This window comes from Urtica dioica, chromosome 12 (genome assembly GCF_054948205.1).
Source record: "Urtica dioica subsp. dioica isolate 48M chromosome 12, U.dioica_male_clone48M_v1_H2, whole genome shotgun sequence".
Classification (NCBI taxonomy): Eukaryota; Viridiplantae; Streptophyta; class Magnoliopsida; order Rosales; family Urticaceae; genus Urtica; species Urtica dioica.
The window spans coordinates 12,595,335-12,662,635 of record NC_142767.1 but is presented as its reverse complement, the minus strand read 5'-3'; the positions used below and the strand labels follow the sequence as shown (position 1 = coordinate 12,662,635).

At 37.8% G+C, this 67,301-nt stretch overlaps 6 protein-coding genes, 2 non-coding genes and 2 pseudogenes across 13 annotated transcripts; 2 read left to right on the top strand and 8 right to left on the bottom strand.

Moving 5' to 3' along the window:
* Nucleotides 1-11,507: 11,507 nt before the first annotated feature.
* On the bottom strand, nt 11,508-16,930 carry LOC149379214 (protein DETOXIFICATION 12-like). Its single transcript, XM_089602350.1, has 7 exons — nt 16,486-16,930; nt 13,949-14,493; nt 13,740-13,826; nt 13,595-13,651; nt 13,030-13,268; nt 12,246-12,451; nt 11,508-11,948 (listed from the first exon to the last, which is right to left on the bottom strand). The coding sequence occupies exons 1-7, from the start codon at nt 16,759-16,761 to the stop codon at nt 11,886-11,888; spliced, it is 1,473 nt and encodes a 490-aa protein (XP_089458476.1). The 5' UTR covers nt 16,762-16,930; the 3' UTR covers nt 11,508-11,885.
* A 4,617-nt stretch (nt 16,931-21,547) lies between these two features.
* Nucleotides 21,548-23,704, top strand: LOC149379213 (RNA-binding (RRM/RBD/RNP motifs) family protein). Its single transcript, XM_089602351.1, has 8 exons — nt 21,548-21,740; nt 21,835-21,949; nt 22,027-22,082; nt 22,655-22,702; nt 22,802-22,899; nt 23,006-23,075; nt 23,162-23,272; nt 23,373-23,704. The coding sequence occupies exons 1-8, from the start codon at nt 21,690-21,692 to the stop codon at nt 23,415-23,417; spliced, it is 594 nt and encodes a 197-aa protein (XP_089458477.1). The 5' UTR covers nt 21,548-21,689; the 3' UTR covers nt 23,418-23,704.
* A 10,170-nt stretch (nt 23,705-33,874) lies between these two features.
* LOC149379211 (Ribosomal L18p/L5e family protein) lies at nt 33,875-35,760 on the bottom strand. Of its 4 annotated transcripts, none has more exons than XM_089603186.1 (4): nt 35,692-35,760; nt 35,119-35,192; nt 34,588-34,911; nt 33,875-34,410 (listed from the first exon to the last, which is right to left on the bottom strand). In XM_089603186.1, the coding sequence occupies exons 3-4, from the start codon at nt 34,890-34,892 to the stop codon at nt 34,164-34,166; spliced, it is 552 nt and encodes a 183-aa protein (XP_089459312.1). In that variant the 5' UTR covers nt 34,893-34,911; nt 35,119-35,192; nt 35,692-35,760; the 3' UTR covers nt 33,875-34,163. The 4 variants fall into 4 exon arrangements, with proteins under 4 accessions (XP_089459312.1, XP_089459313.1, XP_089459309.1 ...); XM_089603187.1 differs by having other exon boundaries at nt 35,608-35,718; XM_089603183.1 differs by lacking the exon at nt 35,692-35,760 and adding an exon at nt 35,278-35,594.
* On the bottom strand, nt 35,399-35,471 carry TRNAR-CCG (transfer RNA arginine (anticodon CCG)). Its single transcript has one exon. It is a non-coding gene; the product is annotated as a tRNA-Arg (tRNA).
* Nucleotides 35,761-38,916: 3,156 nt separating the features above from the next.
* Nucleotides 38,917-39,182, bottom strand: LOC149379210 (dolichyl-diphosphooligosaccharide--protein glycosyltransferase subunit 4A pseudogene; annotated as a pseudogene).
* Nucleotides 39,183-40,224: 1,042 nt separating this feature from the next.
* LOC149379209 (KIN17-like protein pseudogene) lies at nt 40,225-42,680 on the bottom strand (annotated as a pseudogene). Of its 2 annotated transcripts, none has more exons than XR_016294025.1 (3): nt 42,599-42,680; nt 42,462-42,517; nt 40,225-42,244 (listed from the first exon to the last, which is right to left on the bottom strand). The product of XR_016294025.1 is annotated as a KIN17-like protein pseudogene, transcript variant X2 (transcript). The 2 variants fall into 2 exon arrangements; XR_016294024.1 differs by having other exon boundaries at nt 42,603-42,680.
* A 25-nt stretch (nt 42,681-42,705) lies between these two features.
* Nucleotides 42,706-42,777, bottom strand: TRNAP-UGG (transfer RNA proline (anticodon UGG)). Its single transcript has one exon. It is a non-coding gene; the product is annotated as a tRNA-Pro (tRNA).
* A 198-nt stretch (nt 42,778-42,975) lies between these two features.
* Nucleotides 42,976-45,569, top strand: LOC149379207 (uncharacterized). Its single transcript, XM_089602937.1, has 2 exons — nt 42,976-43,098; nt 43,494-45,569. Exon 2 carries the CDS (start codon nt 43,767-43,769, stop codon nt 45,294-45,296), a length of 1,530 nt encoding a protein of 509 aa, XP_089459063.1. The 5' UTR covers nt 42,976-43,098; nt 43,494-43,766; the 3' UTR covers nt 45,297-45,569.
* Nucleotides 45,570-45,886: 317 nt separating this feature from the next.
* On the bottom strand, nt 45,887-48,669 carry LOC149379206 (heat shock cognate 70 kDa protein 2). The gene is made up of 2 exons (XM_089602936.1): nt 48,341-48,669; nt 45,887-47,922 (listed from the first exon to the last, which is right to left on the bottom strand). The coding sequence occupies exons 1-2, from the start codon at nt 48,552-48,554 to the stop codon at nt 46,172-46,174; spliced, it is 1,965 nt and encodes a 654-aa protein (XP_089459062.1). The 5' UTR covers nt 48,555-48,669; the 3' UTR covers nt 45,887-46,171.
* Nucleotides 48,670-60,616: 11,947 nt separating this feature from the next.
* On the bottom strand, nt 60,617-62,949 carry LOC149379205 (uncharacterized). Its single transcript, XM_089603972.1, has 2 exons — nt 62,076-62,949; nt 60,617-61,992 (listed from the first exon to the last, which is right to left on the bottom strand). The coding sequence occupies exons 1-2, from the start codon at nt 62,947-62,949 to the stop codon at nt 60,617-60,619; spliced, it is 2,250 nt and encodes a 749-aa protein (XP_089460098.1).
* Nucleotides 62,950-67,301: the final 4,352 nt, after the last annotated feature.

Sequence of the window (67,301 nt, the reverse complement as noted above, 5' to 3'; positions counted from 1 at the left end):
AAACTTGATTATGAAATTTAGCAAGAGAAATTTGAGCTGCTATATGTTTTTCTGCTTGGTTTGAGTATTGTTTCGTATGTTTTGTTGCAGGAAAATTGGGTAAATGTAGTTTTTAAATATTAAAAAAAAAAAAAAAATTCTGGACCTGGCGTCGCTCAATTTCTGAGCGACTCCAGGCTGGAGTCGCTCAATTATTGAGCGACGCCAGCTTGGAGTCGCTCAAAAATTGAGTGACGCCAGGTTATTAAGCGACACAGAAAAAAAGAGCGACGCCCAATTAAAAAAACCCGTCAATCCAACGTGGCGCTTACGTGGAGCGTCGCTCGATCATAAGCGACGCCAAACTTTTGGGCGTCACTAACATATGCGTCGCTCAAAAAGCGACGCCCAAAATATAGCGCGTCGCTTTTTGAGCGACTCTAAAAGGGTATTTTGTAGTAGTGCATTGTGCTTCTGTTTCAACAAAGACGATTTTCTTTAGGGAAAAATTTAAGGGAATCTGAAAAATAATTTATTTTGCTGATATGATTTCTCAATTAGATGTTGTAAAAAAAAAGTAGCTTAAAAATCGTAGATCCAATATATTCTTGAGGAATATGAACTCTGCATTTAAACCCTTTATTGGATAGTATAGTTTCCTAAGTTCGTGCTTTGGACTAAAAAAAACATTAAGAATAGACGTGCGCAGTTACCTTAGAAAATAAATGAAAGATATCATCAGATTTTTAATGAGTTAATAAGGTATTATCACTCCTTTATGTTACAACAAATGTAATAAATAAAATTTTAAAATATAATTGTGTGACTCATGTGATTTTATTTGTTAGTGAAAAGTTTGTTTGTGTGTAGTTTATAAATATGTTTTTTTAGAAGTGCGTGTAGTTTATAAAATATGTTGGACTAGCGATAAACTACGACTACGGAATGAGACATTTAAATTTGAGTAATTTAGGCTGTGTATTTGAAATATCGCTCAATAATTGACTAAATTTTGACACACGTCTCATGAATGAGTTTGTACATTCAAGATTCAAGAACTATTAGCGCATTGTACGTAGAGGAACTCCGAAGGTGTCAAATTTTGGCACATTTTTCATCTATATTATTTTTAACAACTAAAAAAAAAAATACTCCAACGTGAATAGCACTCATCATCATCATTATTATTATTATTATTATTATTATTATTATTATTATTATTATTATTATTATTATTATTATTATTATTATTATTGCTGCATCAAAAAAATTCAATTCATAATAAAGTGCTACTATTGAGCAAAATACAACAATGTAGGACTAAATCTACTTAAGATTTTTTAAAGCATCTTCCTGTCTCTCAAAAGGAGATAAATCCTACATAATCAAAGATTAAAGATGTCACTCACCCGAGCAACACTCATCCATATAGAATACCTTCCAACCTCCCACTGAAAGACCACATCCTCAAACCCGACACCCACTGATTAAGCGATCCTTAGTGGCGGGAGCTCGAAGGAATGAGGTCGGCGACCAAGCCAACATCTTCTCTTCGACTAAAGCTCGCATGAAGTTGCAGTTGAACCTCAATAGAAAAGTGCACGATAGAAAGAAAAAAAGATACGGCTTACTAGCTAAAACCAAAATACATAAATCTGAACTAAAACAACGCTTAAGAGCTTCTAAGGAACACACCATAATTTAAAAAAACGAGTAAAAAGACTACAACTTCTATGACCCCTTCAACCAACAACCCTACTTCGACGCTATCCCCCACTTCTCCCGCTAATCCAATCAAAACCAAAAAATACAGCTTTGGGAGACAGAATAATGGGGAGAATATGGCCGTCGCAAATCTACAAAGAGGTGGAGCATCTGAGACCAACACCATCGGCTGCGAGATATTGAATCTGAGGTTGACGAGGCCACGGCATCATCCGGTGAAAGAAGACTTCATCAACGCACAATACCCGGAGCCATCTCCAGTCGCCAACAGGGACGTCAAGTAAACCTCTCCGCGCCGACCTAAAAGAGATGAAAGAACAACCAAGAGTCGGGATACTACCCCGTAGCACCAGACCGCCAGAGCTCATCCAAAAGAAAATCTCTAGTAGAAACTCCGGCGAAGAACGGGTGGGTAAGGGGCCAAAGTATTTAGGGAAATAGGAAATAAGAAACAGAGAAAACAATAAAAAGGACCTTCCTCAGGCCACTCCTCGCCGCCGGTGAGAATCAGGGCGTTTGGAGCCTGGGAGAGGGAGGCTGGTAGATCTGGGTTTTAAAATCCTAGATATAACACTAAACGGAAGAAGAAATGGCTTTTAGAGTAATGGTTAAAATCTCGGGCGAGATGGGGGTATCTCATGCGAGATCTCGCAAAAATGAAAGCTGCGAGAAGGGTATGAGTTTATCTTGCGAGTTGTTGCATTTCTCACGAAATCTCGCGCTATTTCTCGCATCTCTCTCAATCTCGCGAGATATCTTCATTTTTTGTCCGTCATATGTTCATTTTTGCTCAAATCTCGCCGTTTTTCGCCATTTTCTGCGGGATAAGTGTTCGGGTGTTATTTTAATGTTTTTTAGTTTATTTTTTAATGGATTATTCGCCCGATTTAGACTTTAGATGGTGATTTTTGAATGGTTTTTAATGAAATTATGATGTACGAAGAAGAAGACATATATTTTGATCTTTGAGTATTTGTTCACTTGATTTTATATGGATTTTTTATAATCCGAATTTAGGTAGTTATTTGAATAATTACATGATATTGTTAATGTTGATTTTGTTTTAAAATGAGTTTATTATCCGAATTTAATTATTTATTTTGTTGATTTAGATGTAATTTGTAATTAATTTGATCTAAATGTGTATTGATTTGTAGTCTATTAGAATTCTATGTGTGAAATGTTGAAAATTTTATTTTAAAATTTAATTTCTTGTGTATCCTAAATTTAAATAAAATTTAATTAAAAAATTGTTGAAATACCCCGCGGAATACTTTTTTTTAGACGGTATATCCCGCGGAATGTAGTTTACCACATGGTACGAGATACCCCGAACGTTCATCAAATAACACGGTACGAGAAGAGATAACCCCAAAATTAAAAGTGCGGTACGACCGTGAGATGCGAGATGTTAATCCTTGTTTTAGAGTGAGACAGAGTTATTAAGTCAACAGATACCTGAATAACACTCATAGTTGCTTAAAGTGGATCATACTTTATAACTTTTTTGAGTTTGTGGTATATTTTATTATTTTATTGAATTTTTTAATGTGAGCATTGTTGCATAACATCGGTGTCCAACATATTGGTTGGCCTCAATTGCTTGTAATGGTACGAGCGACTAACTATAGTTGGAGAGGAAATAAAACGAGATATAATTTCTCTCTCATACCCCTGTTTCTCCAAAAAAACGCAGAAACCTTTTTCCTTTTTTTTCTTCGCCGTTCCCCTCCTTGGAGGACGCCGGCGCTTTGGTCGGCTCCGACTTGGGGGGAGGCTGCTCTGTCTTCTCTTTAACCTAGGAAAAAGCTTTTACCCATCCCGCCTCTATGGGTCTCCTTCGCTGTCCCCGAGCCTCGCCGGACGCTCTTGTCCTCCCCGGAGTTTCCTGCAACAGCCGTGCTCTTCTCCTGTTGGAAATTAAGTAAATAAAGAGTATTTATTTACATGTGTATGGCTGATTTGTGGCAACAAATTGAGTGGGGTCCACTCATCAGAATTGAATAATTCCAAGTGATACGGATTCCTCATAACGAGGGGTTTAAAATTGAATTTTTGTTTGCCAAAATTGGACCTAGGATGAATGAGAAATTGATGCTCAAAGTAGGCTAAAGAAACACATTTATGTTGTGTTGTGGAAGTGGAATACCAAGAGTCCCACATTGGTTGGGGACGTGTGTTGTGGTAGTGTTTAAATACTATCCTCTTTAATTAGTGGATATCCAAGTGCGAGAAAGGAGAGTGTGTGTGGGTTAACCCTTAACCCCTCACGCGCACGAACACACACATGTTTTTTTATGTGAGTGTGTGTGGGCTTTTCCTTTGGGCATGATGAAGACATTTTTAGTTTAGATTCAAGTTTTAACTTCTTAGCTATAAATTATGTTTTTTTTATGTCTATGTCAATTTATTTTGCATATGTTTTTTAGGTGGGTGGATTAAACTATGATTTTCAGTTTTAGATCTAGTTTATTGTCTTGCCTTCTTTTCTAGTCAACTGAATCCCTCTTTTTTTATTGCGAGTTTTTCCATCGAAGTTCATCTGCAACTTCAGGCGCGCGGAAAAGGAAGGGTGGATGTCGGGTTGGTCGCCAACCTCATGCTTGCGAGCTCTCGCTACGAAGGTTCGCTTAATTTGCGGGAGTGGGGTTTGAGGAGGTGGTCCTCCAGTGGGAGGATGGAAGGTCTTTGGTTGGGTGTTGCTCGGGTGAGCGGCATCCTTAACCTTGGCTACGTAGGAGTTTATCTCCGTCTGAGAGACCGGGAAATGCTTCGGCAAATCCCAAGAGACAGGGAAATGCTTCGGCAAATCCTAAACAGGCCGTGTCCTGTTTGGTTGTCTCGGGTATGGTCGTCTCGTTGGTTCTTAGGCGACACCTTCGGTTTGAATAGTCGGTTTACTATCTGTGTTTCTCTGCTTTGTAATTTGCTCATCAGTAGCATTTTATTTTGAATGGATTTCTTTGATGCAAAAAAAAAAACCAGAGTTGGAGAGGCTCATACGTAGTGCCATATTAATTCATCATATGAACATGATACAAATTAAATATTTGGATTGGTTAATTTTCGTATGTGCTTCCTCTTTTCTCTCTTTCATGCTCTCCTCTCTGATCTATTTCTTTGTCGAATAAGGAGGTCTTAGAAGAACTACTTAATTATCGTTGGTCCACCTCTTATTGATGGATTTTTTTTTCTTTTTTCCTTCAAATAATTTAGCTTTAAATATGATTTAAGTGTCACAAGATCATTAATCGGATTTGAAATTTTGTTTAGTAAAAAACAAGATATCGCACACAACGTAGAGTCAATGCATGCAACAATCTGTTGAAATAGATGGATACATATAAAACAATGCGTAAAGTAAATGACACAAGGAATGGTAACCAAGTTCGGTGTTGCGAAATTTCCTCGCAGACGCAAGTGCACATCGTTGCAATAGTAATAAATCGCAAGTGCAAGTCGATCCCACGAGTATTAGTTAAATTTAGACTCAAGTTTCACTAGTACGAAGAGAACCCAAAGAAATTTAGGAAATGGTGACACGAACTTCTGAACAAGCAATTTAAATAAAAAAAATATTAATAAAAGAAACATATTTAACGGATAGAGAGATGTAGGAATATGGCTTCAGGAGTTCAATCTTCGGTTCGGATTCAAGGGAATTCACGCACGATTATTATTATTCATACATTACTACTCATAATCACGCTAATCATATCACTAAATCTCTCTCGAGCATCTAGCAACCTAAGCCTACACCGGAATTTTATCTCTCGATCTCAATCCCCAAAAAGCACGGCAAGCATTAAACAGAAAAATATTCACACGAGTCGATAACAACCTAGCTATATCTAGCCTGCTAGGAATGTATTACCGTAATTCAAAACAAGTACACTAACAACATAGTCTTTCTCAAGCACCCGATCGAAATTAAAGATCAAGCATAAGTTAGCTATTCGTACACGAGGAAAAAGCGCGGATTTGAATTAAGCAAAATAGTCCGAATAATAACAATTCACCAATATATCAAAGGGAATCCATCGCATTCATGAACTCGCTACACCACAACCCTATGGAAGATTAGTTCATGGTGACGAGAAGAACAGACATACGAAATAAGGGAAAAATAATCAGGAACAAATAAACGAACGACATGATTTTTATTAATGAAAAATGGAGTTTAAGAGATTAGAGGAAGAGAAAAAAAACTGTGAATCGAGGATGAAAGGAATTGACGATGACAGCTCTCTAATCTATTTTCTCTCCAAAAGCTCCAAAGCAAAAGTAGCAAAATCCCAAAAACTAAAATGAAGTGAGGTGTTCTAGGTTACAACAGTGTTTTTATCCCTGAAATGGCTGTTTTCGGATGCATATGCACTTCCCAATCAGATACAATGGTCCAGATTTTCTCAAAAACATCAATTCTCTATTCCAAGGTTCCGAAGGCGCGCGGCGCGAGGTAGAGCTTTCGGTTATGCGTGCTCCGCGCGTAAGACTTTGTGATTTTTCAGCGCAAGGTTTTCAATCCGCGCGAACTGGATCTCGTGGCGCACAATCTCGAGTTTTGGTGTACTCGTGATGCGCGCGTACAACTCTGTGAGTTGTCGGCACGTCTGCGCGGTAGACAAATTATTTTCACCGATTGTTTTGAACTCCGTTTCGACTCGTTTTGTCTCCAAATTGCGTCTTTTTCCATGGAATTGACTCTGAACACTCCGTTGCTCCTTTGAACCTGTAACTAATCGAAAACACACTAAAAACTATCAAAACACCCGAGGACTTTTCGGTTTTCTGTTCGAAAGATAAGAGTTTTACGTGTGATTAACGCACCTATCATTCGGTGCAACATCACCTATTATGGGGGACGATGTGCCTAGTGGAAAGAAAATTCACTATATGTAAATTAGTCAATAGTACACTATGGTCTTATATGAATGATCCATGTCTCAAGACCCTTTTCCTATTACTACATGTTAAGCCGTTTCTTGGATTATGACTTGTGGACATGTGGCGTAGGCAGACTTGACCACGTGCCTTTGAATTCGTGGGATTGGGAGTGCAGTGGTGATGGTTCTTCGCTTAACTTCATATCGAAAGTGAGTATTATCTTCTCTCAACTCTATGCCGAGAGTGAGTCTGTCGCCGTGGTCCCTAAGAAAATAGAAAATGTGAACTAGAAGAATGCGGAGGGTTTCCCCTCGGCACGTGCTCCGATGCTCAACATTAGTTTTGGTGACATTTCTGTGAATGGAGATGGCCTTGATTTATCTTGGGTTCTCTTGATTTTAGTCTCACAAGTGTTTTTTGTGAGAGAAATAGTTGAGTAGAAAATTGAGCATTGTTTTGTTAGAGAGAGAGAGAGACTTACCTCTAGATGTTGAAATTGAGGGTATTTATAGTGTTGCCTTGTGAGTAGGGGTAGATTCGTCATCTGCCAGGGGTCATTCCTAATTGTTTGAGACCGAGGTCTGCCCTGTCCGTGTTGAGATCAAGCAGATCGCTCTTCTTGGCAGGCCTATTCCCTTTGTTGAGGTCAAAGCAAGTCACCTTTTTGGAAGGCTGCTTCCCTTTGTCAAGATCAAAGCAGGTGGCCCTTTTACGCTTCCCTTTGTCGAGATCAAAGCAAGTTGCCCTTTTTGGAAGGCCACTTCCCTTTGTCGAGATCAAAGCAAGTCGCCTTTTTTGGTAGTCTGCTTCCCTTTGTCGAAATCAAAGCAAGTCGCCCTTTTTGGCATACCTCCTTTTGTTGAGATCAAAGCAAGTCGCCCTTTTTAGTATACCTCCCTTCGTTGAGGTAAAAGAAGGTCGCCCTTTTTGGCATACCTCTCTTTGTTCACGCCTTCGATTTTTTCGTTTTGTTTCTTGGGACGGACCGATCGTGCTACTTTGTTTTTGGGTTGGGCCATCACGTTTTTCGGACAAGAGAAAATCCCTCATAACACTACCCGTGAACTTTAACTCAGGCTCCCCATGAATCTGAGATCCCCTCACTTCCACTCTCAAACATTCTCCCAAGTGTTTGGTAATCTTCGATGTCAATGCTCATGAATACTCAATCACAAAATCACAAAACCTACACAACATTCTAATGCTCAATGGATCTGAAATAACGTCTAGAGAGTTACACCACACACACCACACAAATAGTTTCTTAGTCCGCCGATTGTGCACGTCTAAAAACTCTAATTGTGTGAATGAATGCGTCATGACTACTAATGGTCTCCTTTAATTTTTATAGTAGTCAACATTTGTGTAAGTCGAAATATGGTTTCCTTACCCATTCACACGAATAAAATATATGTGGAAGGTCTTCCAAGAATCATTCTGGTGAAACAAGAAGCTTGCCAGAAATACAGCTCTACACACAGTGGCCAAAATGTCTCAACATATCCTGAAACATGTTGCAAGACATCTTGCAAAACAAACTTGCTCTAAAAAAGTAAGTCAACAACACACGTAACAACATGATTATTTTTTAGTTTCATTCTTAATATGAGACCATCTCCAATAAGGGCCATTAAACCCTCAAAACTATATTTTAAGAGTTTGAACAGTGGACCCTCAAATTTGAGGGTCGACTATTCATGTTGATGCAGTTTTTCCCATCACATTTACGACGCACGTACCGCGGAGGAATCTGAGTATGTACGTCGTGATACTGGGGGTGGTCGCCTTTCCTTTGGTTTCGAATGAGATGTCGCTATAGGGTCGAGACCTGAAAATGGCAACAAATCTGACCATTCCTCTGAAATGGTCACCGTGGGATCTGAAGAGGTCGAATCATACGTCGCAAGGAAATCATGACTATGGAGACAAGCTCGACAAGGGTCGTGATTTTCAAGAAACTTTGGAAAAGACCGTCCTTTTGGTGACGAACCTCTAAATAGCCTTCTTGGATGGTGGTTGGACTCATTCTTTCCTAAGTCAAGAGAGTTTGACAAAAAGGAATTATGGATGTACTTCTCAAATATGTGAATAACTAGAGAATTGATTTCTACAAAGACATATAATTTGGCATCGAGCCTATGGGTATGAATGATTTTGTAGAGAAAAAGAGATGTAGAGAGAGAGAGAGACTCTCCTCCAATTCTAGAAAGAAAGGAAGAATATTGATTCTCTTTTTGGGGCAGTGAAATGGAGAGTGAGTGATGTAGTGAGATATGTTGGAAAAGGTAGTGAAAATGATATGGGTGGTGTGTTTTGGGCGTGTAGTAGGTGAAGGGGTGAAGAATATGGAATAAATGTACTAGAGAATGGTGGTGTAAGAAGAAATGTTGGGAGAATGATGGAAGAAGAGTAAGATATGTTCCTTTTAGAATGTCCTCTTGAGAAATGTACTTGAGGTTGAGAGAAAATGGGTGAGGAGTAAATTGAGTAGAGTTTTTGTAGGCAAAACTCGAGTACTCTTTCATGTGGTGGGAGAAAGAGTTTTTATAGGACTTTCAAGGTGTTGGAGTGAGGAAGGTGGGAGGAAATTTCTTTTTTGAGGTAAGGAAAATGCTTGAAGGTGCCTTGAAGGGTTAGGATAAGTTTGAGGTTGAATTGGTGAGGTGAAAAGAGCTTGGACATGTAAAAAAAGGGTAAAGAAGAGGGTTGGGCAAGGTAAGATGGGTATTTTGGCCGTACGACATGTTAGATGGCTGTACAGCCTTGTTTAGGTCAAGGGTGTGACCGTACGGCCCTTGTGGCATGAAGTTTTGGCCGTACGGCATGAAGTTATGACCGTACGACCTTTGTGGCGTGGGGTTTTGGTCATTCGGCCAAAGAAAGTGGCCGTACGGCCTTTGTGGCATGGGATTTTGGTCGTACGACCAATAAAATGGCCGTACTGCCTTTGTGTCAAGAAGTTTTGGCCGTACGGCCATTATGATAAGGGTTTTTGGCCGTACGGCCTTTGTGACATGGTATTTTGGGCGTACGGCCCATGGGTCATGACATTTTTGCCGTACGGTATGGCAAGCTCGATGGGTAAACGTGGGAGAGTCACTTTGAGTCGTGGTCGGGCTAGGTGAGCTTGGTCAAGGCGCGTCGAGTCTCCGAGTCGAGGTGTGCGAGGCTAGTCAAGGGCACGGCGAGGCGAGTCACGTCCATGGCTAGGAGTCAAAGGCACACGAGGCGAGTCAAGGGCACGACGAGGCGAGTCACGTCCATGGCAAGGCAAGTCAATGGCATGGGGAGACGAGTCACGTTCATGGAAAGGTGAGTCAGGAGCATGGCGAAGCGAGTCACGTCCATGGAAATGCGAGTCAAGGGCATGGCTAGGCGAGTCACGTCCATAGCAAGGCGAGTCAGGGGCACGGCGAGGCGATGGCAAGGCGACTCACATCCATGGAAAGGCGAGTCAAGTACACGGCGAGGCAAGTCACGTCCATGGCAAGGTGAGTCGAGCGTGGTGAGTCATTTTGTTTTTGGAGGGGTCATTTTCCGGCGCCAGAAAATGACTCCTTTACTGTTCACACCCTAAAATATTGTTGTGTAATTATATTTTAATACTTTTGTACAAGTTGTTAAAATTGAACCATTTCTAAAATTTTGATGAAATATTATTTTTTTGCTACATAAAGATAAATATATATATATATATATATATATATATTTAAGTCCTTATAATTTAATGATTTAATATACTTACTAGTGGATGAATAAAAAATAATCATGCATGATATTAATATTAAAATTAACACAAACTAATACAAAAAAAAGTATAATATTGAATGCATTAACACCTAGAATAACAAAATAAATTTGGAAATATTATATTTTTAAAGTATGCTTATTATTTTTTGTATGTATTTTCATGTTTTCATCTATGTTTTATTAAAATGTAACGTGTATGTTTTATTATTATTTATGGAGGTATAACAATATTTAATATTATTAAGGATTAATATGTAATATAGACCAATACATAGATAAACTTTTAAGGATAAATTTGAGGGTGTTCATTGAAGTAGAGAACTTTAGGGCATCTCCAATGCAACACCCTTATCCTCAAACCTCAAATCTCACAAATTTGAGGATAAGGGTGTTCTTCTCCAATGGGGACCTTTATCCTTATTCTTATAATTTTTTAAATATTACATATTAGTCCTTAATATTTATTATTATTGTATTTTCATATTTAATATTAAAACATACACTACATAGAATCATTATGTAATTAAAAATAAATTAAACACACCTAATAATAATTAAATAAAAGTTACAATTTAATAAAAATAAATAATAAAAAAGTACACAAAATAGGCATGCCATATTCATAAATCGTAATCAGCAACCGCTTCAAGATTAATGTGATGTAATTTTTTTTTTAATTTGAGTGTACTCAAATTTATTTGTACTCTTCAAGATAATTTATGTGTTTTTTTTATTCATACACTAGCAATAATATCAATTAAAATATTATACGGGATCTAATTAAAATATTTTATATTTTTATGTGCCAAAATGTAAATATTTTGCTATTTTTTGTGAAATGGGGTAGTTTTTAACAAGTTTTTATAAGTAAATTTGAGGTTTGAGGGTAGGGTTGGAGTGGGAGGGCACCTCAAATTTGAGGATTTGAGGATAAGGGCTCATGGTTGGAGATGGCCTTAAACTCTCATTTTGAAGTTTGAAGATTTTCAAAATGAAGATGCCGAGTCTTTTAGTGTTGCAGAATATCTATTTAGAGGCCCCCAAAAACACATTCTACAACCGGTGAAAGAAGATAGAGCTGTGAAAATAACTTTAGAAAGACGACAAAATTGAAATAATAGACGGCCTACCCAAATAAAATTGACGATACTAAAATCAAATACTCGATGATAATAATAATAATGACTAATTAATAATTATTATATGCTGAAGCAAAACTTTCTGTGTAACACACTACAACAAACAGTGGCAACAGCCACAATTTTTATTCTCGGGAATAACCATGACAAGTCGCGACAACAGTCATGACTAGTCGCGGCTGATTTTAGTCACGGCAAGTCGTGACTGTTGGTCAACAACAACAGAGCAACTTTTGTCATGGCTGTTGTCACGGCTGAAGTACCAAAAACCACGACTTTCATAGCAACAGTCACGACTTTTGTCGCGGCTGTTGCCAGTTTTTGTTGTAGTGGCAACCGTACAAAAAAAAAAAATAAGAATAAAAAGAACACTAAGTGTATAACAATTTGATTTTGGAGTTCTTATCATTCCAACAATCTAGTTCCCAGAGTTGTATCCTCAAATATTCTCTCCCTTGCCTTATTTGCCTGAAATATGCATATATATATATATTAATATAGACAAAACAAAACACTACCATAAGTTTACCAGAGAATGAAAGCTAGCCATGTACACAACAAAATGATATAATAATTAGTATAAAATGATAAACATATATAATTTCATGTGTTTATCACTTTGTTTTCACTAATATTAGCATTATATAGGCGTAATTCTTGTCACAGTTTCTAAAGTCACAGCTGGGTCGCTGTGTGTGTGTGTGTGTGTGTGTGTGAGAGAGAGAGAGAGAGAGAGAGAGAGAGAGAGAGAGAGAGAGAGTTGACCTGTTTTTCCCAATTAGTAGAAATAGTGACAATGGAGAGAAGGAGCGTTTGAGTAAGAGCACCAACTTGAATGCCAATCCAAAGTCCCTTTCCTCTAAAATCAAGCCAAAATCCCAATATCGCAGCAATTGGAATTCCACAAAGATAAAACGCTCCCAAGTTTATGAATGCCCCTATGTGTTGCCATCCACAGCCTCTCGCCACCCCTGAATTCATATATGTATTTAATTTTCGCAATATTATAATCACAACAAAAATATACAATATATAACGAAGCGGATTATATGCATAGTGCATATATCTAAAAATATGTCGTGTAAGGATTTTGATTTCATTTTAGGATTCTACATGCTTCATAATTACATCATATTGTAAAAAAAAAAAAAAAAAAAAAAAAAAAGCAATGTAGAATTTAATAGTTTGAAGACTCTATTTACTCCAAAATGGACTAACTAGAGAGCCACGAGTTTAGACTATTCAATTTGCGCGTAGCAAACTCTAACATTCATTTTTAGAATACGACTAACAAGACACTCGCATAAGAGCAAAGAGTTTAGAGACTACTCGCGGTCAACAAAATCTTACAAATTTTGAAATCATTTATATATTATATCATATGTAGCACAAGACTACTGAACGATATAATAGATCTCTCCCGAACATGATCTTAGATAATATGAAATTTTGCTTTAGACTATTCTACAGCCTACGCATAAGTGTTTAGAATATCAATGTATTGGAGTTACTAAAAAGAAGTTATATGTGTGTGTATATATATATTGACCTGAAAGAACGCCTTGGACGCTGTCTAGGATGACGGAGAGGCAGACGAGAGGAGCCATTTGGGTGACGTAATCAACCACTTCCTTCTCGTCGCTGTAAGCGTAGCCAAACACTTGGCGGTTCACAAAGAGGGTTGAGCTTATCAACCCAGTCACTGCCATCGTTATTGCCATTGTCGCCACCGTGGCAACCCGAGCCCCTTCTGGATTCCCAGCTCCGAGCTCGTTTGAAACCCTTGTACTAATCAAACCACAATACTCACTCAATGATATGTACTTGATTACTATTTTACGTATTTATTACAAGTTTTTTTATTTTTTGAAGGGTAGCTTTGCTACTAGTGGGGATTGAACTCACGACTTCCATTTCGAAGGTGGTGTGGAATTATCAACTAGGTTATGCTAGGTATCACTACAAGTTATTTTATAAATTGCTCAAATATCACTATTCTTATATCAAAATAAAAAATCATATCATTCAACAGAAATATAGTTAAAAATTAAATAGGAATAGTTTAATAATATTGATTAGAAAATGTTTTAACATATACAATGTTGCATACATACCTTCCTGCAGCACCCAGGCCATACGGAATTGAATACAATGTTGAAATGGTGCTTAGGCTGTTAAAGGAAAATAATTTATCGTAAGAAAATAAAATCTGCAAAAAAAAAAAAAGAAAAAAAAAAGAAGAAGTGAAAGAGAACTCACCACACGGACAGAACCGATGTTTCGAGCTGAGGATTCGGTAAGAGTCCGGACATTAGAATAAGAAGCTCGAAAGACCACCATTCAAGGCTATTTTAGCCAAAAAAAATGAACAAAAAAAAATTTAGTCAAATATAAAACATGAGAACCAATTTTTTTTTTTTTTTTTTTTTTTTTTTTGCTTTTCGAATGATAGTGAAATAAATATTGACCATGTCATCACTGCGGAAGGGACGGCAAAGCGAAAGAACTCTCCAATCCCATGAAAAATCTCGAACGAGAGCGGGGCTCTGGTCTTCTGACACGAAAGCGAAAACCTCATGTAGAGCAAGAGCACGATAGCGTTGAGCCAATACGAGATTCCGAGGGCCAAGGCGCCCCCGATGCTCCCTAGCCCCGACTTGAAGACCAAGGCCCAACACAACGGGACGTGGAAACAGAGCGAAGCGCACGAGCTCAACAACATCGGGGCAATTAGGGATTGGGTTTGAAAATAGCGTATGAGGGGTTGGAGAGTCGCGTAAGCGAATACAGCGGGAATGAGCCACACGATCATCTTCCCGGCCTCGCGGGAGATATCGGGGTCTTGGCCGACCAAGATGAGTATTTTTCCCATGTTGATCCACAACACGGAGATTGGGAAACATGTTAAGAATAGTGAGAATATTGCGGTGTATGTTTGGAGGCCGAGTTTTTGGTATTGCTCGGCCCCGTAGGCTTGCCCGCATGTTGTCTCCAATGCACTTGCCATTCCCAACTGTTTGATTCAACAAATGATGGTAGGTTATTATTTGGTCTACATTGTCTCTCCAATGCACTTGCTACATTCTCTCAACTTGATTGGAAAATTATGATAAGTAATTAATTGGTCTACTTATCTAGAAAAGGTGACTAGTTTCTTTATTCGTAGTCTTTCATTATCACATGACACAATATCGTGTACAAATAATTCATTACATTGATTGGGAAACAATTTTATATGGAAGACATTTTCTTAGGTTAAACTCATGCACTTGCTAAGAGAAAATCTCGAAAAAAAGGTAGTGTCGCCCAAACTATTTTTTTTTTTTTCAATCGAACCCAATCTAAGTCCTTGGGAATGAAAGGTGTGATTGGTTTAATTGACACATTGTCATATAATTAAGAGCTATGAATCGTGATTCCAGCAAAATTAAAAATACTAATCATAGTAAAGCAAGTGAACAAAGATGTTGATACTAAAAAACAAAAGTAAACAAAGATGTATAATTTTATATTGAACAATGAAATTGTTGGAATTTTTAAGTAATGATTAAATAAGTAATTATTAGTTAAGGTTTAGGTTTTAGAGTTGAGAACTTGATTAAAGGGGAGAAGAAAAAAAATGTGAGATGAGATGTTAAGTCTTAGCTGTGTGTGACACGAGAGAGAGAGAGAGAGAGAGAGAGAGAGAGAGAAGACGGGTGATTTTAGATTTGCAGTACATGTAGTGACGGGTTAGCTCAGACACAAATATTTTATATAAATAAATAAAAATTACGAGTCATGTAATTGTAAAAAAACACCATTAGCATAAAAGAATAATTAATATTTTTTAATTAAACCATCAGATATTCGGTCATTTTAAATTCAGTATAATAAACAATTGTTTTATGGATAAATTACATAAATGCCCATGAACTTTTGATCATTTAACAACGTGGTCCTTATTTTTATTTTTCTTACAGCGTCACCCTTGAACTTTGACAATCTTACAAACTTAGTCCTTCCGTCTATTTTTCTCAACAATCCATCCATTTTTGACCATGTGATTGGCATGTGACTATTTAAACAGGGACAAAATTGTAAAATAACAAAAAATATTGATTTTATAATTATTTAATATTATTAAAAATTATTATTTATTATATAAAAAATAAATAAAAATAAAATAATTATGTAAAATATGAATTTTTAATAAAAATTAATTGTAAAAATGAATTATTATTTATTATTAATTTTCTATTATCGTGAAGAAAAAAAAAGTATAATAGAAATGTATTAAAAAAAAGTAATAAAAAAAGACAACAAATAAAATGAAAAATGAAATTTTTTAATTTTAATTTATTAATTTTAAATATAAAATAATTAAATAAAGGATATATAGGTAATTTTAAATATTCAAGTTATAATATGTCGATTACACAAGTAAAAATAGACGGAATATATAAAAAATTTGACGGAATGACTAAGTTTGTAAGAATATGAAAGTTTAAGGGTGACGCTGTAAGAAAAATAAAAATAGGGACCACATTGTTAAATAGTCAAAAGTTCATGGGGCATTTGGGTAATTTATTTTATTTAAATATTTGTTTCAGTGTTCAGTCATTACGGTCTAAAAACAGAAACAGAAGTTCGGCGGAAATTTCTCAATCTTCACATTGTTTATATAAAAAAAAATCGCATATTTTATTTTCTGCCTAGAGTTCCGTGCTTCGTTTTTTTTTTTTCGAAACCGTGCTTCGTTCGATAACAAAAGTAAATAATGACCAAAAAAGTCAAACACAACACAAACATAACCTACGTGATCAATAGCAGGACAGCAAGGAAGGCCATGGCAATAAATATAAAAATAATGATGTTCATCAACAGATTCATGAACGCAATAAAGTCACAAAACAAAAACAAAAACAAAAAAGTTTCGCCACATCCATAAAAAAAAGTATTAATCAATAACCTAACTTGCCTTGTAAGTATATAATTAGTGGGAGAGAGAGAGAGAGAGGGTTACCATAAGACTAAAGCCAGTGACACCGGCGAGAGAAATGGCGATGGCGGTGCTGGAGAGGAAAAGCTCGCCGAGATGACCAATCATCATCATGGATATCACCTGAATCATATACTGGCTCAATATCACCGCCACTAACGGCGCTGCAATAAACCCCACTCTTTTCACCTCTTCCCAAAATACCCTCCATCTAATTCTCCCTCCCTTATTTCTCTTCTCTTCTTCTTCTTCTTCTACCCTGTTTGATTCTCTCGCCGCTAATATCAACTTCTCGTCCATCTCTCTCTCCCTCTCCCTCTCTCTCTCTCTCTCTCTCTCCACTCCAACGGACTCGGTCTATCTATATTAGAGAGAGAGAGAACAAGGTGTTTACCCGTAAATTTAGTATATATATCGTTATGATTAGTACTTGTACGTGGGCCTCTTATACATATATGGTCCGCGTGTGCAATTGGATATTTTGTCAGTAATATCAAGACTCTTGTTTTTTTCCATGAGGAGTTTGAATTGGATTTGGTCTCCTCTTCGCTTTTTCTTTCTTTATTTGAATATTCCTCTCTTCGTTGTTGTTTCCATGTTTCTTTTTTATATATATATATATATATATATATATATATATATATATATATATATATATATATATTATATCAAACTAAATAAAATTAAAAATATAAGTACAAACAAATGCTCGTGTAACGGTGAATAGATCTACGCCGGTGTCATGCTGGCTTGTTGGACGGGAGAGAGACGGAAGGATGGGCTTCCGCACGTGAAGTCTACCTCGCGGAACTACCGTCTGCCATGTGACTATCATGCGGAAATAACTCTTCCAACACGTGGTGGAAGTGGCAGAGTGTGTGTTGGAAGGGTGGGCAGGTTATTTGTACCGTTGGGGATAAATATTGAGACTGTGCGTGTGTGTACTGTGTAACTTAAACTTTAGCTGTTTAAGAATTGATTTTTTATTTTTTTTTTAATTTCTTATTGGAAGTTAATGAAAATATGGATTTCCATTAAGTTTAACGGAACTTCCATTTCCAATAAACAATGGAAGGCACCAAAATACCTAATGGAAATGTCATTTCCAATAAGCAATGAAATGTGGCTTATTGGAAATGGAATTTCCGTTACCTTCCAATAGCCAGGTTGACGCCGGTGAAATCGATTGAATTTGGTCTCGTATTCAAGTTGAAACTCCAGTTCCCTTCTAAGGTTCCAAGTTTCCTTTGGAAAATGAGTCGTGATTAGATTCCCAATTTCCAGAGTCTAGCGAGGAAAGGCATGTTGGTAAATAAATGTCTTTGAACTTTAATCAATCAATAACGAATTGTTTCCGCTAAAAGTTCTAAAAAAATTTCTTTTGATTCATTGGCGCTACTTTTTTTTAGGAGATTCACCCTCTCAATATTTCATTGGTCCATGGATACTGTTGATGTTGGACTTCGTCCTTCATCTAATGAAAGATAGATTTGACCTTGTACAAGTTAATTGGACTCATGCCCATATAATTATCATTAGCAGGTTCAGATAATACATCAATTCGTCAAAAGATTCAAATGTCAGTTCGAGATAACCGTTTCCTGAAAACTCGAAGATACAAAGCTCGTCATCCCGATCGATCCGCAACCGCTTCTCACACGAATAAGTCTCCAATGACAGGCGTCTTGAGACGCAGTCGTGAGTTTCAACTGACACACAACGTGTCTCGAGCAGTTCGGAGCTCACAATCCCATCTTCCCAGACTATAAATATATGACAATTAAGCTCATTTAAGGCACGTACTTCATTATTATTATGTAATCAAATTCACATCTTTGTACCGTTCTGAGCGATCTAATACAAATAGCCCCGAGATGATCTTATAGTCTGCTTTTCTTATTTGTTTAATTACGTGTTTCATTTCCAATTCACCAAGTTCAAATTTGATCTTGTTACGGAGAATTGAAGCCATCCTATAAATCTAAATCGACCCGTCTTCAATCGTAAATTTATCGTGACTACTTTGATGTGATTTGATGTGATTTCTCGCATCAACATATATCATATTGTTTTGTTTGAAGTATGAAATATTTTGGAAGAATATCATCAAACATTCATAAGTGTTATATTTTCCATCAAATTTTATGAGAAATTCTTATAGTATTTACGTCGGTGGGAAATTACATCGAATAGTGTGTTTTTAAAATTTATCTAAAAAACAACGTGTTTAATGTTTTTATTGCAAAAAAAGAGTGTTTTCCAACAGTCATTACAAATTTATTTTAAAATGTTTGTACTGTTTCGAGTCTGATTGTTTAAAGAAAGATAATCTCTTAAAGAAACTGTATATTTGCCATGTTTAACTTTGTTGATTATTTTAAAAAATTATGTACATTTTTTAAGAAATAATTTTTTTAATTAAAAATCAGGGTTTTAAATACCGGTGACTTTCACTGACTTTTGGCGGCAGCGCCGGTGTCGCCCAGTAAACAGCCGAAAAAGCTACATTATCGTTTTTCCCGCAAATGTCGTTCGAAATTCGCCGACAACAACATGTCGTTTCCACCCTATATGGCCGGTCGTTTTTGTCTCGTATAAATAGTAAAATTAAATCATTTCTGATGACAATAATAGATATTCGGACGAAACGAAGCACAATCGGCGACTTTCGGATCATGTGTTGATGACAACTAGAACCGGCGATTTTCGGCGACTTTCGGACGCGCGCAAGGTGATTTCCACAATTTGTCAGTGGCGAGTGGAGAAAATCGGGACAAACGAAAGTCGACATGCCTTTTTTTTTTTTGCAAGATCTAAAGCTTTTTTTGATGGATTTGCAGACCAACAATGGTGTGGTTAGAGGGTGAGAGGGAAGAAGAATATGGGACCCACCACATTCAATCGCCGTTTTAAATACATGTATATATATAAAAGACAAGTACATCATTCAACGTGTACACGTTATTCAACGTTTATATATGATATATATATATATATATATTTGTAACGTTGAAAAAAAAAAGCAAGGTTTTAACTTTTAAGTATATATAAAGTTAGGTGTTAACTTCGTCTTGAGCGCCGACTCTCTCTCTGCGAGAAACCCTAAAAAAAAAAGACTTCTCTTTGAGATTGACACAACCTCCCTCCCCCTGAGACACTTGAGTCTCTTTATGGGGGAGGGGAGGTTTAGTGTTATAATTGTTATCTTTAGTCTATATGTTTTTATATTTGTGTTCTGGTTCAGATCTATTTCGCCGGTCAGATCTATTCGCCGCCACCGTCCTCGTCTCGCCCACCGTTCCCCAGGTCGTCTAAAGGGTCGTCGTCTTCCCTGGGTTGGTGGATACTGGTGGATCTCTGCTGCCTGTGGAGAGTGCGGATCTTGTGCTCCTTGGCCGCCGCTGTGAGGGTGCTCTTGGTGGTGGATCCCAACAGCCAAAGCTTCGATCTGTCCGTCGGGACCGTCATTTGGGTGGTGCGCCTCGAAGCCCCGGTGGCGAAGTGGCTCCGCTCCCCATTGACGGTGGTGCAGTTCGTCCCACGGCCACGGCAACACGACTCTGTGCCTCGACGACAGCAGAGGTGCTCGGCTCCTCGACGACAGTGGTGCAGCGAGGTTCATCGACAACAACAGTGTGGCGTGGCTCTTCGTGGTCATCATCCTCCCATCGTAGCGGTGTTGGCTCTCGTGTGTCGAAACCAGATGTTATATTTTCTCTTTAGATTCAGTTTTAGTCTGCGTGTGAACCTTTTATTTTATTGGTATGATTTCCTTGATTTGGTTTATTATGGAGGCGGATTAGCCGTCGTCCCCTCTTCCGTTATTGATTTCCTGTTAGAGTTTTCTCTATGCAGGTTGAAGAATCATCTTCTTGTCGGTCACCGTACCGAGGTTGATTGGATTTATCCATCATCCGTTATGGATATTATGAAAGAGCCATACGTGTGCTCGATTTCTCATGTGCTCGTTGTTCTTCCTTTTACCGGAAGCATGCACAAAATTGCGCGATTATCTGAACTTAGTGTTAGATTCACTTCGACTTAAGTCTGTTGTGTTCCGTGTACTAAGATGTAATTTTCCTGTATTTGTGGGTATTTTACTCATTCTAATGGAAATCCTTTTATTTTCAAAAAAAAAAAAAAAAAAACTTTTAAGTATATATATATATATATTTCATAGACAGTGGCCCACAAAATACTGCCATAAATTTCGCAATTAATTGTGTTATTATTACTATTAGTGCCCCATTTATTCGGCATTTAAAACTGATTTTTTTTTTTTTTTTTAATTCTGATGCTTGTAGCAAGCAAGTAGCAGTATTTTGTGCCCCACAACATTAGATTTATATACACAGTGTCAATGTCATGGATTTATTCAACGTTCAATAATAAGAACAAAGTAAGGTTTTAAGTGTATATATATATATATATATATATATATATATATATATATATATATATGTATATTTGTATTACGTATATTATTCTAGCAACCTTTTAAAGTATAGTTATTGCATTTTTTTAAACATTTCTCTTAAATACATGTATATATACATATATATATATATAGAGTATATATATATATATACATATATATATATATATATATATATATAGAGTAAATGAATATATATATTTTGCCAAAAAATAAATATATTAGACATACATCTAATTAAACTTTTAAAGATATAATATATATATTTTCATAAACTTTTAAAATAAATATCATACATATATTATATATTAAGTATCATATATTTTACAAATTTAAAATTTAATATATATATAAATTTATATGTATATTTTTAATATATTATGCCACATTTTTTCTGTTTGGTTTATCGTCGACGCGTCGGTTTTTCACCGAAAACGACATTTTATTTTCCTTTTTCCACATTTTTTTGTTCATTTTCATTCGGCGTGTCGAATTTTCGTAAATCAGGAGACTAGAAACGGCAACAAAAACGGCATTTAAATACTTGATTAAAACAAAGGTTACACTTAAAAAAAAACGCTAGTCTTGTAAGTTTTCCCTTAAATAAATCGGCTCCATACATCTCTGACCCTCACGCCCATATAGGCCCAAAAACTAGCCCAACGAAGCATCTGGACGCTTAAACCCTAACTTGATTTGTTCAGAGAGAATTCTTTTGACATCTCTCAACTCTTCTCTCTTTCGTTTCCGTTTATCGTCTTGGAGCTTCATTCATTCAGAGTTCAGACCCGATATGGGAGCGAAGACGAGGAAATCGGCTGGCAAGGAAGCTACCGATTACTTGGTTAGTTTTGTTTAGCTAGGGTTCCATTGTTGAATTGATTTTCTCTGGGAATATTGTTTTGACATCAAGTCTGGTCATGTCATTTTTGCGACAGCCATTAGCGGGAGGTCCAGGGAAGAAGCTTGCAGTGGAACAGACAACTGACGAAGGTTCTAATGTTGTGTACGTTGGTAGAATTCCTCACGGATTCTATGAGAAAGAGATGGAAGGTAAAAAAAAAAAAAAAAAAATATTTTGGTTTTTTGCTTTGCGAGAACCGAATTGAGTTGTATTCATGGATTTGCAGGTTTCTTCGTACAATTTGGCGATATAAAAAGAATGAGGATTGCAAGGAATAAGAAGGTTTAGTTTTTAGACTCGACTCTGTCATGTGGTTTTGTGCTTTATTATTGCGTTTGTATTTGTCATTAGTTTATGGCTATGCCTAATGTTGTCTACCATATTTTTTTCGACTTTTCTCGATCCTAAATTTTTCATCTTCCTTACATAAACATCCATTTTTTTGTTTAGGTAATTACGTTATATTATCTCATAGGGAGTACTATTGGACTGGAATCGTGATGTCGTATACGTAGCTCGCACTTTTCAGTTTCGACAAATGCTTATTTTTTGGTTGATGTTTTGCTTTCACAAGCTAACAGAAGCAATTATTTGAGAAAGAATGTCGAAGTATGTGTCTGGTTAGGATGGATAATATTGAAATGAGTTATATAGCTGTACGTATTAGAATAGCTGTTATCTCGCAGCTTTGTCTTTGTCGAATAATGTGAGGAGTTAAATTGAATCGTTTTTCTAATCGTGTGTTCAGAGAAGTTTTGCTAACTGACTGTTAAATGGTATTATTTGGCGTTTCTAATATCATCGACCTTTTATCTGTTTCCGTTAACTCTTGATTTCCAATTTTGTTTAAACAGACGGGAAAGTCAAAGCATTATGGTTTCATTGAGTTCCAAGATCCTGGGGTAGTTATTCTATCCTATATCCATTTCAGTTCACATTAATCTTGTTTCATCTACCATGGTCCTCGGTGCTTACCCATTTTTTAAAAAAATTTGTTTTAGGTAGCAAAAGTTGTCGCTGATACAATGAATAACTATTTGTTGTTTGAACACCTTTTGCAAGTTCACCTTGTACCTAAAGACCGTATTCACCAGAACATGTGAGTGACCCATCAATTATCATAGGATAGTGATGTTAAAAGAAGTTCAGACTTCAGAGTCAGATTTTTAACCTGCGGAATCACCTTGTATTTTCGTGACTTATAGGTGGAAAGGTTTCAATTACCGGCGCAAGCCCGTGGACATGGTTAGAGTTGAGCGCAAGAGGCTTGACAAGGTATTCTTTACGGACATGAAAATTAACTTGTGCAGATCGTAATGTCAATTTTATATGGATAATGATTCAGTGTTGAACTTGCGCAGGAAAAAACATTAGAAGAACACCAGAAGTTGGTGAATAAAGTGATCAAGCAAAATGAAAAACGCCAAAAGAGGATAGCTGCAGCTGGTATCGAATACGAATGCCCGGAAATTGTACGTATATATATTGTATCAAATGTTTTCTTTACTTGACACAGCTTACCAGCATTTTCTGTGTGACCCTGTAAATTTACGTATGTGCTCTGTTTTATAGGTCGGCAATGTTAAACCTATTCCAAAGAAGATCAGATTTGAGTGAGAAGATGTTATGCAACTACAAAACCCATGGAATTCTTGATATATTAAATTATGTCAGGTTATTTTGGAGGGTAAAAGCGGACACGAGCTTTCGGGGTAGATCTGTTAGAACAGAATTTGCCAGCTCTTTGTGACTGTTGATTTCTTTTGCGTTATTGTAATCCTGTTTTGATTTTTAATAGGTTGACGGGGGCTGTAGAATATTAGCACAAATAGTGAAGAAATTTTGTTCTCTGGCTTGGAATTCTGATGAGAATTGTCAAATATAATCATGCTTAAATTGTGTCATTTGTGTTACTCGTGAGTGATTGATCTTCATGTACGAGCACAACAAACGTGTACTGTTTATGTCAAATATGATAATCGCTAAAAGCTACTCTCCCACGAGTTCTATTGAAATAATATACCCCCAACTTCTATCGACTAATTTGAATTTTGCTAACTGTCAACAAAATGAATCTACTAAATTTTTTAAATAATAATAAAGCCATATAGATATAACTTGTGATGTTACATATTCTCATTTTATAAGAGAAATTTCATTAATTGGGCTTAATAAGCCATTAAATACCAAGATTAGACCTTAATGTTTAAAAATATCTAAATATGGACTTTTGACTCAAAATCGGACAAAAATACCCCTCTGAACCCTATACATTTCTCACACTTCATTTTTATCATTTCAATCACACTCAAATCCTCTCTACTTAAGCGGGTTTCAAAAGAATCATGGGTAAGATTACTAACTTAATCATTTTTACAAAGTTTATGATTGTATATGATAGAATGTAGCAAAAAAAATCGATCAGATCTGAAAACAAAGTCCAAAATCTGGGTTTAACTTGTTTGTACAATGGTATACGATGTGGTAGGATGAAATTTAACTTTTTGTACGATGAAATTTAAAAAAAAAAATTGCGTTCTGTACGATGCTGTACGATTCTGTACGATGTTGTACGATGCATCTCTGTACGATGTTGTACGATTCTGTACGATGCTGTACGATATAGAAGCTAATTTTGCATAGTTTGACTGTTTTTTGCAGTTTTTGTCATGATTAACGGCACTTGGGAGAAGGAATGACACCAATGGGTTTTCACCAATGCAGAATTTCGTGCATTCGTAGTTCCGAAAGAGGTAACGTACACGAAGTTAGTAGATTTGTTATACGAGAAGTTCGAGTTAGACAGATTCGCGTTCGACTTAAAACTCGAAGTCCCATACACAGTCGGTACAATTCCGCTGGGTCCTACCGTATTGAAGGACAATGGTGATGTTTCGCATTTTATGAAGCACAAATATCGTAATAGATTTCCACTTTGTGTAAGTTTGGTACCGAAACAGATCATTGCACCTATTGCGTATCGAGGAGTATGTAAAGGGAAAGATGTGGAAGTTGGAATGGTGTCTCGCAATGAACCGAAGAAGAGACGGAATACTCTTGTTATCGAGGATCGACAAAATGATCCTATAATTGAAAACAAAGACGGTGGCTGTGGCGATGACTTGTTTAACGAGTACAAGGGTGCCGAAAACGGTGACGAAGTATACAGGCGTGATAGAGATTGTAATCACAACAGTGACGAATATGATGGACACAATGGTGATGAATACGAAGATGGCGAAGGTGATGAAAACGAAGGTGGCGAAGGTGATGAAAACGAAGGTAGCGATGGTGATGAAGAGAATAGTGACGGAGATAACAATGGTAGAGGTGAAGAATTTGAAGAATTCGCCAATCCCGAAGAATATGAAGAATTTGTGGAAACGTTTACGGTACCAACGGGTCATTGTGAACCATCGGGTCAATGCCAGCGTGAGCCTCCGATGATCAGATCACCTATCGTTCCTTATTCATGGAAAGCACCCGAGTTCAGCGCCGATGATGTTGTGAAGGAAAACCCGAGTCATTATCCAAGTCATTCTTCTACGGGTAATTTAAGTGGATTCAAATGAGATTCAAGTATAATATGAAACCAACTATTGTTTAACTAACCTTTGAAACTAACAGGTAGCTCAGAAGAAATATATATTGGGCAGCAATTTGAAAACAAGCATGAACTGAAGAAACATATCCACTTGTACGCGTTGAAACATAATTTCGAATTTAGAGTGAAATCTTCTTCGAAAAAGAGATGGTATGTTCTATGCAAAGACGAGAGATGTACATGGAGGTTGAGGGGTGTCGTGCAGTGGTCTGAGATGTGGGAGATTACGACGTACGAGGGTAAACACTCATGTGGGCGTGTTGTTCGAACAGAAGGCCATCGAGGAGCGGCACCATGGGTCATCGGTCACGTATTTAAAGACAAGTACTCAATTAACTCTATGGCGGAGTATTCGGCGCATAACGTCAGGGAAGAAGTGAAGACAAGATGGGGTGTGAACATATCGTATTTGAAAGCTTGGAGATTCAGAGAGAAAGCTATTGGGTACGTGCGGGGTACGCCGGAACAATCGTACTAGAAGTTACCGTCTTGGCTGTACATGTTGAAGCAAAAGAATCCTGGAACGTTAACAGACTTTGTGCAAGATGGTGACAAATTCAAGTATGCTTTCTTTTCCATTGGGGCGTGTCGCAGAGGCTTCAAAGCATGTCGGCCGGTCATAGCATTGGACGGTGCATTTCTGAAGACAAAATACGGGAGACAGTTGCTTTGCGCAATTGCAATGGATGCGAATTCACAATTATATCCACTTGCATTTGGAGTTGTAGATAGCGAGTGTCATGCTTCTTGGATTTGGTTTTTGAGAAAATTACGAGAAGCTATCGGTGAAGACGTACCTAATTTGGCGTTCATATCCGATCGCCACGTTAGCATCATACACGGTGTCGATGTTGTGTTTCCTGGTATCCCTCACGGAGCATGTTACCATCATTTACAACTGAATGTCCAACACAAGTTCAAGACAGACCATTGTCGCTTTGAACTTTACGATGCGGCTTACGCCTTCAGTAAAACGGCATTCGAAGCTAATTTTAGACAGTTGAGACGTAAGGATGTCGAGATGGCAAAGTATCTCGAAGAAGTTGGTGTCGATCGGTGGGCCAGAGCTTTCTTTCCTGGAAAACGGTAAAAGTCTAGAACTTCTGTTGTACTGAATTTTTTATGTCGTTGATTATATAAATCAAGTATGTTTTATATAGGTACGACCTAATGACGAGCAACAACGCAGAAAACTTCAACAACAAAACAAGGAATGCTAGGACGTTTCCCATTACGACGTTGCTCGAGTTTATTCGATTCACACTCCAAACTTGGTTTTTTGAACGAGAAGAGATAGCGAACAAGTTGAACACAAAATTGACACCAACGTGACAAAATGATCTCGCACAGCTAAATAATAGGGCACAGTTCGTCGATGCGTACGGGCTTGGTCTATATGAATGTCATGTCAAAGACGCAAGAGGTAATTTCGATGTAGACCTTATGGCGAAGACATGCACTTGCGGACTACCACAACAATTGAATATCCCGTGCGAGCATTCTATCGCAGCAGCCCAACATCGAAGTGTGGACGTGTACTCGTTATGCAGTGACTTTTATTTGAAGGAGACGTGGATTGAGATGTACAAGGAAGCCATATATCCGGTTGGCAATGAAGATCAATGGGATGTCCCGGATGAGATAAAAAACATGAAAGTTTCGGAACCCGTTGAAAAGAAGCAAGCCGGTCGACCGAAGAAAAGTAAACAAGGAAGAAGAAGAATTAATCGATACCCATCTCAAGGCGAAAAGATTGTTGTCCAGCGAAAATGCGGGAAATGTGGTGGTAGGGGACATAACAGAAAAACATGCACTTGGAGGGATTAAAACTTTAGACGTGGTGTTATTTTTATTTTTAAGTTTAAAACTTTAACGTTTATTTTTAATTTCTTTTGTTTGACACTTCTACTTTAATTTCTTTCCTCATAATAATAATATGGTGTAGTATTATCGAAGGAAAAATAAATTTGAGTGTTAAAATTCTCCTCCGAATGAATATTCATTAAAACGTGTCACTGGATACAAAAAAAATGAGTGAAATGTCTAATTCATATTTATGTTGCAGTGATACCATCAAAGAAACTGATACAATAAACATAAATCATTATAGTATAAACGTAGGTTAATTATTGATACAATAAACTTATATAATATACCTCGTGTGAAGGGCTTTCATTTAATATTGATATAGTCTTTGTATAGTGAATGATGATTTGGAGAAGAAATGTCTATTTCTTATTATTACCAACTCCCGGAAAATAAAAAAAAATGGATGGCAGGTCAAATTCAATAGTCAACAAACCATCTCGATAATATGTTTATAAGGTACTATTACATACAAAACCAAAAAGATACAAAAAAAAAACATCCGAAAATACAAAATCACGGGATAAGGTGGTTGTAGAATAAGTCCACGCACCATTTCTTCCTGAACGTTCTCATATTGACACTTTGAAGAGTGTCAAATGATTCGTTTAGTACTATGTGCTCGATATACTTCACTGCGAACATCCCGCAATCACCGCTACAACACAAAAATAAGTAAAAGAGTTTGTCAATAAAAACATAATTGTTTAAAACTTGTCAAAAAAAAGTTCAATTAACTAGTCAAAAAAACTTTTTTAAAAGAACTTGTAAAAATAAACAAACTTGTAAAATAACTTTTCATAAAAAGTTGAATTATGATATAACTTGGAAAAAAAAAAAAAACTTCTAAAATAACTTGTCAATAAAAACATAATTGTTTAAAACTTGTCAAAAAAAAGTTCAATTAACTAGTCAAAAAAACTTTTTTAAAAGAACTTGTAAAAATAAACAAACTTGTAAAATAACTTTTCATAAAAAGTTGAATTATGATATAACTTGTAAAAAAAAAAACAAACTTCTAAAATAACTTGTCAATAAAAACATAATTGTTTAAAACTTGTCAAAAAAAGTTCAATTAACTAGTCAAAAAAACTTTTTTAAAAGAACTTGTAAAAATAAACAAACTTGTAAAATAACTTTTCATAAAAAGTTGAATTATGATATAACTTGTAAAAAAAAAAAAAAAACTTCTAAAATAACTTGTCAATAAAAACATAATTGTTTAAAACTTGTCATAAAAAAGTTTAATTAACTAGTCAAAAAAACTTTTTTAAAAGAACTTGTAAAAATAAACAAACTTGTAAAATAACTATTCATAAAAAGTTGAATTATGATATAACTTGGAAAAAAAAAACAAACTTCTAAAATAACTTGCAATAAAAACATAATTGTTTAAAACTTGTCAAAAAAAGTTCAATTAACTAGTCAAAAAAACTTTTTTTAAAAGAACTTGTAAAACATAATTGTGATATAATTGTCAATAAAAACATAATTGTTTAAAACTTGTCAAAAAAAAGTTTAATTAACTAGTCAAAAAAACTTTTTTAAAAGAACTTGTAAAAATAAACAAACTTGTAAAATAACTATTCATAAAAAGTTGAATTATGATATAACTTGGAAAAAAAAAACAAACTTCTAAAATAACTTGTCAATAAAAACATAATTGTTTAAAACTTGTCAAAAAAAGTTCAATTAACTAGTCAAAAAAACTTTTTTTAAAAGAACTTGTAAAAATAAACAACTTGTAAAATAATTTTTCATAAAAATTTGAATTATGATATAACTTGGAAAAAACAAAAAAAAACTTCTAAAATAACTTGTCAATAAAAACATAATTGTTTAAAATTTGTCAAAAAAAGTTCAATTAACTAGTCAAAAAAACTTTTTTAAAATAACTTGTAAAAAATCTTGTCAAAAAATAAACAAACTTGTAAAATAACTTTTCATAAAATAATTGTAACAAAAAAATGTAAACATGTTTACCTGTATGCACATTGTGGGACATTGTCATCGACGAGCCACGTCAGGTTAGTGAACTTAATTTCATCCTGCTCACTCTCCCGGTAAGAGTGGGGATGGTTCTTGAAGAAACCACCTATGGCCACAATCCTAGCAAATGCTCGAGTCCAAGTCTGAATAATAAACATTTTAACAATGTTAAGTAACCCTTATAATTTAATTAATTTTTGCTCTAAGGTAATAATTGTGAATAACATAACATTTTACGTACCTCGATCATCTCAGTGAGGTCCTTTTGATTATTCAACTACTGCATGAGATCTTTTTGGCAATAAAGGACGGTAATGGTCCAGGCCTCGATGTCGATCCGAAATGTGAACCAATGAAGGTTCTTGAAGTTCACGACGAACAGGATCTCGCGAGCACCATCCCAAGGCAAAATATCGGTGTCCCTATACCCAGTCATCGGGGTAATAGTTGCCCTCATGTCCCTGTCCACGGGTTCGGGCTCTGCTCCCTGCTCGATGCCCTTCTTGATGTTCGCTTCTTCCTTTGTGAATCGGCCGTACACGTGCTGGACCCACCGACAATCCATGATTCGGACGTCTTGCCGATATCCGTCGAGAGCTCGTTGGCGAGCCCGAATCATGTGAATTATAGCATCAATATGCTGAGACATAACAAACATATAGCGTTATTTTAAATTGATAGGGAAAGTTAAATTATATAATAAATAACGTACCGAATCATGTAGCCATCTGGTTTTTGTCAATATCGTGTCAAAGAAATTCGTGTCTCCGTCGCACGTCTTCAGGCGAGCAGACTCCATGAACTTGCCGTCCCACTTCTTTGTCCGCAACCACTAAACGAAATTATCAAAATCTTTTAGCTTCGCGTCCTTCAATGGGTTGAACTTGGGGATCGGCTTTTCTGAATACTTGGGCCTCGTCGGATCAGTGAAATCGGCCCAACGCGACGACTTCTGTCGCACTTTCCGATCTGGACGTTGCGGAGTAAGCTGTGGCTTGTGGCTTTTCATTTTAAGCGGAGTTGTGAGCGGGCGTTGCTTATCCGGAATGACGTCTTCTCTACGATGACTCGACGAAGACGTCGACAACCTGGACGAAGTCACCGGCCTGATCTCCGAAGACGGCTTCTTCGATGACTCGCGATGCGAAGAAGACGGGTCGTGCGATGAAGACGCCGGTTTTTGACCAGCCGGAGGAGGAGGAGGAGGAGGAGGGGTCCGGCGGCGTTTACGACGACCATCAGCTTGGGTCGTGGAAATCTCACCCCCAGGCAAGCCCGTATGTTCCTCGAACAAAATGTTCAGCCTCTTCCATATGTCAAGCTGCAAGTCAAAGTAACAAAATATGTCACGAAATTTAAACTTGTCACAAAAACTAAAAATAAAATAAAATGATATTTAAAGTTGAATTAAATTTAAACTTAACTCTAAAACGTTAAATTAAATTTAAACTAAAATGATATTTAAACTTAACTCTAAAATGTTAAATAAAATTTAAACTTAACTCTAAAACGTTAAATTAAATTTAAGGGTAACCCTAAACCGTTAAGTTAAATTGTCACAAAAACTAAAAATAAAATAAAATTTAAACTTAACTCTAAAATGTTAAATTAAATTTAAGGGTAACCCTAAACCGTTAAGTTAAATTGTCACAAAAACTAAAAATAAAATAAAATTTAAACTTAACTCTAAAACGTTAAATTAAATTTAAGGGTAACCCTAAACCGTTATGTTAAATTGTCACAAAAACTAAAAATAAAATAAAATTTAAACTTAACTCTAAAACGTTAAATAAAATTTAAACTCAACTCTAAAACGTTAAATTGATTTAAATATAACTTGATTTAAATCTAACCTGGTTATCCCTGATGCGCTCAACTCTACGGCCGGTCGTGCTAAGAGCACGTAAGACTATCCCTTGTGACTGCAGCATTTGTTCTTGGGATGCTCGCAGTTGTTCTTGGGAAGCTCACATTTCTTCCCACATTTCCCGTGTTATGACAAAGGGCTCGGGAATGTCGGCGCGAGAGATCGGTGTGGGCCTCGATCCCATTGCGGGAGTGGTCGGTGTGGGCCTCGATCCCATTGCGGGAGTGGTCGGACTACCAAGTCCAACACCGAGAGTGTCTGACACGTGTTCGTCGTCGGAGTCTCCGATGCTGGCATCTTCTGCAACAGTCGCGACTCGATCTATTTCTTCTTCGATATCTCGCGGCTCTGTCGCATCTTCTCCCTCGACGTCTATGGGATACAGACATTTGTTCGTCTGTGTCTCGAGGAGAGTGAAAAATTCTTTCTCTGGTGCCCTTGGTCTCAGCATTTGAAGAACACCCACCTACAATACATTAATAAACGTTACCAATATTCCAAAATAATGTAAAATACATTAATAAACGTTAAATAATAAAAAGTTACCGTTTTTTTATTCAGGACGACCTCGATGTCTTTGCCCATTATGACCACATTACTAGACCACGAGTGCATCCTGGGCACACGAATCCCCTGGTTCGACCCGAACCTAACCCCGATCTCTGGGATAGCCTCGTATGCTCAGTAATGAAGGGTATGGAGATTACCCGTCAATGTGTACTTGGCCTCTTTCTGTGCCACGTCCGGCTTGTCCTTCAACTTCTTTTGCAGCGTCTCGTGATAACGCCTTAGGTTCACCGAGAGGCTGGAATACGTCTCCGCCCAACTCAAATTTCCCCAAGGCATCTTGAAGAAGAAGGGGAGGTCTTGAACGATGTATAGAAATTTCTGCCACCTTTCTTCGATGGCTTTGTTGGCCGGCTGCACCAGAAGATACCCATAGACGAATACGAGCAGCCCGAACTTGAATGCATCGTCATGGCTTTGACATATGGTGAACGCGTTGATCAACGCGCTCAGCTTGCTTCCGACAACGCCGTTCAAGTGGTCCATGATCAATCGATCGTTGTTTCGCTCGTCTTGTTCGGCTTTGGTCGGACCGTCTTCATAGCTCATCCCCGAGACGTGTGCGTACTCGAGGCGTCCAAATCGTACTCGTTTGCCTCCGATACCAAAAGGTATCTCCCCCCGTACCGTCGCCTCGATCTTCTTCTGAATGAGAGTATGTACGAGCACCGGTGAGAAACCAAGCTCGCTCTCCGTAAAAAATTGCTCGAACGGAGTCCCGAGGATTCGTTCTTTTATCCCGAGCTCATCGAATCTCCTCCGTACCAGCTTCAAGATCCCCGTCCCACCGTAGGTGATACGCCCTGGGAATGAGACGTTGTATATGTAGTTCAAATTGTCCTAAAAAAACAACAAAATTAGGTTAGAAACACAATTCATCGTATGGCATCGTACAGACTCGTATAGCATCGTATAACAAAAAAATTCAATTTTTTTTAAAATCTATCGTACAACATCGTAAAACAAAAAATTTAATTTTTTTTTAAAATCATCGTATAGTATCGTACAACATCGTACAGCATCATACGACACTTATTTTAAAAAAAAAACATAAACCCATCGTACACCATCGTATCGCATCGTACAACGCTATGAATTTCATCGTACGACATCGTACAGCATCGTACGATGCATGATTTTCATCGTACACTGGCCCCCAATTTTTAACCCTAACTTTCTAAATCCGATCAAAAACAACTCAAATAACCACAAATCAGATAAATCTTAAGTCCTAATATCTATTCTGACTATTTTTGATGAGATTTAACAAGAAATTAGTTGAAAAACTCACCTTTTTCAACGTTTTGAGAGCTCGGGATTTCTGAGCATCACCGCCGCCGGAGATTGAAGCTTGTGTATCGTACGCCATCGTAATGACTCGTACAGGGTCGTATTGACTCGTATGATATCGTACGAGAAATTTTTTTGGATGAGAAATTTGAGCGAGTGATAAAGTGAGAGTGAGAGGGAAAAGTGAGGTCTCGGTTCAAATGAGCGTGATAATATAAGTCACAGGGGCATTTTTGTCCATTTTTTGTACAAAAGTCCATATTTAGATATTTTTAAACATTAAGGTCTAATCTTGATATTTAATGGCTTATTAAGCCCAATTAAAGAAATTTCTCTTTTATAACCCATTAAGACCAGACCACACAAGTTATGTATTTTCAGTTGTTGAATTTCTCTTTTTTTTTTTTTTTTTTTTTTTTTTTTGAGTAGGGGCACCATCGGCCAGGATTACATGATATATTAGCAGTGGTGACACTAACGGCCAAGATTACATAGTACTATTGGCTAAGATTACATATTTATTAGAATAAATACTAGGGGAGCATGCATTTCTGCATCCCATGGGGGCTTGAACCCATGACCTCTCCGTCGAGGTGAGTGTGGGATTACCGCTAGACCAAGCTTGAATTTCTCTTTTTATTGAGGCATTAAACCTTAACAATTTGATTTGATGTTAATTGATTGCATTTTTATGTTGATATTTAAGATAATTTTTTTAGTTATTATTCCAGTTAAACGTGAAATGTAAAATATATATATATATATATATATATATATATATATATATATATATATATATATATATATTCAAAGCAGTTTAAAATCGGACCAGATTGGTCAAATAATTCAGTCGAAGTCTGTTAATTTTCGTATCTGGTCGGGTACGGTCTCAATATTTCACTAACCCATTTTACCTGTTTAAATGGTCTGCGATTCAATATTGAACCGAAGGACATGACTTTAACAATCTACGACAAATGCTCGATGCGGAAGGTATAAATCCGGGGATACTTTTTGCGAACAATTCGTCGTGATCTAATTTTCATTCTAATAAAATGAAAAGAAGGATATGGAAATTTCAAAGAATAGCACAGAATAACGTCCAAAGAGAAGCCTTTTTTTAACTAGTAGTATGTGTGAATCCAATTCCAAACAAAGTCGTTAGAACACGAGGTCGTTTTCAATCGAGATGGACCTTGATGTCGATGCCGTGGTCGATGATGGACTGAACGACGGCCCTGATCTTGCCCTCGAAGCGGTCCCGGTCGCGGGGGGTATAGGACGCGGTGTAGACGTCGGCCTCGCGGGCGCGCTCCGCTAGGATGCGCCCCACCGCAAGGCACGCGGGGATGTCGCAGCGCGAGGCCAGCGCCGCCTTCACGTCCTTGGAATTGGTCCCCGCCACCGCCACCTGGCGGCTCGTCACCCTGTGGGTAAATAGTGGGCATTTTGACTAGTTCATTTTGAAACTAACGGTTAATTGGTTGAACCGTTCTAAAAACCACGGTTAGCCGGTCAAATCTTTAACCATTCTGAACGGGTTAGTGGTTAACCGTTAAAACGTTCAAAATGGTTAAAGGTTTGACCATTTTTCCCACATTTACCTGTGGGTCAGGGAGGCGGTGACGAAGCGCTTGGAGATGAGGACGTCGAGCGTGTAGGGCACCATGAACGCGTCGGTGCGCCTCTTGAACGACGTGGTCTTCAGCTCCGGGTTCTTCGGCTTCTTTCCCTTCATGTACGTGTACGGCCGACCGTTGTTGTCGTCCACGTAGTCTTCCACCCCGAAGAAGCTCCGAGGAGGAGATTCGAACGCCTTTTTGCTGTAGAAACTGCACAACCAGCTCCGATTACTAAACTTGTCCGCTCCGTGAGGATGGGTAATCGGTTGAAGAACCCGCTTCAGCATTTTATGAGCTGTAATGTACCTGAAACAGAAAAGAAAAAGAGTTTCAGCTCACTGAGGCATTACGTCGAACAGGTGGCAGGCGAAGCAAGAGCATATATTTTTCTTTTTTCAGATTTCAAACAGATGATCAAAGCACATGCAACACCCACAGAGAGGCGATTACTTTTGTCAAATACTGAACTTACGAACACAAAGCGCGGTGCTTTAACAAGAATGGAAAACTTACCAAGTGGCCTAGTCGAACTTGAACTCTAGCTTGGATTCCGAGTAGAACTTGATGTTAATAATAGAGAGGTCAAGCTGAGGGGAAAAATAAAACAGTGAGAAAATGTGTCTTGAGTCTTAGAGAATAAACGAGAGCAAGGGAAACATAGAACACACATACCACGTTTGATACCCAATGCAGTGTCCATTTTTAGCTATCGAAACCAAATGTTTAATAAAAGAAAGCAAAATAGTTTGAACTTTGAAGTGAATGTACGTTAGAAAAAAAATAAAAATTACAGTGATCGCAGTGGGATTTGAACCCACGGCCTTTAGATTCGGAGTCTAACGCGATATCCACTTCGCTATGCGATCGCATATTATGCACTAGTGTTTTACAAAAAATAACATACACTATGATTGTGCCCAGCTTCGATCGATGAAGACAAACAAACCCCAAAACGTAAAATTAAAATCAATATGAAGAAAAAGAAGAAGAAGAAAAACCTACATTTCTATATCGCAAATGAAGAGCAATATGTGTCGACGAAATCAGAAGAAGATGAAGAAGTAAAAAATAGTTGAGATCAAGTACCTTGTGGGTTGATCACAGACAAAAAGAAAAAAAAAACCTAATGACCAGTTCTTGATGCCAAAGAGTCCTAAAAAACAACAAATGTTATTGACTTTAGGCCCTACAAGCTTTAGTTTTACGCCCTTTATTATTGGTGGGCTGGGTTAATAAAAAATTATTGAAATCACAAAAATACCCCTCATGTTCGATCAAATTGATCTAGCTAGTGCAGCTTCATTTTAAACCATGGATAAAATAAAGTGAAACATCAATCTTAAATAATAATAAAAAAACATATAATATCATATTTTATAGAATTAGTATATGCCATTTATTTGCTACAGAGTTTTGAATTTTAGATCGATTAGTAAAATACCGTTTAGAGGACAAATAAATCAATTAGAAAACTCCTATAAATTATAATAATGAGAATATTACCATTATAAAATGGGTTATATAGCTAAATAACCTCCCAGTTTAGACTGTTTTAGTTTTGACTAACATTTGGTTAAATTCGTTTTAATACCCATTTATTTACAAAGAACAAAATACCAAAATAACCTCTCAACCGTTCCCGCTCTTAACCTCCTTAAAATAAATTCATATAAATCAATATATTAGGATAATAACTGCCGCGATTATTGAGGAACATCATAAAGCTCCGTAATTAATATCATTGATTCACGCAATCTTCTCTCTCACATGCTATCTTCTCTCTCACACAAACATAAATGTCAAACACGAAATCCCCAATTTGAAAACCCAAAAAAATTATTCGCGTGCTCTGGTTTCTTCAGCGAAAAACCTTCTTCATCGGCGCTCGGACCAAACATCGTCTTCTTCTCCTTCTTCTCTTCTGCGCGCGGCCACCAGATACAGCCCGAGCATGAGCTTCTCTTCCTTGCGCGCGCCATCCCGCTGAGACCGAGCGCCGCCGTCTTCTTCTCCTTCTTCTCTTCTGTGCACGGCCACCATCACCAGCCCGAGCCCGAGCTTCTCTTCCTCGCGCGCGCCATCCCGCGAGCCGCCGAGCGCGCCGCCGATGAAGAGACACCGGAGAATAGGTGGAAGGGCGCTGGAGAGTTCAATTCTACCAGAAACAATGTGAGGTTTTGTTTACTCGAATTGATTTCGAAAATTAGGGTATTGAAGATTGATTTGGGGGTTTGAGTTCTCAAGAGGAATTCCGTGGTTTTGATGTTCTTTGATGCTTGATTATGGCTGATTAATATGATTGGATGCTCGAAATTGTACATTGAATGTGGGTTGTGGCTTCATGAAAGTGTTTGGCCGTGTCTTTGATTTTGAGTTTTGGCCGAGTGGTTACAGTTACAGTATATTCGTGTAAATACGAAGCTTATTTACAGTATATTCATTGTAAATACGAAGCTTATTTACAGTATATTCATTGTAAATACGTAGCATATTTACAGTATATTCGTGTAAATAAATATTTTGGGCACGAAAATTCTGGAAATTATGAATATATGGAAGACAAAATAATATCAATAAATGAAGAATATATTTACAGATTTTATCCATAATGAATTGCAACGAAAATAGAAACTAATTACCTAAAGTCAACACTAAAATTTCCAAATACATAACAATTAATGGGCTGAGAACTTTCCAAATCTGCTGGAAAATTCAAATTTCAAATTTGAAAACTTCCCTATTCGGTTTCAATATTTGATTCGGAATTAAAAAAAAACTGCCTAATTAAAATAGCTTAAGGGCAAAAATGTACAACTAATTCAATTAATAAGCTGCCACGTAAGCAAGATAGCTATTTACGGGACATTAACGAAAGGTTGGCTAAAACCAAATTGCTAATGTTTAAGATGACTATGCAGCCAATTATTTGTTATAAAATAATGCACCAGCTGTTGAAACGTAATAAATTAAATTAAGTGTTTAAATAAGTTGGGCTAGCCTAATTGATAATTTCACAACATCTCCAAAGTGAAGGTTATGGATTCAATCCCCACTCATAGCGAAGTTGCCAATTAAAAAATTGGACTACTCGAATTTACATGTGCGGTAATCTATACAACGGTACAAAGCAATTGGTCGTTCATTTTTGAAAACTCAAATGAAATCGATAGAGATACATAAACCAACCGTACCCAAAACCAATATCAATCAGATTACCTCGAAGTGTAAGTCCTTCCTTTGGCAAGCTTCTAATGGTTGGATTACTACCGTGGAAAACCTTCAATTGGCAAGCTTCTAATAGTGGAAGCTTTTGCTATCTTGTTTGTGTTTCGCCAATGTCACCAATTGGGCTTTTCTCATGTCATCCTCGAATCAGACTGCAAAGGCATATTCAACAAATTTCAGCGGCGCATCTCATACGACACTTCTACGTGTTTTATAATTAAAGAGATTTTAGATTTTTGTAATGATTTAGACAATATCGAGATTGTGTTTCGCCCTCACGATTTTAAGCAAGGCACATCACATAGTCTTGCTAAAGTCGGTATTCTTTCTTGTATGAACAGAGTATCATGCCTACGAGTGTCCAGACCATCGACGAGGCAGAAGCCACATTCTGATGAGATGAATGTGGCACTATTTCCTCTCTTGAGATTTTCTAGAAAGAGGTTTAACGAGGCCAACAAATAGATCAAATGTTAATCGTTTGTCAAATTATACTAGTTATACAAGTGGAAATGATCCAACATGTATGATGTATAAAGGTATAAATTTGTAATACCAACTATCCAGCCCGCCCCGCTGGCCCGACTGAGCCGTTGACTTTTATTGCTCGGTTTGGGGCCCTTTGGCTGCAGTCACTATTTCCTCTCTTGAGATTTTCTGGATAGTTGGTATTACAAATTTATACCTTTATACATCATACATGTTGGATCATTTCCACTTGTAAACTAATAATCGTAATCACTTTATATTAGTAAATATGTGATTCTCCCACTTGATTTTTTTTTTTACAAGTTGCCAACATTTTATTGATGAAATCAGTGTTTGTTTGTGTCACTGATTTTCGTGGCTGACCATTGTGAATCCAACTGAAAAGAAATTAAAAAAGAGATCCAAGAAAAGTTATAGAAGTTCATAATATGAGAAAAACCATTGACGGACTACTAAAGCATGTGAAATTACTGGGTTAGTACTTGGTAATATGGAAGAGAAATAAAATTTAAAAAAAAAAAAAAAAAAAAAAGAACAACAACAACAACGAAGTTAAGAACAAGTAGAAACAACAAGTAGATACCCAAGTGAAAGTAAAAGCCAAAAAAATAAACTATAAAGATGTATTCTTGAGATAAAGGAATCCAGAATAGTTATTGAGCTAACAAAATTCATACATTAAACTTTCTGTTCTACAAGAAACTGAGAACTAGATTTATATATTCCAATCCTTGATCTCATATTTTAGTTTGCCTTCACTCATATTTAAGATCGGCCATAACGTAATGGTAAGCAATGACCATCACGAATATAAAAATGCCGAGGAAATTGGCAATGAAACCCAGATCCTGATCGTCGATCATCTGTACAGAAATGGGCAAAAATAACTAAATTCTCAGGCATCGTACAAACTACTACAAAGTAACTCTCCCATCAGAAATAGAAGGTAATAAGTTTGTTTCCATGGCAAATTCTTCTTCACAATACTGTAAATTAAACGAACTGAAACTAAATTGTTGCAAGTCAAAAACTTGGCAAATAAAAGCTAGAATATAAAGAATTCGACTCTTTTGCCCAGAAGATATCTTAGACCCTCAATTTCAATCTTTCTTCTGTGTAATTTATTGTTGAAAACTTGAAATAGCTATGACACTGCATTTTTAGAAAGAGAAACAAAATGAAGACTGTTTTGAGACAACATATTTAATTTACGAAAAATGATACAAAATAACCATTTGAAATTTATTGATTAGTAAAATAGTTTAAATTTCAACTTTTCAGTTAAGTAGTCAAATTTACGTTTTCAATATTTTTTTACAGTCAAGATTAAAAAAATTTATGATTATTATAAACAATTTATCACTTAAAAAAAAAAATTAATCTTGAGGTCAAAAATTTTTTTGAAACCACACATTTTAGTTATTTCACTAAATTAAGGCAAACATTGTCTATTTTACAAATTCATAAGTTTAAATTAGCTATTTAACTATATCACCCTTTAATTTATTGCAAAACAGTGACCAGAGTCATTCTTGTTTATTTAATGTACTCTTCAATCTACAAGCTTGCACTAAAAAAAGAAACCTTTCATTTCTGCCAACAGAATCAAGCCATCTCTTTTTTTCTAGTGATCTGGGTATTCTCTCATTTTGTCTTATTCCTACATGATTTAGACTTAAGCACAGAGAGCACTAAAATCATTTTTATTGTCCGCAGTTGAAAAATGGCTATCCATCTAAAAATGCTTCTACAAAATAAAAAGTTATGCACTCCTACAAGTTCCTTATACAGTATTTGATCCAAAATTGAACAAACGAAAGACAAAGAACCAATTCAGTACCTTTGTGTCCCAATTTATTAGTATCACAATCTGACAACATAAAATTTCACTCGGTATTTCTTTCTTCTCAAAGAAGCAGATTTACATTCCTATATTTTATTTTTTTTGTTCGCAGTACTATCAAGTTCAATGAAAGTATAATAAATACAAATGAGATTTTGGTGCTCTTAGGAAATACCTAGATACAAATGAACAATAAATATTTCCTATGTAAACGACATTATGCATGTGAAGGATTACAAACATGACCATACGAATCTTAAACCCTGCTGATCAACTTTTCTAAAGAAAACGTTATATGTTGTGTCATTCACAAATAGGAGCACAAAGGATTATACAATATCAGTCCTGAAACAATATTAATTACAAAGCTTCCACTAACTTCACAGTTTCCATTTCCATTGGAAATTCCTTGAATATTTCCCAAAAACAAAAAAAGACATTGAATGAAAAAAATTAAAAGCAAACTAATTGTCTTATAATTAGCAAAGCAACCATCATTCGACGGCCCTGAATCTTTCCTTCAACTTGCCAGGGTTTAGGGGCTGTTGGGTTGGATTTGTCTCTCTAATTTTTTTTTTTTTTGCCAGACTACATAAACTAAGGTCAAATCTCCAATGTAGGTAGCACATTTAAATTTCTTTCTATCATTTTCATTTTTTGTTCATTCCCCCTAAGCTAACCCATTTTCAGGTAAGATTAAGAACGCACCGAAACTTTCCTACTCTCACTATCACGTCATACATAGAAAAGAAAATCAACAGAACATGGAAATGCTAATAATTTAGCAAGTGATGCTCTTCCCACAGCACAATCAACTACGGTTCCCATATCACCTAAAGCTCAACTCGACCTCGACTTTTTCCTATTGCTCAATAAGAGAACCAGCAAAGCGTCAAGACTCGAACTCACTAGGCAATCTTGCAGATATCCTCGTACTCGACGGCGTCGAGGACTCTTCCATCGTAGACGCCCTTCTCGATCTGAATCTTTGCGCAGAAGTTGTTGGTGTCGACGGCGAGCAGCCGGGCATCGCAGCCGCGGTAGGCTCCGTTGACGATCCTCACGGCTCCGCCGATGCCGGGGATCACAGTCTCGAGCTCGTTCTGGTCGACCCTCAGCACGTGCTTGGTCTCGACCATCTCGATCTCCCCGACGTACTTGTCCACGACCCGCCTCACGACCCCTTTCTGCTTGTAGTAACCCTTGGAAGCCAACGCCTTGCTCATCACCTTCACCACGATCCCCTCGCAAACCCAATAGTCCCTCCTGTTCGCCCTCTCCTTCTTCCTCTCCTCCTCCCTCATCACCTCCGCCAGCGCCGACGAGCTCTCCGACGACAAACTCTTCTTCGCTTTCTTCTTCTCCCTCGTCTTGTCGTCGTCGTCCTCGAAGACCCCGGCCACGGAGGAGCCGCCCTCGGGCCTCGGCGGCCTCGACTGCCCCAGAGCGAACCCGACTCGGACGCCTTTCTCGAGATCGATCTCCTTGTTGGCGGAGGCGGAGATGGGTTCGGCGGGGGCGGCGGCGTTGGAGGCGCGTTGGATCTGGCGGAGGATGTCGCGGTCGTGCTTCTCTTCTTCGGCGAGGTCGGCTTTGGCGCGGCGGTCTTTGATGCGGTCTTTGAGGGCTTGAGCGGAGTCGCGGTCGATGTAGGTGATGAACCAGCCCTTGGGGGTCTCGTCGACCTTGCAGAGGCCTTTGCGGCCGATGTGCTTGACGAACTCGGTGAGGGTGGCCCAGCGAGTGGAGTTCATGTGGACGTGGTGGCGGTCGTTGATGTACTCGTTGTAGACGACGGTGGCGGCCACGCGGGACGAGCGGTGGCTGCGGCGGATGAGGTCGAGGAAGGTGGACTCGAACTCCTCCGAGAAGCCGTCCACCACTCGGCTCTGGTTCTGACCGAAGATCAGCATCTGCCGCTGGTGGCCCTCGCTCAGGCAGTGGCACTTGAACCCGTTCTCGTCCCGACACTGCTTCTGACACATCTGACAGTACCAACGCAGCTTTTGCAGCCCCTTTGCCTTTATCCTGTTCGCTATCGCCTTCGGCGTCAGAAAGTCGTTCTTCCCCATTTTTCACCGACTGAAACAGAAAAGGAAAAGAAAAAAAAGGAGTTTCAGCTCACTGAGGCATTACGTCGAACAGGTGGCAGGCGAAGCAAGAACATCTATTTTTCTCTTTTAAGACTTGAAACAGATGATCAAAGCACATACAACACCCACAGAGAGGCGATTACTTTTGTCAAATACTGAACTTACGAACTCAAAGCGCGGTGCTTTAACAAGAATGGAAAACTTACCAAGTCGCCTAGTTGAATTCGAACTTGAACTTGATGTTAATAATAGAGAGGTCAAACTGAGGGGAAAAATAAAACAGTGAGAAAATGTGTTTCAAGTCTTAGAGAATCAACGAGAGGAAGGGAAACATAGTACACACATACCACGTTTGATACCCAATGCAGTGTCCTTTGAAAGCAAAATAGTGTGAACTTTGAAGTGAATGTCTACGTTAGGAAAAAATAAAAATTAAAGTGGATATAAAAAGGGGCATTCCGAGAATCGAACTCGGGACCTCTCGCACCCAAAGCGAGAATCATACCACTAGACCAAATGCCCTCGTCTGAGAGATTTTACTACAATATTGGAATTGGAATTAGAACTGCAACTGGAAAGACAAGTTAGATTCGGGGTCAAAAACGTCGACGAGTCGTTTCCTTTCATCCGTTTATTACGAGCCGTTAACTAACGGTGACGCCCGACAATAACTGGGGAAGGTCGTTTCCCGATAGCTGACCTTTAAAGTTTAGACAGCTCCGTCAACCCATTCTCTCTCTCTCTCTCTCTCTGTCTCTCTCTCTCTCTCTATACACTTGCGATGCGAATGAAGATCGATTGCTCGTATATCTGTGGCTGTAGATCCGAATCCTTCCTTTAAAGGTACTCTACTGAATATCTCATGAATTTTATCTGTTTATCTACTTTTAGTTTCCAGGGTTTTTTTTCTCTCTTTTTGGCATTACTCATCGCTTTTGGATCTATAGTTTGTGATTCTCGAGTGTGAGAAACCCTAGGTTTTTATCTCATTTGGAAACGCAGGAATTGGGACTGTTTTGCAAGAACGGAATTTTAAGTCAATTAATTTAGATAACTTAATACAATTTATGTTGACGAAGAGGAAAAATGAATCTTCGAATTGTTTTTTTCTCGGTGTTGTGATGATAATAGCTAATGATTTGGAGATTTGTTTCTATAGTGTTAATTTTTGAGTTTATGGTCACCGTCAGGGGATCGGGTTTTAATACTGATTGCAATAATCTAATTTCGAATTTCAGGTCGTGGAATATGTTGTAGCACAAAGCACTGCCAATCCTTCAATGAGCCTGCAAAAATAAGCCGAGCGATTCGTTTGATTTCATCCCTCTTAAGAGTTTCGAACATGCAATATTTGATCGTTCGATTCGGTTTGCTAGAGTGGCTAGGGGGCGATTCTATTGACTAGCTAGCGTGTTTGAAGTTCTAAGCTCGGAAAGCTAGAGCTGAATAAGAGAAAGAAAGAAAGATAGGAAACAGAACAAAAAGGGAATAGACAAGAGGTTTTTTTTTTAATGGAGGAAGCTCTTCTCACAACTTTGTCGATGGAGAAATGCCACTCCAACGATTCGGGTTCCTTGTCGCACGAAGAACTCGAGCGAGAGATGAACCGGTCTTTTGTGCTCTCGCGCCCGCCCGATATTAACCTCCCGTTGTCGTCGGAGCCGAGCCCGCCGTCCCAAGGCTGGAACGACTCGTGCGACGTCTTAGACGTGGGTCTCGGGCCTCAGATATACGAGGTCGAGGCCGCGGTTAGTCAGCCCAAAGCGGCGAGGAAGTGCGCGAAGCGGCTCGACAGCGTTTGGGGCGCGTGGGTCTTCTTCAGCTTCTACTTCAAGCCCGTCCTGAACGAGAAATCCAAGTGCAAGATCGTGCGCGACGGAAACGGGGTCTCCGGGTACGACAAATCCGACTTGCAATTGGAAGCTTTCCTGGTCCAGCACGATATGGAGAATATGTACATGTGGGTCTTCAAGGAACGGCCCGAGAACGCTCTGGGGAAAATGCAGCTGAGAAGCTACATGAACGGGCATTCTAGGCAAGGAGAGAGACCGTTCCCGTTCAGCGTGGACAAGGGTTTTGTCCGGTCGCATCGGATGCAGAGGAAGCACTACAGAGGGCTCTCGAACCCGCAGTGCATCCACGGGATCGAAGTGGTTCGTTCGCCGAACCTGATGTGCCTCGACGAGGACGAGAGGAAGAGGTGGGTCGAGCTCACGGGCCGGGACATCAACTCCTCGATCCCTCCCGAGGCGAGCGATTTCGGGTCTTGGAGGAACCTTCACAGCGCCGAGTTCGAGCTCGAGCGACACGCTCCTCCTCATCCTCAGCCGATCAAGAACAGCTCGGCCTCGCACCAGAGGAAGCTGCTGAACGGGACCGGTCTGAACCTGGCGACGGCTCAGCCATCGGATCATATGAACGGCGACGCGATGGACCTCTCTCCGGTCAGCCACAAGCGGAAGAAAGATCTGTTCCCCCACGTGGGGAGCGAGGACGAGTACAACTCCCATTTCGACCGGACGCTGGAGCTGAAAGTCAACACCGCGGCGGACCACCCTTGGGCGAGCGAGTTCAGCGGGGTCATGAAGAACGTTTACGGCCCCGTGACCGCGGCCAAGACGATATACGAGGACGAGGCGGGGTTCTTGATCGTCGTCAGCCTGCCCTTCGCCGATCTCCAGAGGGTCAAGGTCACTTGGAAGAACACTCCGTCGCACGGCGTTGTAAAGATTTTTTGCGTGAGCACCGCCGGAATGCAATTCATTAAGAGGCGCGACAGGACGTTCAAGCTGACCGACCCGATGCCGGAGCACTGCCCGCCGGGGGAGTTTGTGCGCGAAATCCCGCTCCCGACCCGAATTCCCGAGGATGGAAAATTGGAAGCCTACTGCGACGAGACTGGGACCATTCTTGAGATTATTGTGCCCAAGCATCGCGTGGGACCCGAAGAGCACGAGGTTCGGGTTTGCCTTCGTCCTTCTCCGTGGAACGAACGCCCTTACGTCGATCTCAAAGAAGCAGACATTGATATGAGAATGTAATAGAATATGGTCCGACTGTGTTAAGTGTTAACCTCAAATGTAATCTTTCCTATCTTTATTTGGAAAAAAAATATATTGTATCTTAGGTTTGTTGTACACTTGTAAAAACTATTTAAAGCTGATGCCCAGTTATTATTGTCGTATCAGCTGCAGGACGAAACGTCAAGTGCTTTACCTTTCCGTCCCATTGGAATGTTTGGATCTTTTTGCCCTTCCATTGTAATGCGTTCATAATTTTGCTTATATATGTTTTATTTATGAGCAGATTATACACTTGCGTGAATGAACTTTGATACGTCTATTTTCTTTCCCTTTTTCATGTCAAATTGCACATTTTTCATTCGCCTACTAGTACTAACGTCAGAGAAATTAAAACAAAAGCAGCCAATTAAACATTGGTGATATGTCAACCCTAAAAAAAAAAAAACTATGGTATCATTTTATAACGCTGCTTTTTATCACGGTCTCTCCGAAAATGTAGAGCATGATAAGGGGCATCTAGATCCTCGTATCAAGTTCAAATCTTATGAGCAACATACTCCAGGCACAGATTTAAATCCCTAATCTAAATACTTTTGATAGGAGAGGGATAAAACATGAACTCACGAAGATACAATAACAATTAAAATCATAACCAAAACAGAGTTATAAAGACCTAAATCAAATATCTTTCAGACCTCACTAAGAGAAATGAAGATTAAGCCAAAAAAATCCATAGCGGCATACAAAGCATTTAAATTGTTCATCACAAAGTACAGCATCTAAAGTAGTGACTTGAAACAAAAAGAAAACCTGATCGTCTCAAAATAAGATAACAAAAATAAAAATCTCCAGACAATTGGAAAAATAACAAGACAACAGATATGAGATATGAGTTAGTCGACCTCCTCGATCTTGGGACCGGGGCCGCTGCTTCCACCAGCACTGCGGGGAACATCATCGTCCATGTCGGAACCACCACCCATGTCGGGAGCACCGCCAGCACCTTGGTACATCTTCGCAATGATGGGGTTGCAGATGCTCTCCAACTCCTTCATCTTGTCGTCGAACTCGTCCGCCTCCCCGAGCTGGTTGGTGTCTAGCCACTGGATGGCTCCGTCGATGGCGTCCTCAATCTTCTTCTTGTCGTCCGCGTCCAACTTCGACGCTATCTTGTCGTCCTTGATCGTGTTCCTCATGTTGTAAGCATAGTTCTCAAGGGCATTCTTCGAGTCCACCTTCTTCTTGTGCTCCTCGTCCTCCGACTTGTACTTCTCCGCCTCCTGGACCATCTTCTCGATCTCATCCTTCGACAGCCTTCCCTTGTCATTGGTGATCGTGATCTTGTTCTTCTGTCCGGTGGTCTTGTCCTCAGCGGAGACGTTGAGGATACCGTTGGCGTCGATGTCGAAGCAGACGGTGATCTGGGGAACACCACGGGGCGCCGGTGGGATCCCGGAGAGCTCGAACTTTCCAAGCAAGTTGTTGTCGCGGGTCCTCGCCCTCTCTCCCTCGTACACCTGGATCAGCACACCCGGCTGGTTGTCCGAGTAAGTCGAGAAAACTTGTTCCTTCTTGGTGGGGATGGTCGTGTTTCTCGGGATCAGCACAGTCATGACTCCTCCGGCGGTTTCCAAACCGAGAGACAGAGGGGTGACATCGAGGAGCAACAAGTCCTGGACCTTCTCATTGCCTTCACCGCTGAGGATGGCAGCCTGGACAGCAGCTCCGTAGGCGACAGCCTCATCAGGGTTGATGCTCTTGCAGAGCTCCTTTCCGTTGAAGAAGTCTTGAAGCAATTGCTGGACCTTTGGAATTCTGGTGGATCCTCCGACGAGGACGACATCATGGACGGTGTTCTTGTCCATCTTGGCGTCCCTCAGACACTTCTCCACGGGCTCCATGCACTTCCTGAAGAGGTCCATGTTGAGCTCCTCAAACCGGGCACGGGTGATGGTAGTGTAGAAATCGATACCCTCGTAGAGAGAATCAATCTCGATGGTGGTCTGGGCGGTGGATGAAAGAGTCCTCTTCGCTCTCTCGCAGGCAGTCCTCAACCTCCTGAGGGCTCTGGGGTTTCCGCTGATGTCCTTCTTGTTCTTCCTCTTGAACTCCTGGACGAAGTGGTTGACCATTCGGTTGTCAAAGTCCTCTCCTCCAAGGTGAGTGTCACCGGCGGTGGCCTTGACCTCAAAGATACCCTCCTCGATGGTGAGGAGAGAGACATCGAAAGTACCACCTCCAAGATCGAAGATGAGAACGTTCTTCTCTCCGACGCTGGTGGCCTTCTTGTCAAGACCGTATGCGATGGCAGCAGCGGTGGGCTCGTTGATGATACGCATGACATTGAGGCCGGCAATGACACCAGCGTCCTTGGTGGCCTGACGCTGAGAGTCGTTGAAGTAGGCCGGCACAGTCACAACGGCGTTCTTGATGGTCAAGCCAAGGTAAGCCTCGGCAATCTCACGCATCTTAATGAGGACCATGGAAGAGATCTCCTCAGCAGAGAACTGCTTCTCTTCACCCTTGTAGTTCACACCAATCATGGGCTTCTCACCAACTCCGGGAGTCACCTTGAAGGGCCAGTGCTTGATGTCACTCTGGACAGAGGCATCGTTGAATCTTCTTCCAATCAACCTCTTCGCATCTGCAAATTACGCACAATAACTTACTCAAACATACGTACCAATCAATAGTTACAACTCGCATGGCAGCAATAACGACATCAACCACTAAATTATCACAAAATGACAACAAAATTCAAACAAAAAAATATTAAGCTCGATACATCAACAACAGCAGACAGAATCTTAAAGCAGAATCTTTTTCTCTATTCCAAACTAACATCAACAATCTTCATCAAAAACTACTCCACTAAACTTTCACTTCCGCTCAATAGACTTTATAACCAAGTAGAAAGTAGATCTACTAAACTATGTCATCTATCACAGAAGATACGCGCATAGATCTGTTAATCGGACTACAAATCCTAACGATATAAAGCTCAGATCTCCAAAATAAATAAAATAGAAAAACAAAACATAGAGAATGAGTCGAGATGTTACCGAAGACGGTGTTGATGGGGTTCATGGCGACCTGATTCTTCGCAGCGTCTCCGATAAGACGCTCGGTGTCGGTGAAAGCGACGTAAGAGGGCGTGGTACGGTTACCCTGGTCGTTGGCGATGATTTCGACTCGGTCGTGTTGCCAAACACCGACGCACGAGTAAGTCGTACCGAGATCGATCCCGATAGCTGGTCCATCGCCCTTTGCAGCCATCGCCGGAAATGAAAGCTTAGCTTCTGAAAAGCAAGAGCGACGGCTGAGAAAGCTTGGAGGACTAGAGCTGCTTTGAGAGCGTTAGGGTTTCGAGTTTGAAGGAGTGCCAAAGTAAGGGGTGTGTATCCTTATATACTCTTTTTTTTTTTTTTTTTTTAAATGAGGTAATTAGCCGATTAAAATGTTTGAAATTGCTATATAACAAACATTTCGTAAATCTTAGATAAATAATCACAAACGTGACGTAACATTCTTGGTTTGTCGTTTTATTAAAATAAAATTGTGAAGTATTTACATCAATTTACGTGTATAGAAACATGGACATAACTATTCATCTAAAATTTACGAAACGTTGATTATATAACAATCTGAAACTATAAATATACATATATACTTAATGGGATTTTTTTTTATCAACTACCAATGAATCAATCTAATTTAAAATGTGTCCGCTTATTTTACTTTTCTTTTAATATTCTTTACACACCCACCACTTTAACTTTATTATTTTAAAAAGAGATAATAGCGGCATAAGTGTCCAATGTTTTCGTTTTGTAACACTTATGTTCTCAAAGTTTAAATTTCCCGGGATAAGTACCCAATGCTACGAATTTAGTATACCGTTAGTCCTCTCGACGTTAACTTTGGATGGATTTTGAATCAACGGCTGAGATTGATTTGTGATATAAAATAACTCTGATATTAATTAATTATGCATAATTATTTAAAAGAAAGAGAAATAAAATGTCGGGTCTCTTTCTCTATTCAAACGCACGATAAAGCCCCAAATTGAAACTATAAATCCCTAAACCCAGATTCTCAACCGCTGAAGATTTGTGACGACGATGGAAACGGCCGATGGAAGTGACGAAGAAACGCAGAGGAGTCCGTCCGACGAGGATCCCACTGCTGCATCTTTTGAGCTCCACGAAGAGGAGTACGAGAACGAGGAGTCATCTTTTGAGCATCTTTTGAGCTCCACGACGAGAATGAGGTCGGCGAGAATGAGGAGGCTGAGAACGAAGAAGCTAGGCGTCAATCTTAGTGGTGGTCGGCCATTAACGACGTCTGCAACGATGACCAGCAGGCTGATGAAGAATCACAAGGTGTGGGTTTTGAGAGTGACCTCGACAGCCTCTGCGGCAGTGACGAAGAGCAACTGGCAAAGAGGAAGAACACAACATACAACCCTCAATCTTATCCCTCTGATTTTAAGTTCAAAATCTGTATGGAATTCCCGAGCATGACTGATTTAAGATATGTAATTGTTGAAGAGTTCGTAAAGGCCGATAGGCAATTTGAATACATCTTTAATAACAAGACAAAGTTGAGGGTAAGATGCGAGGGACTGGGTTGTCCATGGATTCTATATGCTCGCCTTAAGGATCCATTGGGTACTACTGAAATGATCAAACGGGCTGAAAGGCGCAAGAAGCAAAAAGAAAGGGAGCTTGTTGTGGAGTGATAGGTCTGATATTTTTAGGGATTTAGGTGATGTAAAGAACACTGTTTTGGGTGATAGGACTGATGTTTTGATGTTTTGAGGGACATGTTTTTTGGGAGATAATGGTATGATGTACTTACTGGTTTATGAAGGATTATTGACATGTATTGGCTTGACTGAATTATGAAGGATTATCAAGGATGTTTTGATTATGAAGGATTATGAACTATGTATTTTCAGGCTTTTTTTCTCTTTTCAGTATTACAGACTTTTACATTTACAGTCTCTTAAATACCAACAACCAACAATAAACAACTATCAATAATACCAACTCATTTTCTATTGCCAACAATTCATTATACAAATCTGAAACAAATAACCATGAAACAACACCAACAGTTTATTTTACATTAACCAACCAACAAGAATACCAAATACAATTCCAATTACAAAACCTACGAAAATTGATCTAATCTTCAATCTTTTACATTTATCAATGGCTTCCTCTTCTTGTTTGCCCGTGCAACTTCTAGAAATTTCGAATTCCAACTGGTTTAGTCTTCTTAGCAAACCGGGTATGATTTCCTTTGACCTTGGGCAAATTTCAGGGTCTACCCACTGAAAAAATGGGCATTGATCCTCAGCCTGAATGTGAAATTAAGCTAATTAGTCCATGAAGACAATCAGTCCAAATATACGATATTTTCCTCTATTTTCTAACTTACTTGTGACTTATAGCAGCTTAGGAATCTCGTCTCGGGATTCAAATCCGTCCATGAAGTCCTCTGCACCACTTCTACGCCACAAGAACAAAACTGAGTCCGAAATCCTCTGCTCGTTGATTCTCCAGATCCCCGGATTGGGCCGCGACTCTTGCTGCTGCATCGACTAATAAAGGAAGAGCTTGTTCCGTCCATAAGCCTGATTCGTGGTAGCAGAAGAAGGATGGCGAAATTGGTGATTTACTGATTTAGGGATTTAGGGTTAGAAGAACGAGTATTTAGGGATTTATGTCGACGGGGAGAAAGAGAAGAAATGTTTACATAATGTAATTAATTTTCGGTTTTTAAACAATTAAACTATAAAGTTAGAATAGGATTGCAACACGTGGAATAACATCCAAAGTTAACGTCGAGAGTACTAACGGTATACCAAATTCGTAACATTGGGTACTTATCCCGCGAAATTTAAACTTTGGGAACATAAGTGTTACAAAACGAAAACATTGGGCACTTATGCCGCAATTATCTCTTTTAAAAACTAGAAAACTATTTTTTATATATTATATCTTAGAAAAAAAAAAGACAAAAAATGCTTCTAAACTAATCGACTAGGAAATTAAATCATGTTTTAAGCTTTTGTTTTTAGTCAGAGTTTGACATGATATAAAATGTAGACGCATAAATAAAAATTTTACTCATGTCTATAAATTATATACATATAGATAAAATAAATACCCATTTTTATATTTAACAGGAGCGATCAAAAATGTCCTTTCGGTTTAGGCTGAACGCTACTTTCGGTCCTCAAATATCCACAACCCTTGATTTCGACCCCTATTTTTACGATACTAATATCAACGTAAATCCCTTGAGGATTTTTTTTAAATATTTTTCTCTAACGTGATTTTGCCGAAAAATGCTCGGGTAAACTCGTGTGATTTTGTAGTTTCTAAAAAGGTACCTGCTTGATGGATTCATTGGAATCTGGTTGCTGGAGTGAAAACGCCACCGATATGCACCATCATTGTTTACCGATAAGTTTTTGTTTGAATTTTGGGGCATTTTTCTTAAAATTTAATGGGAAATAATAACTAACTATAAATTTCATTGATTTATCAGAAAGTTACAAAAATTTATATTGACATCATTGTGGCTAGGTTTTTTGAAATTGTAACTTAATGAATAAAATGGAGCGAATAACTAGCATCGTTGGACTTGGCTCAGTCGAGAGACTTAAACTAATCAACAAAAAAATTCGATTCACATTCGTTGAACGTCATCGACCACGATGTTGACCAATCAAGCCTTGATCAAGTTTGGACATGGAAGCGGGATCTTAATCAAAGTGAATACCAAATTCGGACTATGCGTAATGTTTTTTTTTTTTAATTCGATACCACCATATCATTTTTAGGTATGGTATTATCATTATATGACAAGCACGAGTGTATTTATCTTTAGATTTCAGCATCATTATATACCAAAAAAAATCTTACAAAGTTTTTGTTCTCCATGTGGGACAAATGCAAGAAGATCCACATAAAGCAAAGTTTGAGTTTTCAGTGTTGTTTTTATATATACTAGTGCTAGCGCTAGAGGAAGAGAGATTTTATTAAAAAAATCAACAAAAGCATGAAAAAAAAAACTCATAAGAGAGAGAGACTAAAAAGAATAATATAAAAAATATCACATGTCAATATTTGACTATTCGGACGGAAGTGCATTCCACTTTCATTCAAACTCTCGTTCCAGTCCTTAAAGGAATGGAAACTTCCAACAGTTAAAGATTATAAGTTTTGGTTGTCTGAAACCGGAATTTCCCTTCCAACAACGAAAAATTTATGGTTCTTAAAACAATGAAAACATAAGAAAATGCTGAAAATAACATTTTTTTTTTTAAATCGTCTAGTCGTTGATGTTCTCTGCGCCGTTAAAAACCGTTTAGTCGTTGTACAAGAAGTTGAAGGAATAAATTAAGATCAAATAAAAACAGTTAAACTATATCAACATAATTACCACACAAAATGTAATAATTAAAAAAAAATTAAAGTGCCACTTCCAAGTTTTACATACGGTTCAACCGGCACATATCCGGAGGTAAAGTACCCGTCAAGTTGTTGCCTCTTAAATTACTACAACAAGGGAGGAGTTAGAACACAACTTCAATTTTAAAGGCCATATTTAAGTGTTTTTTTGTTTTAGGTAATAAATTTTACACTCACATATATCATAGAGCTTCACTCAGTCTTAAAATTTCACAGGTGAGATTATTATATCTCAAGTCTCTAATTACAGTTACGGAAAAAATGATAACTATATATCATAACAAATTAATTAGTGAGTCATAATACATGTATATATATACATACATAACTTGGAAGATAACTTTATTGAGGTCGACTGTTTGGTCTTTGGTTGGGCCTAAGGTCCTATTCCTTAGGCCCGGCCCGGCCCTCTAATAAAAGGTTTTGGGTCGGGCTCGGGCTCGGGCCTCTTTTGGGCTTGAAGAAAAAGGATCGGTCTAGCTGGCTACGTCCATGTGGTGTGACTAAAAGTTCTTTAACAAGATATATAAATAATATATATTAGAAACAAGGAAATTGACACTTACCGTCATCGTCGTTTGTCGTTGATGCTCGATGATGTATAAAAATCGTCTAGTCGTTGACGTTCTTTGCGACGTTAAAAATCGTCTAGTCGCTGTACAAGAAGTTGAAGGAATAAATTAAGATCAAATAAAAACTGTTAAACTATGTCAATATAATTACCACACAAAATGTACTAATTAAAAAAAAAGTTAAAGTTCCACTTTCAAGTTCCACATACGGTTCAACCGGCACATATCCGGAGGTAGAGTACCCGTCAAGTTGTTTCCTCTTAAATTACTATAACAAGGGAGAAGTTAGAACAAAGATTAAATTTTAAAGACCATATTTAAGTGTTTTTTTTAGGTAATAAATTTTACACTCACATATATTATAGAGCTTCACTCAGTGTTGAAATTTCACGGGTGAGATTATTATATCTCAAGTCTCTAATTACATTTAAAGAAAAATGATAACTATATATCATAACAAATTAATTAGTGAGTCATAATACATGTATATATATACATATATAACACGGAAGATAAGCTTACAAAGTGCGCAAGTTGAGCATATGAAACAGAGTGGAAGGAATAGGCGCAGTCAACCAGTTATTCCTAAGGATCTACCAATGTCATTCAGATCAACCTTCATCACTACCAATTTATTTAAGTGAAAAAACCAAGTAATGCATTTATTGAGACACTAACATGTACTTCAAGCTCTTCAGATTCCCAATTGTAGCTGAAATTTCGCCCTCGAGATTGAGTCCTGATAAATTGATGAAACAGATAGTACATGAAATGAAGAGAGATAAAGAAAAAATAAAGCAAAAACTCGATTGTAATAAAACATGATATATTGAGAGAATTAGGCTTTATGTTAGTTTATATCAGGTGTGGGTTAGTTAAGCTAGTTAGAATAAGTTAAACGACTTATTCTTTTCAAGTTGTGTAACCCATTTGCTAGTCATACTTGTACGACACCGTTTGGTCTCGTTTAGTCTTGTAAATAAATGAACATTTAGTTTGGACTTTTTGAGGCATATAACTTAGGCCATTTTCAAGTCCGGACCCAAGCCCGACCCTCGGCCCCGAGGGTCGAGTGTTTGGTCTTTGGTTGGGCCTAAGGTCCTATTCCTTAGGCCCGGCCCGGCCCTCTAATAAAAGGTTTTGGGTCGGGGTCGGTCTTGGGCCTCTTTCGGGCTTGAAGAAAAAGGATCGGTCTAGCTGGCTACGTCCGTGATGTGGTGTGACTAAAAGTTCTTTAACAAGATATATAAATAATATATATATATATATATATATATATATATATATCTCTATTAAAAACAAGGAAATTAACACTTACCGTCATCGTCGTTAGTCGTTGATGCTCGATGATGTATAAAAATCGTCTAGTCGTTGACGTTCTTTGCGCCGTTAAAAATCGTCTAGTCGCTGTACAAGAAGTTGAAGGAATAAATTAAGATAAAATAAAAATTGTTAAACTATGTCAATATAATTAAAACACAAAATGTAATAATTAAAAAAAAAAAGTTAAAGTTCCACATACAGTTCAACCGGCACATATCCGGAGGTAGAGTACCCGTCAAGTTGTTTCCTCTTAAATTACTATAACAAGGGAGGAGTTAGAACAAAGCTTAAATTTTAAAGACCATATTTAAGTGTTTTTTTTTAGGTAATAAATTTTACACTCACATATATTATAGAGATTCACTCAGTGTTGAAATTTCACCGGTGAGATTATTATATCTCAAGTCTCTAATTACATTTAAAGAAAAATGATAACTATATATCATAACGAATTAATTAGTGAGTCATAATACATGTATATATATACATATATAACTTGAAAGATAAGCTTACAAAGTGCGCAAGTTGAGCATATGAAACATAGTGGAAGGAATAGGCGCAGTCAACCAGTTATTCCTAAGGATCTACAATGTCATTCAGATCAACCTTCATCACTACCAATTTATTTAAGTGAAACAAACCAAGTAATGCATTTATTGAGACACTAACATGTACTTCAAGCTCTTTAGATTCCCAATTGTAGCTGAAATTTCGCCCTCGAGATTGAGTCATGATAAATTGCTAAAACAGATAGTACATGAAATGAAGAGAGATAAAGAAAAAAATAAAGCTAAAACTCGATTGTAATAAAACATGATATATTGAGATTTAGGCTTTATGTTAGTTTATATCAGGTGTGAGTTAGTTAAGCTAGTTAGATTAAGTTAAACGACTTATTCTTTTCAAGTTGTGTAACCCATTTGCTAGTCATACTTGTACGACACCGTTTGGTCTCGTTTAGTCTTGTAAATAAATGAACATTTAGTTTGGACTTTTTGAGGCATATAACTTAGGCCATTTTGAGTCCGGACCCAAGCCCGACCCTCGGCCCCGAGGGTCGAGTGTTTAGTCTTTGGTTGGGCCTAAGGTCCTATTCCTTAGGCCCGGCCCGGCCCTCTAATAAAAGGTTTTGGGTCGGGGTCGGGCTTCTTTCGGGCTTGAAGAAAAAAGGATCGGTCTAGCTGGCTACGTCCATGATGTGGTGTGACTAGAATTTCTTTAACAAGATATATAAATAATATATATGGAAAACAAGGAAAGTAACACTTACCGTCATCGTCGCTAGTCGTTGATGCTTGATGATGTTTAAAAATCGTCTAGTCGTTGACGTTCTCTGCGCAGTTAAAAATTGTCTAGTCACTGTACAAGAAGTTGAAGGAATAATTTAAGATCAAATAAAAACTTTTAAACTATGTCAATATAATTACCACACAAAATTTAATAATTAGAAAAAAAATTAAAGTGCCACTTCCAGGTTCCACATACGGTTCAACCGGCACATATCCGGAGGTAGAGTACCCGTCAAGTTGTTGCCTCTTAAATTACTATAAAAGGGGAGGAGTTAGAACAAAGCTTAAATTTTAAAGACCATATTTAAGTGTTTTTTTTTAGGTAATAAATTTTACACTCACATATATCATAGAGCTTCACTCAGTCTTGAAATTACACCTGTGAGATTATTATATCTCAAGTCTCTAATTATAGTTAAGGAAAAAAATGATTACTATATATCATAACAAGTTAATTAGTGAGTCATAATACATGTATATATATATATATATATATATACATATATAACTTGGAAGATAAGCTTACAAAGTGCGTAAGTAGGGCATATGAAACAGAGTGAAAGGAATAGGCGCAGTCAAGCAGTTATTCCTAAGGATCTACAATGTCATTCAGATCAACCTTCATCACTACCAATTTATTTAAGTGAAACAAACCAAGTAATGCATTTATTGAGACACTAACATGTACTTTAAGCTCTTCAGATTCCCAATTGTAGCTGAAATTTCGCCCTCGAGATTGAGTCATGATAAATTGCTGAAACAGATAGTAAATGAAATGAAGAGAGATAAAGAAAAAATAAAGCAAAAACTCGATTGTAATAAAACATGATATATTGAGATTTAGGCTTTATGTTAGTTTATATCAGGTGTGAGTTAGTTAAGCTAGTTAGATTAAGTTAAACGACTTATTCTTTTCAAGTTGTGTAACCCATTTGCTAGTCATACTTGTACGACACCGTTTGGTCTCGTTTAGTCTTGTAAATAAATGAACATTTAGTTTGGACTTTTTGAGTCATATAACTTAGGCAATTTTCAAGTCCGGACCCAAGCCCGACCCTCGGCCCCGAGGGTCGAGTGTTTGGTCTTTGGTTGGGCCTAAGGTCCTATTCCTTAGGCCCGGCCCGGCCCCCTAATAAAAGGTTTTGGGTCGGGGTCGGGCTCGGGCCTATTTTGGGCTTGAAGAAAAAGGATCGGTCTAGCTGGCTACGTCCATGATGTGGTGTGACTAAAACTTCTTTAACAAGATATATAAATTATATATATATATATATATATATATATATTAAAAACAAGGAAATTAACACTTACTGTCATCATCGTTAGTCGTTGATGCTCGATGATGTATAAAAATCGTCTAGTCGTTGACGTTCTTTGCGCCGTTAAAAATCGTCTAGTCGCTGTACAAGAAGTTGAAGGAATAAATTAAGATAAAATAAAAACTGTTAAACTATGTCAATGTAATTACCACACAAAATGTAATAATTAAAAAAAAAAGTTAAAGTTCCACTTCCAAGTTCCACATACGGTTCAACCGGCACATATCCGGAGGTAGAGTACCCGTCAAGTTGTTTCCTCTTAAATTACTATAACTAGGGAGGAGTTAGAACAAAGCTTAAATTTTAAAGACCATATTTAAGTGTTTTTTTTAGGTAATAAATTTTACACTCACATATATCATAGAGCTTCACTCAGTCTTGAAATTTCACTGGTGAGATTATTATATCTCAAGTCTCTAATTACAATTAAGGAAAAAAAATGATTACTATATATCATAACAAATTAATTAGTTAGTCATAATACATGTATATATATACATATATAACTTGGAAGATAAGCATACAAAGTGCGCAAGTTGGGTATATGAAACAGAGTGGAAGGAATAGGCCTAGTCAACTAGTTATTCCTAAGGATTTACAATGTCATTCAGATCAACCTTCATCACTACCAATTTATTTAAGTGAAACAAACCAAGTAATGCATTTATTGATACACTAACATGTACTTCAAGCTCTTCAGATTCCCAATTGTAGGTGAAATTTCGCCTTCGAGATTGAGTCATGATAAATCGCTGAAACAGATAGTACATGAAATGAAGACAGATGGAGAAAAAAAATAAAGAAAAATCGATTGTAATAAAACATGATATATTGAGAATTAGGTTTTATGTTAGTTTATATCAGGTGTAAGTTAGTTAAGTGAGTTAGATTAATTAAGTTAGACTCGACATTTCACTAAAACACATGGTATAAATGTGTTATTTTCCCTTTAACAAATGGACTTATTAAGCTTGACAAAACGATAACAAAAGAATAAGAAAAAAAAAACCGTATTTCTCTCGTAATTGGTATGATTCTCTTTTACTCTGCAGTTCAAGAAATTGATAGAGATTTGCTCACGTCATTGCTGAAAACTCACCAAGTTAATTGAAGTTTTACCTTCTCTTTGTAAATAAATAAAATATTACCCATTACATTAGAGAAATTTCATTTTCTAGACCTAAAAACTATCAAAATATCAAGAGTAGACTCATTAGTTTAATAATATCCGAAATTGGACTTTTGGACACTTTTCGAACAAAAATACTCTTGCAAGACCATATAACACTACTAAAAAAAATTAATTCTCTACTTCTCTCATTCTCTCTCATTTTTTCATCATTTCGCGTATCCAATTGGTTTAATTCCTTCAACATGGGTAAGTATGCTTCTCCATTAATCTTTTATAGCCTTAGTCATATAGTTTGTATAGAATAAATAAAGTTGGTAGATGTAGGTTAAACTTTCCGGAATTTAACGTTATTTACGATGAAATTAGACCTTTTCGGATGAAATTCATGTAAAAATTCCGATGAAATTGAAGCAAAAATTCCGACAATTTCCGACAGTTTCCGACCGGTTCCGATAGTTTCCGACAGGACCAATTTTCCGACAGTATCCGACATTTTCCGACAGTTTCCGACCGGTTCCGACCAATTCCGATGAGTTTGGAAAAAATCAAAGTTTAATGTAATATAATGCATTTTGTGATATTTCTTGCAGTTTTATTGATGGTTAACGGCACGTGAGAGAGAAATAGGAATGACAGTTTAATCCGAAACCCGTTAACCCGTTGGGTATCCGAGCTAAACGGGCCGGGTGATACCCGCTCAAATGGGTTAACGGGTAATACCCGTTATCATTTTTAGCGGGTACGGGTCAGGTGGCGGAATAACATATCCGACCCGTTAACCCGTTAACCCGACCCGTAAACTTTAAAAAAAAAACCCTAGAATTTTTGTATAACTTATACGTACTCTCACACATGATACACACAGTCATATATGTAGTAGTAAAAAAAATCTGAAAGTTCAATAGTCGACGACCCTCACGCCTCACTCACCCAGCCGATCGTTGGTGGTCAACAACTCGCCGTCGATGTACCCATCTGATCGTCGATGGTCAACATCTCGCCGTCGCGGTCATTGATACTCCATCTCTATCAGGTAATATTTCATCTCTATCGACATGTTTTTTTTATTATATCTTTGACTCTCACACTGTGTCTCTATGGCAGTCCGTATTACTACGTCGGTGCTCATCAAGTCTCCGTTAATTTGCTCTTTTTTTGCCGGTCGGACGGTGCTCGTCGTATCTCCGTTTAGCTGCCATCGGTTCGTCGCTGTTTTCCGGTAACTCCTCTCTCTCTCTCTCTCTCTCTCTCTCTCTCTCTCTCTCTCTCTTTATTTTTTTTCCCTCTCTGATTCTAATTCTCTGCGATAGTTTTGTTACGTTGCCGCAAATTGTCTCACGTCTCCCAACCGCTGGCATCTATTTGCCATCACCGCCGCCACTCTCGATCGGTTCGACGTTCACGACACCATGGCGGGTATGTTTTGTTTTATTTGTATTAGTGTATACTGTATAATATCTTATGTGATGTGACTTGATACACATACGATAATAGTTTGTACATTTGCCTTGTTTGTTTAATCCCTTGCACCTTAAAACTAGTTTGTACATTTGCGGGTATGTTTTGTTTTATTTGTATTAGTGTATACTGTATAAACAACAAATGTAACTGATGATGTTGAGTTGTTTTAATTGAAATTTTATAGAGTTTCATATAAAAAAAATAGGTTTTGTTTATGATAGTCTTTAGAATTTTTATTGTTTGTATTATAGGTTTTTATTAAAGTCTGTAGTATTTTTTTTGTGGACTTATAGATTTTTATTGAAGTTTGTAGTGACTTTTTTTTTTTGTAGTCTGTAGTGTAAATTTTATTGTTTGTAATCTTATAGAAACAATTGTAGACTTATGGAATTTTTTTATAGTCTGTAGACTCTGTAGTCAGTGGCGGACCCAGAACTTCACAATGAGCGGGGCCGAAATTTTTTTTTTGTAATCAAATCCACAAAAAATATACATTATATATCATATGCTTTTTTTTATCATCAAATCCACAAAAGATATACATTTTTTCTATCATTATGAATCCACAAAATAAGTCTAACTGAACCTGAAATACGCATGTATTCGTTCGGTTTTCACAAAATCTCAATATATTGGTTATCCTGTAACACGACGATGAAAACAAAATATTAGAAATTTATAACATTCACGTACCAATATACCAAAAGAGAATAATTAGTAACTAGCTACTTTAGAAAACAAACCTGAGCAACAAAGATTCAAAATTGAGAGCGTCTTTCTGCCATATCACGAAAATCGTCGGCAAGTTCATCAAGACTAAATCGCATAGCGATCTCTTTCTCGATATACACAAGCAGACTATCACACAAGAAATCATCTTCCATCCTATTGCGGCGTGCATTCTTGATTATACTCATAGATGAAAAAGAACGCTCAGTTGTAGCAGTAGAAACGGGAAGTGTCAAGATAAGAGTTATCACTCTATAAAGAAGGGGATATGATTCAGCTTTCCCTGTTAATTTCATCCAACGACATAGATCGGAAAGTGTAATCAACTCCATAAATTCTGGAAGCCCTCGATAATAATCAAATCCTACCAAGTCCGAGCGTAATTGTAGCATTTCGTAAGCGTCAAAGTCTCTTGGGTAAAATTTTTGCACAAGCTTGCAAATATCATCGATTCTGAATGTTGTACGCATCTCTTTGGGATCTAATGATGTACTCAGACTAATCAATTCCATAGTATTATCACTGAATCTGTAATTAATTTCTTCCCGTTGACAATCTATCGCAGCAAAATAGATATCAAATTTGTAATAATGCTCTAGAGTATCATCATTTATTTTACGACGAGGTTGTCCCCTTCTCGGAACATATTTGGCAGTCAAGTCGGGAAATTCTAGACACACTTTTTCGCAAAAAGTACGCACATCTTGAACTATCGGCTCCCATCCATCATCTCTTAGCTTCTGCATTGTATGTTTTGTAGCGGAAACAAGTGACATTGCATTTAAAATATCTTGGGCTTGAAGTTGCAAAGCTTGACATAGTCTATCTGAGATCTCTAAAATTGCTTTCATAATATGCAAGATGAAAACAAACTCAATCGAAGTCAAATTCTCATACGCTGTTTCTGCATCAACTTTTTGGTTACTAGGATCTTGTCCATTAATAATTCCCAATAAAACTTCACAAGTGGCAATATACATCGTGAGCAAACTGTAAATTGACTTCAAATGAGAACTCCAACGGGTATCACCTGGTCGCGACAGAGAACCGATCTGATTTAGGCCACTTCCACTTTCTAGCTCCCCGGTACCAAGTGAAAATTCGACATTCGATGCATGAGCCGCCTTCAATTGGTCATTTCTCTTACATGATGCACCGACAACATTGATGATAAAACTCAGCTTGTTAAAAAAGTGGTGGACATGGTTAACGTCCTTAGCTGCAGCAACTAATGCTAATTGCAAACGATGAGCAAAACAATGGACATAGTAAGCTTGAGGACATGCCTTTGACACCAACGCTTGCAAACCGTTGAACTCACCACGCATGTTACTTGCACCATCGTAACATTGCCCTCTAATAGACTTAACATCGAGATTGTATTGAGCTAAAACTGAAAAAATACCTACATAAAAAATAAATAAATAAACATATTAGAACATACTAAGTATAACGTTGAGATTATATTGAGAAAGAAACAAAGAATACCTTCTTTCAAAGTCGATGCTTTTGTGTCTTTGACGTGAACCAATCCAAAAAAACGCTCTTGTAAATAACCATCTTTGTCAACGAATCTCAAAACAATAGACATCTGCTCTTTTTTAGATTCATCTCTAGCTTCGTCAACCAATAGACAGTACTTTGCATCACCTATCTCTTCACGAATGCAATTCCTCACTTTATTGCCCAAGACATGTAAAATCTGTTTTTGCATTTTCGGTCCCGTGTACAAGGCATTTCGTGGCGCTTTCTTTATAACATCATCTACTTGAGAATTATATCGTTGTATCAAGCTTCTCAACTCTAAAAACATTCCACGATTTGATGATGTTTCAGATTCATCATGGCCTCTAAGAGGAGATCCTTGACATGTGAGAAATCTTACTGCATCAATTGAAGTTTTCAAACGAAGTCGATTATCCATAATCTTTTGCGACGCAACTTTCTCGAGTCTATTTGCTATATGAGATGATTGGTCCATAAGAGCTTCACAAGCTCTCACGGCATTTCTGTGACATGAATTCAAATTGTTTCCAACATGTAACAAAAGAGAACAATTCTTTCCGCTTTTCACCTTTTTCCATGCGCGAAATCCATCAACCGTGAAAGCATTGTTTCCATAATTTCCACTATCTTTTTTAAATAAGAAACAAGGAAGACAAAACACGGCTTTTTCTTTGGGAGAATATTCTAACCATGTTGGACCAAGCTTATACCAAGACTCTTGGAAACTTCTTAAATGTGTTTCCCCTGTTTTTGGATATTCTTCGTACCTCGTTGCGCAAATGGGCTGGATAGGTGCATATTTGTCGTCGTTTTCCTGGATCTCGTTCCAATTTCTTGATATCAAACTCAACTTCATCTTCAACTTTATTTTTATTTCTTTGTAATTCTGAAACATGATCCTCACATTGTAAATTTATTTCATCAACTTGTACTTCGTTTGTTGCACTTTGTCTCTTGAAGAACATATCGATTGTTCTTTTCTTCATCTGAAATATCAAAACCAAATTAAATATCACTTCTTCAATACTAACCATCCAATACTAAGTACATTTTTAAGTAGTTAAAAAATAAACAAATTTGATATTAAAACAGCCTAACCAAATCTCAAATAACAGTTTAAAAAAATAAAGTTTAAAGAATTACATCGCCGAAGACAGAAACGAGAGTCAAACTGCGGCGAAGAGAGATGAGTTGTTGCTGCGGTGATGATGGTGTCGGACAGAGGAGTGCGTCGCCGTCGCGAGTGGACGCTGGTGCAACGCTGGTCGCGAGTTGTGGTGGCCCTCTAAACTGAAAATTAGTTTTCTAAAAACATATTAAAAAAAAAACTGACAACCTCTATTGATTAGCAGAGAAATAATTCTAAAATTTGAACAACACTGAATCTTGACAAGAAAAAAATTTCATATAATATACAATTTCATATAAAAAAATTTCAACATAAAAAATTTCAATAAGAGAAAGATTTCATATAATATACATATTAAAAAAAAAACTGAACCTCTATTGATTCATAACATACAATTTCATACAGTATTGAATCCTCCCGTCAAATAATTTGACTTTTATTTGGTGCAAGTGGGAATAAAATAAAAATAATGAATACACCTCTCTCTCACTCACTCACTCACTCACTGTAACTCAGCTGACTAAAAATCAAACACAATAAAACTTGGTTGATTTCACAGCACGCACACACTGTGCACAAAAAGAAATGACTTTGGCAACCAAAAAAAAAAAAAAAACTTGAGCAACATATCAGAACACTGTACACAATCACTAAAAACGTTCTTGTAGAGCTTGCAGAAGAAGAAAAAAAAACCTTAAAGACTCTTGAAATCCGGTTGGGCTTTGGGCGAGGACGACTAGACGAGCGACCGACGGTGGTGGCGAGCGGTGTGGACGGTGGATTGATGATTTTTTACAACTGTGGTGTGGTGTGGATGTGGATCAGTACTGGTGTGGTGTGGGTGATTACGATTGCTTGCGCGGGAGTTGAAGAAAAGGGAAGCTGGAGAGTCGTGACTCGTACAAGCGATTAAGAGAGAGAGGGGGCCAACATGTTAATGGGCTGCGTGAGTTTGGGACTTGGGCTTTATTGGGCCAAATTTTTTTTTTTAAATTTTGGCTTGGGGGGGGCCAAGGCCTCCTCATCAATCAACGTAGGTCCGCCACTGTCTGTAGTGTAAAACAATTATATTCTTTGTGGTGATCATTTGTCATAGGGTTTCGTCGACTCTGAATGAAAATCCATCAACAACAGCGGATATTGCTATATCGCTTGATTCGAATGCTCAATCCAGCCCGAGCCCCGTAGAGGCATCAACTCATACTACAAATAAGCCAGCAACGACCCGAGCATTGACATCTCTTGTATGGAAGCATTTTGAGAGAGTCAATATTGATGGTGTATTCAAGGCAATTTGCATATATTGCAAAAAAAAAACAACTTAACGGGTCATCAAAGGATGGGACGACTCATTTGAAAAATCATTGGAAAATATGTACACGTCGGACTACATCAACAATATCTCAAATGGCATTGAACCCAACAAAGACATTAGATGGAAAATCCAAAATTGCTCTACATGCTTTCGACCCGGACGTTTCACGAAATGATCTCGCAAATATGATCATCATGCATGAGTATCCGCTCTCAATTGTTGAACATGTTGGATTTAGAAAGTTTTGCAGTGGACTTCAACCATTATTTAAGATGGTGGCAAGGAATACGGTCAAGAAAGACATTCTAAAGATTTACAAGCTGCAAAACAGCAAAATGATGAGCTTATTGGAGAAAACTAAGGGGAAAATCGCAATCACATCTGATCTATGGACGGTCAGCAACCAGAATAGGCATTATATGGTTATTACGGCACATTTTGTAGACAATGATTGGGTTCTCCGAAATTGCATAAGGTATTTTTTTAAAATTTTACATATAAATAACTTAATCTCTCAACTGATTATTTGTTTACTAATTAATCATGTAGGTTTGTTTACATGCCTGCTCCAAACACGGCTGATGTTCTTTGTGATAAACTGATAGAGTCACTGATGGATTGGAATGTTGATCGCAAGCTATCAACTTTTACTCTTGATAATTGCAGCACAAACGATAGCATGATCAACAAAGTGAAAGCTAAACTTGACCGAAATACACTTCTTCTAGGGGGCGAATTGTTTCATATGAGATGTGCTGTTCATATTCTTAATCTTATAGTAAAAGCGGGATTTATCACATTCAAATATGGCATCGAAAAGGTCCGTGATAGTGTTGCTTTTTGGTCGGGGTCTCCTAAAAGGGAAGAAAAGTTTGAAGAAACTGCAAAACAACTTAAAGTGAAATGTACTAAGAAGTTGGTTTTGGATAACAATACAAGATGGAACTCAACATATTTGATGCTTAAAGTTGCTTTGCAGTACAAGCTTGTCTTTTTTCGTTTGAAATAGCGCGATACTCAATATAATTGTTTGCCGTCCGACGATGATTGGAAGATAGCCGAGGAATTGTGTGCCAGGCTCGAGAACTTCAACAACGTGATCGAGATTTTTTCTGGTATCAAATATCCTACTGCTAACCTTTTTTTTATAGAGATGGCTGAAATTAAATTGTCTCTTCTTGATTGGAAAAAATCTGAAATACCAGAAATAGAGAAAATGTCAGAATCCATGATTCAGAAATATGAAAAATATTGGGATGATATCCAAGGAATATTGTGTATAGCGACAGTCTTAGATCCCAGGTACAAGATGAAGTCGTTTAAATGTTATTTTCCATTGATATACGGAAAGGAACGTTGTGGCATGGAAACTGAAAAGGTCTCGGTCATGTTAAGATCATTAGTGGTTGAATATGAATTGAAGACAAAGAATAAAGAGAGCGAAAACTCCGAAGAGAGTTGTTTGATGGATGATGGTCGTTCTACTTGTCCCCCAATAAAAAAGACGAGGTTAGAAACTTTTTTACAAAGTGAAGATGTTGTTGAGAATGTCAAGAGTGATTTGGATTTTTATTTGGAAGAATCTCTCATGCCTATGAAAGAAAACTTCAATGTGTTGAGTTGGTGGAAAGCTTATGGAGTGAAGTTTCCGATACTATCTCAAGTAGCTCGGGATATATTTGCTATTCCTATGTCCACCGTTGCTTCCGAATCCGCTTTATCAACAAGTGGAAGAGTTGTAAATCCGCACCGTAGTAGACTTTTGCCATCAACCTTAGAAGCATTGATGTGTGCTCAAAATTAGTTGTTGAGTGAAAATCAAGGTAATATTGTTGTGTTTACAATTTAATTTCAAAGTAAATTATTTTTGTACTCATTGTCTTTGTTATTTTTTTTTTTTTTTTTTTTGTAGATAAGAAGTCTTCCGATGACGTCTACATATACTATTGGGACGACGGTGATACTAGTGACCGAGAGGTACTTTTTTTAATACTTGTAATTTCATCTAGTGTTTTTGGACTTGAGAAAAAAAATGTTCTTTTGTATAGGAAATGTCTTCATCAAACGTCATGGAGGAGCCCTCAAACTAAATTATTAAATCATGCAGGAAATGTTATTTTATTGTAACTACAACAACTTGGTGTTCTTAATATATCAAGGGTGAACCTGGTAGCATGTTTGTGTGGCTACTGGATACAACAACTATGTAGTAGTGACTACAACAACTACTTGGTAGCATGTTTGTGTTCTTTTTAGACCCTGTGGAATGCTTTTTTTTTAGAACCTGTGTATTAGTGACTACAAGCTTGTGTTCTTTTTTTTTAGAACCTGTGTATTAGTAACCTATGTAGTAGTGACAATTTTTTCCTTATAATATGAGTCAATTTTTTTTATTAAAAAAGGCGGGTTAATGGGTAACGGGTGTATATTTTTGGCACCCGTCACCCGGCGGGTATATCCGTTACCCGCCCCGTTTAAATAGACGGGTTAACGGGTACGGGCTAACGGGTATTTTTTTTTTTGCGGGTACGGGTATGGTAATGGTGTACCCGCTAAAACCCGTACCCGTTGTCATTCCTAGAGAGAAATGGACACTTATACGTGTTCAAAAACGCGATAACATTTCCGCTTGAAGTTTCGAAAGAGACAATGTACATGGAGTTAGTCGACAAGGTGTACAAGAGAGTCGATATAGACAGATCAAAGTATGACTTAAAGTTTGAAGTTCCATATGAGGCGGGTAATATGCCAATTGAGCCTGCTT

Bases quoted from the DNA above. Each gene is read 5' to 3' on its own strand.
- LOC149379214 (XM_089602350.1), bottom strand. From the start codon at position 16,761: ATGGACGAGAAGTTGATATTAGCGGCGAGAGAATCAAACAGGGTAGAA. The intron at 13,652-13,739 runs GTGAGTTCTCTT...TTCCTTTAACAG, and splicing joins ACATCGGTTCTGTCCGTGTG to CCTAAGCACCATTTCAACAT. The intron at 11,949-12,245 runs GTCAACTCTCTC...TGCATATTTCAG, and splicing joins CTACTAATTGGGAAAAACAG to GCAAATAAGGCAAGGGAGAG.
- LOC149379213 (XM_089602351.1), top strand. From the start codon at position 21,690: ATGGGAGCGAAGACGAGGAAATCGGCTGGCAAGGAAGCTACCGATTAC. The intron at 21,741-21,834 runs GTTAGTTTTGTT...TTTTTGCGACAG, and splicing joins AGGAAGCTACCGATTACTTG to CCATTAGCGGGAGGTCCAGG. The intron at 23,273-23,372 runs GTACGTATATAT...TCTGTTTTATAG, and splicing joins AATACGAATGCCCGGAAATT to GTCGGCAATGTTAAACCTAT.
- LOC149379211 (XM_089603186.1), bottom strand. From the start codon at position 34,892: ATGCTGAAGCGGGTTCTTCAACCGATTACCCATCCTCACGGAGCGGAC. The intron at 34,411-34,587 runs GTAAATGTGGGA...ATTTACCCACAG, and splicing joins ACCGCCTCCCTGACCCACAG to GGTGACGAGCCGCCAGGTGG.
- LOC149379207 (XM_089602937.1), top strand. From the start codon at position 43,767: ATGGAGGAAGCTCTTCTCACAACTTTGTCGATGGAGAAATGCCACTCC.
- LOC149379206 (XM_089602936.1), bottom strand. From the start codon at position 48,554: ATGGCTGCAAAGGGCGATGGACCAGCTATCGGGATCGATCTCGGTACG. The intron at 47,923-48,340 runs GTAACATCTCGA...CGTAATTTGCAG, and splicing joins CCCCATCAACACCGTCTTCG to ATGCGAAGAGGTTGATTGGA.
- LOC149379205 (XM_089603972.1), bottom strand. From the start codon at position 62,949: ATGAAGTTGAGTTTGATATCAAGAAATTGGAACGAGATCCAGGAAAAC. The intron at 61,993-62,075 runs GTATTCTTTGTT...TTTTTTATGTAG, and splicing joins AGCATCGACTTTGAAAGAAG to GTATTTTTTCAGTTTTAGCT.